Here is a 60948-nt window from a genome sequence, read left to right as displayed (position 1 = left end):
AAAATACTATGTAAATAATCCATTACCTTTGATTCTCTTCATCAGATGTCACTTCCAGGTATCACAGGTCCATAACGAATGTAGTTTTGTTCAAAAAAGCTCATCATTTATGTCCAAAAATCTCCGTCTTGTTAGCACATGATCTAAGCCAGCCGGACTTCTCGTCATGAACGAGGGGAAAAAATATATTTACGTTCGTTCAAACATGTCAAACGTTGTATAGCATAAATCATTAGGGCCTTTTTAACCAGAACATGAATAATATTCAAGGTGGACGAATGCATACTCTTTTATAACGTATTGGAACGAGGGTACCCAACATGAACTCGCGCGCCAGGTGTCTAATGGGCCATCATCGTTCCATGGCTCTTGTTCGGTCAGATCTCCCTCCAGAAGACTCAAAACACTTTGTAAAGGCTGGTGACATCTAGTGGAAGCAATAGGAAGTGCCAAAATATTCCTCAGCCCCTGTGTTTTTCAATGGGATAGGTTTAAAGGTAATACAACACATCAGGTATCCACTTCCTGTCAGAAAATGTCTCAGGGTTTTGCCTGCCAAATGAGTTCTGTTATACTCACAGACACCATTCAAACAGTTTTAGAAAATTTAGGATGTTTTCTATCCATATGTAATAAGTATATGCATATTCTAGTTACTGGGTAGGAGTGGTAACCAGATTAAATCAGGTATGTTTTTTTATCCAGCCGTGTCAATACTGCCCCCTAGCCCTAACAGGTTAACTAAATCAGAGGCACACCCCCAGGGACACAGACAGGACCTGGCGTCATGAGACAGCCTTTTTCTATGTCCCGAATAAAACCCCCACCTTGGTTTTCTATCACCAGACCGAGCTTACCTCAATTACGAGATGGCTAAAGGTTGGAGATCAGCTTACCTCGATAACAAGAGGGCCAAGGATTGACCATGCATTCCTCTTTCTGAACTTTAACCATACCACGTGGTTAAACTCTTAGACTATCGATACCGACAGAATAAGAACAGTCTTTGATATGAATTACTAGTCTGCGGCTAGGAATTCGGTATCATTGAACGCAAAGACCGACAACCGCCGAAAACATCCATCCTATAACGACATGAATGAATGTTACTCTGAACTATCCATTTTAACCACGACAGAGAGAGAGAGAGAGAGCGAGAGAGAGAGAGAGAGAGAGAGGGCGGACTCTCCAACAGAAACAAACTTTTCAACAGAGATCCCGACGACACACTGAGCGTAAATATATATATTGATTGCAATTGTTCCCGAATGACTGAGCGTTCATGTGCAAAGGTTTAGTATTTCAATTGTTCTAATTATCAACTCTGCAGTGCCTTCTCAGTTGACCCCCCCCCACTCCCCTTTTTGTCTAACAAGCCGCCATGCCGGCACATTCTCCTATCATTTCTTTGTAACGATATCTACTGTTTGTTATGCATTTCTGTGAATTACTTAGTTAGTAAATAAATGATTTTAAGACAATTGATGTATGGATGACTCATAGTGAAGACTGGGTTCGTGCAGATAACCAACAATTTACGACGTTTGGAATGAGACTGGCATGAGGTAAATAATAATTCATTAATTCGAAGACTAATTGATCAGATATTAAAATATCTGAAAGTTATATTAGGAAAATTATAACTTTGTAATTTGAATATTTTCCTTGGTGCCCCGACTTCCTAGTTAATTACAGTTACATGATTAATCAGGTTAATCGCGTAATAATAATTACAGAGAGTTATTTGATAAATATGTCTTCAGTTTTAATGATGCCAAGGACACGACAATTCCATAGAATAAAATATATGGACTTGTTACTTTTGAGTTTCATCCTCTAAAGATAAAAGCCTCTAAAAATAACTGCAGCTGTATAAAATGGCCATGGTTGGATTGGAACTACTTTCATGCCCATTTTAAGGGGAGCTTGTATATCAGTGCCTGCCTCTTCCTCAGTCTCTGCACGCCTGCCAGCCCAGCAGGGCCAAATAATATAATCAAGGACATCGTAAATAAAGCCCTGGTATTCGTCATAGGGGGAAATTCACATCAACAGACCAAATATGGAGCCATAAACTGTTCCACTCTCCATCATAAACAATGTGGGGTGTAATGAAATAGGGGAACCTTTATAATCGAAACTAACGACTTCCATGCGGGGTGAATCATTTAAATTCAAATAATCAGTGGTTAATAAAATAAACTGCTAAAAGACCACTTAGTTCTAACTTCTAATTTAAAACAGAGCGTTTTTGCAACCAATTACTCAACCTTGTCGGTTATGTTGAACGGTGTGGAACGTTTTTAAAACGCCTACAAGACTTTAATGATCCTGAACGAACCCTGGGGTGGCAGGATCTCTGCTGTACTAGAGCACAATGATCTATGATGATTAATATACATCCCTCCTACACCAAGCAGAGAGAGGGCCACAAACAAATAGATTGGAAACGGGAACAAAATCCTCCCAGCAGGCTCATTAACTGCGAAATAAGTTCAAGCTTCGCTTTTACCTTTACACACACACACACACACACACACACACACACACACACACACACACACACACACACACACACACACACACACACACACACACACACACACACACACACACACACACACACACACACACACACGCACGTACACACAGCCGTCAGCCAACACTCTCCATTCCCTTATGAGCGTAGTTGGCTAAGGCCGGTTGCCTCTACCTGCTCGGCACTTCAGTATCCTTCCCTAATGCACGATTAGCCTGGCCATTCCCCCCTACTCTCTCTTGCTGCCTATATGCATTTCCGTCATGCACACTTGGGCAGAGCTGCAGGCGCTGAAGGTCGGGCAGCAGTTAGGGGAAGGAGCCGTTTCCCTTTGAAATAATCCCATCCCCCTGGATGAGAGCAGTGTCTCTAGCCGTTCACCCCGGGATAGATTGGCTCTGCTTGCGGAATTCAGATGAGGAGCTGAAGATTGGAAGCCTTGGAAGTGTCAGAACCCTTAGTGGAACAATGAGGCTGGGTGAGATTCCATTCTAGTACCTCCATGTTCTCATCTCAAGCCCTTCCAAGGAATTCTGTAATGTATCGCCACGGCAACAAGACGTGGGCCCCGGGTGCAACGAATGAGGTGTATGGACCAGAGGAGGATGGTGGGATGAGCTATAGGACGACGGGCTCATTGTAATGGTTGGAATGGAATAAATTGAACATTATCAAACATATGGAAACCAAGTTTGACTCCGTTCCATATACCATTTCAGTTGTTACAATGAGCCCGTCCTTCTACAGCTCCTCCCACCAGCCTCCTCTGGCATGGACATCACATATAAACTACCAACTGCGAGAATAAACAGCTTTAGGGAGTGTATATATAATATATCATTAAAACTAATGGTTTTTGTGGTTTCTCCCTCTACTAGTCTCTAGAAGCAACAGAGTGTACTCCATCCAGCACGCTGACCTTTCCAACAGCCAAGCCTTCATGAAATATTCATAGATGCTGTCGATGTATTAGGATATGCAAAGTACGGCCTATTTTCACTGGCACTCAGCACAAGGCAAAACAATCCTTGAGGAATCACGGTAAATGCTGCATGAGCCCCGTTTGAGAGTTATGTTTGCTTTGATCAAATTCTGAACCTTTATATACAAAATGAAATAGAACAAAGAAAAGAATTGAATGTCTCACATGGACGGCCTCCAGATTAGAATGAACAATTTAAAAACTAAGCAGGACAAATTGATTTTTTGATGAGGTTTTCTTTAGGTTTTCTTCTTGTAATACCTGACTATTGGTTAGGAGATGTCACGCCCTGACCTTAGAGAGTCTGTTTTATTCTCTATTTGGTTAGGTCAGGGTGTGACTTGGGTGGGCAAATCTATGTTTATATATCTTTGTTGGCCTAGTGTGGTTCCCAATCAGAGGCAGCTGTTTATCATTGTCTCTGATTGGGGATCATACTTAGGCAGCCCTTTTTCCCACATGAGATTGTGGGATCTTGTTTTTGCATTGTGCTGTCTAGCCCTGCAGAACATTTCACATTTACATTTTAGTCATTTAGCAGACGCTCTTATCCAGAGCGACTTACAGTAGTGAATACATATATTTCATGCATTTTTATTTTTTTGTACTGGCCCCCCGTGGGAATCAAACCCACAACCCTGGCGTTGCACACACCATGCTGGCGTTGCAAACACCATGCTCTACCAACTGAGCCACAGGGAAGACGTTACTTTTGGTTTTGTATTTTGTTGTTTTGTTGGTGTTCATCTCATAAAGTAAGACGTAAGCTTACCACGCTGCACCTTGGTCTAATTCTTCAATCGACAAGCGTAACAGGAGAGGAGAGACAGGAGACTGCCGAGCACTATTACAGAATCGCTATTCATACAATTAGCAAAAAACAGCATGTAGAAATATGATACATTTATTTTCCCCTGTTTGAGGTAGGAACATAAATTTTACTTACTGTAAATCCTGTTTGAGCAGACAAGAATGGCCGCCACACAATTTTGGCAAAGAATAGAAATGGTAAGAAGCAGGTTTTATGAGTTAAGACACTTTTGAAACAGAACTAAATTGTCAATTTTGGTGAGTGCCAAACTTGGTGGGTGTCAAAATAGCTAGCCATGATGGCCAGGCTATCTACTCAGAATATTGCAAAATGTGCTTTCACCGAAAAGCTATTTTACCCATCCTGGTCAGTCCTGTGCCTCCTCCTAGGACCAGGCCACCAGTGGGTCTCCCCATCCTGGTCAGTCCTGTGCCTCCTCCTAGGACCAGGCCTCCAGTGGGTCTCCCCATCCTGGTCAGTCCTGTGCCTGCTCAACGGACCAGGCCTCCAGTGGGTCTCGCCAGTCCGGATCCGCCAGAGCTGCCCGCCAGTCCAGAGCCGCCCGCCAGTCCGGAGCCGCCAGAGCCGCCCGCCAGTCCGGAGCCGCCAGAGCCGCCCGCCTGTCCGGGCGGCTTTGGTTTTTCGACCTTCCTTTGGGTGCCAACTGAACATGCCTCTGGTTTACTGGGTGGCATAGTTGTCCCCTCCAGCAACACCCACCAGCATGTTCTTCTTGGGGGAGCAGCTGTCTGGCTCCATGGTCATCACCCTGACAGAGTACACATGAGTCTCTGCTGCCCAGGAGCGGTCCAGGTCCACCAGGCCCATGCACTGTTTACCTGGAGGAGAGGGGTAAAAGAGCTCAGTGATGATGTCACTGATTGAACATTAACCTCTATGGGCTATGGGACACCCTATCAACAACAGGTGAAATATCAAGAGCGCCAAATTTGAAAACAATTAAATGTCATAATTCAAATTTCTCAAACATACAACTATCTTACACCCTTTGAAAGATAAACATCTCCTTAATCTAACCACGTTGCAGTTAAAAATGGGCACATATTTTTTTCAAAATTCTCAATACTGCCCCCTAGCCCCAACAGGTTAATGGAATTCCTTTATATTCCACACACTGGCAACTAAGAGGTGAATTGCAGTGCACAGATACAGTACATAACTAAAACAACTGATAGAATATTCCCGTCTCACGGTAGAATTGCCTTTGTTCTAATCATTCTAAGAATTTGCTTTCATATTACTATGGATAAACAAAGTGAGTCCTTTGTGGATACACCCTTAGGCCTCTTCTGAACTGTAGCAGCCTTTAAATCAGTTTATTGAGGCGAAATAAGAGATGAAGACATTCCACCAGGATCTGTTCATCTTTCCTTATATGACCCTCATTCTCAACATTCTACTGCAGACGCTTCCTTGACCGGCCTCTTCAGTACCAACAACTCTCTTCTTGTCTATTAAGACTTTGGGATCAGTTCCACAGGCACTCTCCTATCAAAGGTTGCTTTAAAGGCAAAAGCCCACTAACCGCATTACGCTGCTCAGTGGCTCTGAAGCAGACCCAGACAGGCAACAAACGCATCTACAGCACTCAAGTCTCAGACGGACCGACGCTCAGATCTGACAGGCTCGGGGAATAAGGAATAAGATCAAAGACGGTAAGTGTGAGTTGAGGAGAGGTTGAGGAAGGGGTGTCATGGCGGCGGCAGCACCCCGTCAGCGGAATCTTCTACGACAGGAAGTGTCAGGTAGGGAACGTACGAGGGCGGTTCAAAGTGAAAACACAACGGGGTGTACCTTCACTAATTGAATGAGCTGGTATAGGATTTGTTTTGCCTTTAAAATCACAATGAATAAGATTCCATGGACAGGGGGCCCTGATCCTAGATCAGCAAGCCTTCCCAGAGGCACTTTTTAAATATGAACCCAGGTACTGAAGGGAGTATCAGTTTGATGGAGATATACAATAATTTCCCCTTTGACTTTGCGGTCAACATGAATCGGCGCCATTATGGAAAAAATTACATTAGTGGCCTGTTTGTGTTAAAAGGTGATCATTTATTTGGGGGTCAATCACAATGTATGTTTGAGTGACAGTGTGTCACCTATTAAGCGTCGTTCTGAAGGCAGCTGGACAGCCGTCTGGTCTGCGAAACGGCAGAGGATCGTGTGCTCCTAAATGGAGAGAGAACAGAGAGAGAGATGAAGGGAGAGCAGAGAGAGAGAGATGGAGGGAGAACAGAGAGAGAGAGAGGGATGGAGGGAGAAGAGAAAGGTGGAGGGAGAAGAGAGAGATGGAGGGAGCACAGAGATAGAGATGGAGGGAGAGCAGAGAGAGAGAGAGATGGAGGGAGAGCACAGAGAGATGGAGGGAGAACAGAGAGATGGAGGGAGAACAGAGAGAGAGAGAGGGATGGAGGGAGAAGAGAGAGATGGAGGGAGGGCACAGAGAGAGAGATGGAGGGAGAGCACAGAGAGATGGAGGGAGAACACAGAGAGAGAGATGGAGGGAGGGAGAGCACAGAGAGAGATGGAGGGAGAACAGAGAGAGAGAGAGATGGAGGGAGAACAGAGAGAGAGATGGAGGGAGATCAGAGAGAGAGAGAGATGGAGGGAGATCAGAGAGAGAGAGAGATGGAGGGAGAACAGAGAGAGAGATGGAGGGAGATCAGAGAGAGAGAGAGAGATGGAGGGAGATCAGAGAGAGAGAGAGATGGAGATCACAGAGAGAGAGATGGAGGAAGAGCACAGAGAGAGAGATGGAGGGAGAACAGAGAGAGAGATGGAGGGAGAACAGAGAGAGAAAGAGAGAGAGATGGAGGGAGATCACAGAGAGAGAGATGGAAGGAGAGCACAGAGAGAGAGATGGAAATACAGCACAGAGAGAGAGATGGAGGGAGAACACAGAGCGAGAGATGGAGGGAGAACAGAGCGAGAGATGGAGGGAGAACAGAAAGAGAGATGGAGGGAGAACAGAAAGAGAGATGGAGGGAGAACACAGAGCGAGAGAGAAGGAGAACAGATCGAGAGATGGAGGGAGAACAGAGCGAGAGATGGAGGGAGAACAGAGCGAGAGATGGAGGGAGAACAGAAAGAGAGATGGAGGGAGAACACAGAGCGAGAGAGAAGGAGAACAGATCGAGAGATGGAGGGAGAACAGAGCGAGAGATGGAGGGAGAACAGAGCGAGAGATGGAGGGAGAACAGAGCGAGAGATGGAGGGAGAACAGAGCGAGAGATGGAGGGAGAACAGAGAGAGAGATGGAGGGAGAACACAGAGCGAGAGAGAAGGAGAACAGATCGAGAGATGGAGGGAGAACAGAGCGAGAGATGGAGGGAGAACAGAGCGAGAGATGGAGGGAGAACAGAAAGAGAGATGGAGGGAGAACAGAGCGAGAGATGGAGGGAGAACACAGAGCGAGAGAGAAGGAGAACAGAGAGAGAGATGGAGGGAGAACAGAGCGAGAGATGGAGGGAGAACAGAGCGAGAGATGGAGGGAGAACAGAAAGAGAGATGGAGGGAGAACACATAGAGAGAGATGGAGGGAGAACAGAGCGAGAGATGGAGGGAGAACAGAGCGAGAGATGGAGGGAGAACAGAGCGAGAGATGGAGGGAGAACAGAAAGAGAGATGGAGGGAGAACACATAGAGAGAGATGGAGGGAGAACACAGAGCGAGAGAATGTTAACTCAAACTCACCCCACACACAGCTACAGCTAAAACTCATCAGCTGATACACCAATATATGCACACATGAATAAGTTGCTTTGGATAAAAGCATCTGCTAAATGGCATATTTATTAAATGTTTTATTTACACAGACTTCAACCAACCCCAGCAGCAGAATGTTCGTTCCTGGCTTTCCTGAAAGTCTCTGTATAAAGCCATACTGTACATCATTAGAGCCACATCTCTGACCTCTGGGAGGATCAGTCTCCTTCCTGCTCTTACCACTTCCTCATTTTTCTTCCCCAGAAGATAAAAACACCAAAATCCAGGGAACAGTAGGCATCTTCTCATGTCTTTCTTTATCCACTATCTTGTCATCTTCCACACCCCTTTTTCTACAACCCTATGGTAAAAACCCCAACCCCAGGAGGACACTAGTTATCATCTAGCTCTAAGTGATTCCATTCTTCACTGTGGAAGGATCAGGACAGTACCGTCCTAGCCAAGGTTCAAACACTATGACTCAGCGCCAAGCGCCAATACCTCACATCATTAGCGTTGTATTACAGCCGCGGAGTGCTATCTGTCATGGCGCTCCTCTGTCAGTCTGTTCAACTAGCTCAGGGGGGAAAGAGTGCACACCCGAGACTGTGATTGGTTGGTTCACTGTGCTACAGTAGCAGTGAAATGCCATATTGGTTTCTGTTAGCCACCACCACAGCCACTGGCCTAAGGTTTTAGAGGGAGGTGAAGAGGAAATTCAGCAACTCTGAGGACAACTGAAGTTGCTAAAAAAATGTTCTTCATTTTGGCCTTTAGCCTTCATCAGGGTTTTAGAGTGGAAATAACGTAGTCGCAGTAAAACAGTCTCTCCTCGCTAAGACGAGGAGCAAAACACTAAAGGAAGCACCAGTGACTAGATCAATAAAAAAGTGGTCAGAGTAAGCAGATGCTAAGCTACAGGACTGTTTTGCTAGCACAGACTGGAACATGTTCCGGGATTCCTCCGATGGCATTGAGGAGTTCACCACATCAGTTGTTGGCTTCATCAATAAGTGCATCGATGACGTCGTCCCCACAGTGACCGTACGTACATACCCCAACCAGAAGCCATGGATTACAGGCAACATCTGCACTGAGCTAAAGGCTAGAGCTGACGCTTTCAAGGAGCGGGACTCTAACCCGGAAGCTTATAAGAAATCCTGCTATGCCCTACGACGAACCATCAAACAGGCAAAGCATCAATACAGGACTAAGATCGAATCATACAACACCGGCTCTGACGCTCGTCGGATGTGGCAAGCCTTGCAAACCATTACAGACTACAAAGGGAAGCACAGCCAAGTGCTGCCCAGTGACACGAGCCTACCAGAGGAGCTAAACTACTTCTATGCTCGCTTCGAGGCAAATAACACTGAAACTTGCATGAGAGCACCAGCTGTTCTGGAAGACTGTGTGATCACGCTCTCCACAGCCGATGTGAGTAAGACCTATAAACTGGTCAACATTCACAAGGCCAGACGGGTTACCAGGACGTGTACTGTGATCATGCGCTGACCAACTGGCAAGTGTCTTCACTGACATTTTCAACCTCTCCCTGTCCGAGCCTGTAATACCAACATGTTTTAAGAAGACCACCATAGTGCCTGTGCTCAAGAACACTATGGTAATCTGCCTAAATGACTACCGACCCGTAGCACTCACGTCTGTAGCCATGAAGTGCTTTGAAAGGCTGGTCATGGCTCACATCAACACCATTATCGCAGAAACCCTAGACCCACTACAATTTGCATACCGCCCCAACAGATCAACAGATGATGCAATCTCTATTGCACTCCACACTGCCCTTTCCCACCTGGACAAAAGGAACACCTACAGTGAGGGAAAAAAGTATTTGATCCCCTGCTGATTTTGTACGTTTGCCCACTGACAAAGAAATGATCAGTCTATAATTTTAATGGTAGGTTTATTTGAACAGTGAGAGACAGAATAACAACAACAAAAAATCCAGAAAACTCTCGTACAACGCTGTGTACTACTCCCTTCACAGAACAGCGCAAGCTGGCTCGAACCAGAATAGAAAGAGGAGTGGGAGGCCCCGGTGCACAACTGAGCAAGAGGACAAGTACATTAGAACGTCTAGTTTGACAAACAGATGCCTCACAAGTCCTCAACTGGCAGCTTCATTAAATAGTACCCGACAAAACACCAGTCTCAACGTCCACAGTGAAGAGGCAACTCCGGGATGCTGGCCTTCTAGGCAGAGTTCCTCTGTCCAGTGTCTGTGTTCTTTTGCCCATCTTAATATTTTATTTTTATTGGGCAGTCTGAGATATGGCTTTTTCTTTGCAACTCTGCCTAGAAGGCCAGCATCCCAGAGTCACCTCTTCACTGATGATGTTGAGACTGGTGTTTTGCGGGAACTATTTAATGAAGCTGCCAGTTGAGGACTTGTGAGGCGTCAATTTGATGTTAATTTGAATGGACAAAAAATTTGCTTTTCTTTCAAAAACTAGGACATTTCTAAGTGACCCTAAACTTTTGAATGGTAGTGTATATTTGACTAAAACAATAATTTCAAACCTTGCTTACATTTGTTTATTATCACATACAGCACATGGCCTAAAGTATCTGGACACATGCTGGTCCAACATCTCAATCCAAAATCATTCCAAAAGCATTCATTTGGAGTTGGTCCCCCCTTTGCTGCAATAACTAATAGTTGTACTAGTTCCCATCCTGACAGACACCTCGTTAAGTTCGCTGATGACACTGCCTTGATCAGCCTGTTGCATGATGACTAGGAACACCATGACCCGGTCCTAAATGACTTTGTAGAGTGGTGTGAGGAATCACACTTGGTCCTCAATACCAACAAGACCAAAGAGATGTGCATAGACTTCAGGAGGTGTACAACACCTACCTCTGCAACATCTATCAGAGGTCAGAATATAGAGATTGTAAAGGTATACAAAACCCTGGGTGTCCTCTTGGACAATAAGCTTCAGTGGAGTAAATGTACAGACCTGATCTACAAAAAGAGCCAAAAAAGCTGGGATCTTATAATGTAGACTGTACTATACCGTACTATATCTGTTTTACAAATCTTCCATTGAGAGTATTTTAACTTTTTGTATTGTTTGTTGGTTTGGCAATGCCACTGTCAGCCAGAGCAATATGCTGAGAAGGATTATCACGACATTCAAACAGACAGGCCTGGATGAGATCGTTAAGGTCAGGGCCCTCCGCAAGGCTCATAAAATCATTTTAGACCCAAGCCACCCCCTGTACCCCTGTTTTTTTATGTTTTGGTATGTAACTGTTATGAAAGTTGTATTGGCAATTTTGTTTTGTATTTAAACAACACTTTAAATGTGTACATGACACTGCAACAACATTTCCCCATGGGGACAATAAAGTCAGTAAGTAAGTAATAACAGCCTCAGCTCTGGGGCGGCAGGTAGCCTAGTGGTTAGAGCGTTGGGAATCCCCGAGCTGACAAGGTAAAAATCTGTCGTTCTGCCCCTGAACAAGGCAGTTAACCCACTGTACTCAGGAGGCTGTCATTGTAAATAAGAATTTGTTCTTAACTGACTTGCCTAGTTAAATAAAGGTTACATTTAAAACATAAAAAAATCTAAACTATTCTGGGAAGGCTTTCCACTAGATGTTGGAACATTGCTGCGGGACTTGCTTCCATTTAGCCACAAGAGCATTAGTGAGGTTGGGCACTGATGTTGGGCGATTAGGCCTGGCTCGCAGTCGGAACTCTAATTCATCTCAAAGGTGTTCGATGGGGCTTTGTGTGGGCCAGTCAAGTTCTTCCACACCTATCTCGACAAACTATTTCTGTATGGACCTCGCTTTGTGCAAGGGGGCATTGTCATGCTGAAACAGGAAAGGGCCTTCCCCAAACTGTTGCCACAAAGTTGGAAGCACAGAATCATCTAGAATGTCATTGTATGCTGTAGGGTTAAGATTTCCCTTCACTGGAACTAAGGGGCCTAGCCCAAACCATGAAAAACAGCCCCAGACCATTATTCCTCCCCCACCAAAATGTACAGTTGGCACTATGCATTGAGGCAGGTAGCGTTCTTCTGGCACCTGACAAACCCAGATTAGTCCGTTGGACTGCCAGACGGTGAAGTGTGATTCATCAGTCCAGAAAACGTGTTTCCACTTCTTCAGAGTCCAATGGCGGCGAGCATTACACCACTCCAGCCAACGCTTGGCATTGCGCATGGTGATCTTAGGCTTGTGCTCGGCTGCTTGGCCGTGGAAAACCATTTCATGAAGCTCCCGACAAACCGTTATTGTGCTGATGTTGCTTCCAGAGGCAGTTTGGAACTCGGTAGTGAGTGTTGCAACTGAGGACACTTGGTTATACGCACTTCAGCACTTGGCGGTCCCGTTCTGTGAGCTTGTGTGGCCTACCACATCACGTCTGAGCCGCTGTTGCTCCTAAAGGTTTCCACTTCATAATAACAGCACTTACAGTTGACCAGGGCAACTCTAGCAGGGCAGAAATTTGACAACCTGACTTGTTGAAAAGGTGGCATCCTATAACGGTGAGCTCCTCAGTAAGGCCATTCTACTGCCAATGTTTGTGTGGCTGAAATAGCCAAATCTCCTAATTTGAAGGGGTGTCCTAATACTTTTGAATATATAGTGAATGTCTCTCTATTATGCGTGGGAATAATTTGGAACAGATTTCCAAAAATAAAATCACGTGGAGCTGATTTGGTGTTGTTTTTACAGTCTTAAGTCCAACAAAAATTATTATAAATTTTTTTTTTCAGAAAACTTGGGGGGCCAAATAAAGTCAAATGCGGGCCAAATTCGGCATGCGGGCCGCCAGTGGGGGAACCCTGCCATACATCATTAAGATGATTAAGATGATAATGATGTCATTATCTCCTACCAGTTCAGTACACTGTCAGTGTCAAGCAATAAGACAAAGATACTCTGAAAAGGCATCCTGCCTTCCTTGAAGTAATCACTGATCTGACATAGAGCCTTGCTTTTACCTACCAAATATTGATGACTCCAAGGAAGGGAGTGAAGTAAGGATGCATTTGTCCTCCTGTGTGGCTCAGTTGGTAGAGCATTGCGCTTGCAACAACAGGGTTATGGGTTCGATTCCCACAGAGGACAAGTACATCTGCTAAATTACTAAAATGTAGATTTGGTATAGTATTTGAACCTCCGCTGACCTCAATCAAGACATGAACTTCCTCAACATTCAGTCTCTTGACCGTCGATCTACTCATGATGATTAATGATGTTGTTGTTTTGAAATTGCTTGTTTTTTGTTGCTGTTGCTTTACAGCGCCTTGACATTTCTTTATGTAATGAATAGCGCTATAAAAGTTTTATAAATTATTATTATTATTAGTGGTATCGTAACGATGTACTTCCTGTAAAAGCTGGCTTTAGTTCCCAGGATACATTCAGGATAAATCAAGTAGGAGAGCTATTTCTGAGGTCAGATAGTTTATTCTCTCTCTCTCCCCTCCTCTCTCTCTGCAGAGAGTCAGCAAAAGGAAAAGAACGTGACTAGGACTCCACTTGAAATTAAACCATGCATGTGTTTTGCATCTGAAACAGGGCTCTTCAGAGTCTATTAGGTTTTAGTAATGCTATATATATATAAATAAATAACCTCTTGTAATTCCCGGCAAGGGAGCAACAGGTTTCAGCATGAGTGTAAATTATTATGCTTTATAACTGAGGGGTCAAAACTGTTGTAGCCTGTGTAGGAGAACACTGTTCGCAATTATCATAAATAAAAAAAAAAAATTAAATCTGACTTAGTTCAATCTTCGCTGCTGATATGATATGCATCCAAACAAATAATACATTGCGTGGGAAATCTAACCCTCATTTGAAATGAATTGAACCTACCTTGTAACTCAGTGTCTCCAGAAACCTTTTGCTGCAAAAAAGAGAGAATTTGAAAGAAGTGAGTGATTTTGGGAATAATGCTCAGAGAAAAGACGATTAAAGTGTAAAAACTTTTCAGTAAATCTCCACGTTGTGCTTTTCTGTGGGAAAACTATTTGTACTGCATTGTACTAGTGTTTATTGTTTACACTGCCATTCACATACTAAGTCCATCTTGTTTTGTCTTGATAAGTCATGATATAACAAACTATCTTCTGATGATAAACTTCTGATGATATGTGACAAAAACAATGCTCATTTTGAGCAAGTTCTTTATCCGATGTCCTGGGAAACAGGCAGTTTGTTTGTGATGTTAAAGAGTAGCGAGAAAGAGCTTAAAGCTAGCTAATAGTGGACATGGCACCGAAGACATCAAAGGTCATGTCACATCACGGGCAGTCAGACCGCTCAGTTGAGGACTCCAATGTTTCACTTGGCCGGCTATAGCCTCTCGGTCACAAACTCCATACCTACGGACTGTAAAAATGATGTACACACATCCAAAGCTCCTGAGCAGGTGCTGAATATAGAAAACTCAGGTATTCTGCAGGTTGCACTTCAACACCTGGGAATTTGAACTTGGTATGTTGACTCTTGGTGAAAGTTTGTCTTCAGGACCATAACCTGAGGACGAACTAGTTAAGGCTGTGGTGTACTGCAGAGTAGCATGAATACTGACACTGCTACAGGGCCCACCTCATATCCAGTAACAGCCTTTAGCTATGCCAGTAGCAATGATATACCACAACCTTCAGTGCATTCTCTCTTTAGAATACCATGTTTTGTGGTCATTGAGGCCTTTGTGTTGTCAACATGTCATGTATCTTTCCTCCTAGTTCTCATACCAGCCACTTCACACACCAGCCAGTCAGAGTGCTGTCATGACAACAGGAACAACAGCATAAAAAAATAGCTCCTACATTTTTCTCCCTCTCCCTCGTGTTCATGCCCTCAAGCACAATTCACACTCTTCGGATCATACCTCAGCCTAGGAAAATATCAAGGCATCAAACGCATAAGTTGTTTCGGTTCGGCCCCAGAATGAAATGAGCAGAAGACATTTTCGGAGTGATCAGTGATTCGTGTTCGCCAACTTATTTGGTTATGCAGTAGTTTTTTTACTCTGTCATTTTGTGACAGCAGCCCTGTAGTGAAAGATCATTCTCCTAATGCTGATTGAATTGACTGAATGAGAGAGCAGGGTGACACAGAAGTCGTAGATGCTGTGAAAGAAAACATAAGCCAGAGACCAACGCAGATAGAGAAGGAGGCAGAGAGGTACAAATGAAGATGGAGAGACCGGTGGAGTGAGAGAGAGGGAGAGAGAGAGGCAGAAATGGTGGGAGATACAGTCGATAAAGATAACAGAAGAAGATGGGTAAGGAGGCACAAGATAAAGACAACGTAGACAGACTGACAGACAGTGACAGACAGATAGGCAGAAATACATACATTGAGACAGAGAGACAGGCAGAAAGACATACATTGAGACAGACAGGGAGACAGACCTCCTGGGGAAGGTGAACCTCAGTGTGTTCTGGACGAAGCCGTAGCAGCAGGGGCTGACCACGAAGGTCGCTCCCGCCTGGATACACTGCTCTACCACCATGTCTGTCACAACGCCACACGCATGGAGGGCCACCTGGAGACACACACACGTTAAAACGTTAAAACACATTCACACACGTTAAACACAGGCACACACGCACACAAATTTGTTAAAAATTACCCAATCAGAACACCCTCTTTCTCTGCATCCATCACATCATCACGATACGTTACGCCTCATTGGAAAACATCTCGGATAGCAAACCTAACCCTGAGTCAATAGGGAAAACAAACCGAACCGTTTGGAGAAGAAAATAAAAAATCACTGATTAACTAGTTAAAGAAGCCATTTGATGCTGAACGTGTGGAGTAAACAAACTTTTGAGTTGTTTAGCAGTGGAGGCACGGTGGGACCGGGTTTCCCATTGAGCAGGTAAACTGAGCCTGATGCTCTGCATCTCAATAGACATTACCAGAGGAGTGGTTAGAGGATGCTGGGTGGAGAGAGAGAGAGAGCAAGAGAGAGAGATGGAGAGAGAGAGATGGAGAGAATGAGATGGAGAGAAAGAGATGGAGAGAAAGAGAGAACCTCTAGGACTCTACTGTAGCAGACTGTTTTCCTAATATCCTTGTCCTGGGGGCCCACTTCAAGTCGATATCCATTAGTACAGTGATAGTTGATCAGTTGACAAATTGATTCCGGAGTGTTAGTACTGTCTGAAATACATCAGATAAGCGGCATGGTTGGGGTACTCGAGGAGAGGTTTGGTAAACACTGGATTAGTAGATGTTGATAATTCTGAGGAGAGCCTCTTCGACTGAAGAGACCATCAAAATCCCATAACATCTATGGAAGGTGGACTTGAGCACCTGGAACCACTTTTAGTTGGGAGTAGGTTGGACCAGGGCCAGGCAGCCATGTTAGCTCCCCATTAACATTACAAGGGGAATATTTAAACAATGCTATGTAACTATCTGAATGTCGAGAACTAGAACAAAATATATAGCATTGTAAAAGTTGTCCTAGCTCTCTAAAGATTATGGCTCTGGGTAGTACTTATCAGCCTACTGTTACTACTGGTAATTTTCAATCAGCACCCTGGCATTGGAGCCCAGTCAGAAACACTAGCTAGCTAACGCCTAAGTATTTCTCCAACGTCATCAGCTCTGAATGGAGGATCCAAAATGAGGTGTTGGGAGAACTTCAAAAAGAACCCCAGAGACAATTTTCGAGATAATACATGTTGATTCGGCCACGTCCACGTACAACAGATTCTGTTCAATGTGCGAGACAACCTCTTCCAAGACTTGAGACTCTAATTATAGCAAATCCCCCGCTAAAGAGCAATTAACGACCATTCTTTCTGGATGAACGTCCCCTAACGTTACTTTAAGTCCACATCAAATGTATCGTGGCAGGCTGACTGCTGTAATCCATCACAGCTGTAATATATACCACCTGCTCCTTCACATCCACGTCACAGCTTGGCTTTTCTCTGTGGATTCTGACATTTCCGTAACTATAAAACCGCAGCCAAGTTTTTGTATACGCTCCTCTCTCATTCTGTGGTGGCGGCAGAAGGCTTCAGAACACCTCAGCCAGGCATTTCCAGGGAGAGTTGGACGGGCTCCTGAGAAATACACTGCAGCCTAGAGATTTAAGGGACCTTAATCCTCCTGTTGTTTGGCTGCCAATGCCGGAGCGCCTCTCCCCCGACCACACCGGGGCCCTGCAGTACCGTGGCCTGGGTTGGCCCGTCTTTGGCATGACTATCTGGAGGCATCGTTCCAGTCACGTAGGGGAACTAGAAGACAGGTACTTATAGGAGGACCAGAGTGCTGGAACGTTAGATGCAACTCTTTAAGCCAGGGTTCCTTAGTCTTTTGTCCTGGAGGCATACTGTAGATTCAGGTTTTCATTCCAACAACATGGCAGCATCTCGTTAAACCTATTATACCAGTGAAGGGAAATCCCTGTGAAATGGTGCATTGAGGTCAGTATAGGCAAAGTGTCAGAAGTAGAATGGCCGACAACAGCAATACCACAAAGACCACCGGCGACTTTAGCACGAGCAGCGGAAAAGAAAAGATTAAGAGTAGAAGCTACTAGCCACATATTGGGAACACATTCCGAGGCATCCTTCTGCCTTTTTTATCGTCGGCCATCTTGGAAGCTAGCCCTCCTCCTTGTAGTAATGTGATAAAGATGGAAGTCCTTCCTGCCAACCAGACCAGAGGAATGTTGTTGTTGGCTGTTTTGCATTTCTGAGGAGGAAGCACTGCATATAAATTCCAAATGTATTCTTTGTTCTTGAAACACTTGGAGGGTACTACTCTGTGTGCTTGTATTGGTTACTTACTCAAGAGGGAGCGTTGCAAAGGAAAACACAGACACACCATGTGATAAAACAAGACTAAAGAAACAATTGGAAAACTAGACTAAAGAAAGGAACTGTCCACGTAGGGGAGAGCCTGTTTCCATTAAGCCAGAGGCTTCTGTGGAGGCCGGTATCAATTATGGATTAATGCGAGCCGATAAAGGTTTGAGGATTGTTTGGAAAAAAGCACTCTTTATTAGTCTCACCCGTCTTTTGGGGGGTGGGTGGGTGGGAGGATCTTATAGAAGATTCTGGTCCACAATATTCTTTTCCCCCTCTCATTTTTGCATGAGTACAACTTCTCTTCATAATGAATAACAACAGGCAGTGGGCTGAAATATGAGCTCTGAAACTCATTATTCACAGCTAATACACCCTGGTCCACACACACACACACACACACACACACACACACACACACACACACACACACACACACACACACACACACACACACACACACACACACACACACACACACACACACACACACACACACACACACACACAGTCTCAGTGTGAAAAACACTTCACGGTTAACCACGGCAATATATCACACCCCGTGTGCATCGGTGCTTATTACCTCTGGTATTGAATTAACATTTTTCCCCGGTATTACTTTCTACACATCGTGGTTGATTTGCACTCTTATCAAATACTGTATCATAAATGATGTACTTGTCAGGGCTATAGGGGGCTGTCAGTGATGAGCAGAGATAACCTAACTACAGTAACTACCACACAGAGCAGCTTTGCTTTGACTCCCACTGTTCTAGTCTACTCAGAGCCTAAAACTCCTCTACCCCTGCTGGGTGGAGGGGGCTAGGGAGGGAGAGAGAGGGGGAAGAGAGAGTGGTGGGGAGACAGAGAGAGGGGGAGAAAGCAGAGAGTGAAAGAGGAGAGAGAATGAAGGGAGAAAGATAGATCGATACTGCGATAGAGAGAGGAAGAGGGAGCGAAAGAGAAAAGAGAGAGCGCGAGAAAGAGAGAGAAGATAAAGGGACAGCACTGAAGACTGACGCAGCTCCAGATCAGATCTTCTCAGCAGTATCCAGACGTTACGCTCCACTACTCTCTCTTCCTCTGAGGACCTGGCTCAATGTTTCTCCCCAAGGAGAGGAGTGGTGGTGAGGTGTAGGCCTCAGCCATCACTCGAGTACAAGGAGAGGAGGGATACACTGGTGGATATTCTATGAGATGAGATCTATGGAGGACAAACCCTCGTCTCCAATAGAGCAGCTCTGATGCCAAACTGATTACACACCTGGCTCGGCACACGCCTTGCTCTTCCAAAATGAGAGAGCAAGCCTCCATGGCTAAGAATAGGGAACAAGCTAATTAGCCTGAGTAAATGACTATCTAGGGCTATAAATGGAGTCATGTATAATACATACTGGGATTATTCAGCATGATGGGCTGCACCTGGGGGTGAGGGAGTGGGCACTAACTGACAGCACTAAATAATATGCCGTGCATTCACACCACGGACAGGTGCACACGCACTAACACACACTACATGGCTGAGTCCACACAGATAATGTGTTAGAAACTCTGGGCTATTAAAAAGTTAAAACTCCTCTGCGCAAAACCAAGGGAATTGTTTCTCAATAAATCTTTCTCCTTAACGCATAAACACTTGCTAAAGGTCTCTCCACATGTGTGTGTGTGTGTGAGTGTGTAGAAAAACATACCCTGACTACAGTAGATACCAAACACACTCCCCAACCCACACAGTACTGTGGAGAGTACATTGCTGTGGAGCAGGTCTCCATGAAGTGGCTGGTCTGGACCTGTAGTTAGGCACTAGATCTAATAACAGCAGGTATAAATATGCCTTCTATTGGTGCCACAGACAGAGAGATGGGAGGAAGCTTTCAGCACAATATACACTATGTATACAAAAGTATGTGGACACCCCTTCAAATGAGTGGATTCAGCTATTTCAGCCACACCTGTTGCTGACAGGTGTAAAATCGAGCACACCGCCATGCAATCTCCATAGACAAACATTGGTAGTAGAATGGCCTTACTGAAGAGCTCAGTGACTTTCATCGTTTGCACCGTCATAGGATGTCACCTTTCCAACAAGTCAGTCCGTCACATTTCTGCCCTGCTAGAGCTGCCCCGGTCAACTGAAAGTGCTGTTATTGTGAAGTGTAAATGTCTAGGAGCAACAACGGCTCAGCCGCAAAGTGGTAGGCCACACAAGCTCACAGAACGGGACCGCTGAGTGCTGAAGCGCGTAGAAATCGTCTGTCATCGGTTGCAACACTCACTACCGAGTTCCAAACTGTCTCCGGAAGCAACGTCAGCACAATAACTGTTTGTTGGGAGCTTCATGAAATGGCTTTCCATGTCCGAGCAGCCGCACACAAGCCTAAGATCCCCATGCGCAATGCTAAGCGCTGGCTGGAGTGGTGTAAAGCTCACTGTCATTGGACTCTGGAGCAGTGGAAACGCATTCTCTGGAGTGATTAATCACGCTTCACCATCTGGTAGTCCACGGACTAATCTGTATTTGGCGGATGCCAGGAGAACGCTATCTGCCACAATGCATAATGCCAACTGTAAAGTTTGGTGGAGGAGGAATAATTGTCTGGGGCTGGTTTGGGCAAGGCCCCTTAGTTCCAGTGAAGGGAAATCTTAACGCTACAGCATACAATGACATTCTAGACGATTCTGTGCTTGCAACTTTGTGGCAACAGTTTGAAGAAGGCCCTTTCTTGTTTCAGCATGACAATGCCACTGTGCATAAAGCGATGTCCATACAGAAATGGTTTGTCGAGATAGGTGTGGAAGAACTTCACTGGCCTGCACAGAGCCCTGACCTCAACCCCATCAAACACCTTTGGGATGAATTGGAACACCGACTGTGATCCAGGCCTTTTCGCCCAACATCAATGCCCGACCTCACTAATGTTCTTGTGGCTGAATGGAAGCAAGTCCTCGCAGCAATGTTCCAACATCTGGTGGAAAGCCTTCCCAGAAGAGTGGAGGCTGTTATAGCAGCAAAGGGGGGACCAACTCCATATTAATGCCCATAATTTTGGAATGAGATGTTCGACAAGGAGGTGTCCATATACTTTTGGTCATATAGTGTACCTTCTATTGGTGTCACAGACAGAGAGATTGGAGGGAGGAGGAAGCCTTCAGCACAATGTCTCGTCTGAAACTCACTACGATGACTCACTGTCTGAACACCTCGTAACATAATGTACCTGGGAGAATAAATGGGCATAGAATACATTTTACATTTTGTTTTTTAAAAGGTATCACCGCAGATACTGAGATGAGCGAGATGCAAGACTTTTCCTCACACAGTATCTGCGCACGTGCACGCGTTCGCTTCACACTTTCACAATGGAGAGGTCGAGCCTCGAGCAACGCTCTTAAGTTGTGGAAATTGACCCACTACGCTGTTTCTTTCTGCATCTACGTCATATCACAGAGTCTACATCATGACCTCTTTTAGGGAGGGACTGATAGACAAACCTCCTGGACCTCAGCCAGGGGGTACAGTACAGATTCTAGTCTGAATCTCAGCTATGACGACTCACTCTGTCTGAACACCTAGTAACATAACGTACTGGAAGGAGAGACGGCCATAACATGTTTAACATTTAGATTTAAACATTATGTTTCGCATATTTTAGAGACATGATATACTGTAATATAACACAATAGACATGTCCAATCAATTATTATGAACGATGATCTGACACTTGATAGTTGAAGGTGAATGTTTTCATTGTATCTGTCCCTATCAAATAAATACATGATTAACACCAACACTTAGCATCTAGGTTTAATACACACTAAGGCCTTACAGTTCATTTGGGGCGAGGGAGATTACTTCCTACCCTGGTTAACCCTGACTGAACTCTGACCTCACCGTGATGAGTGAAGTGACACAACGGGGAAGTTAGCATCCAAGCTGGTTGAACCAAGCTAATGAATTCCTAAATCAAACAAGCACCTGTTCTGTGGCCAACAACCAACACAAGCAGAATCAAAATAGACCTGATAATAGCGTAATTAACGACAACTCGTTTAATTTGGGACTAATTAGGCAGTTCAGATCGTTAGAGTGCCGCTGATGAACGTGGGCTTTTATTCGATTCTGGCAGGAGAGGAGAGGAATTGAAATACACTGCGGGAGACCCACACACACACACACACACACACACACACACACACACACACACACACACACACACACACACACACACACACACACACACACACACACACACACACACACACACACACAGTAAATTGTAGGCTCTAATCTCATCTGGCCCAGACTCTGTGTGGAGGAGAGAGAGGAGAGAACAAGTGAAGTAACTTAGAACTGTGGTAGCAGCGGCTCGCTGAGTGAAATAAACCACAATTACAATTATCTAGCACAGCAAGGGAGACTTGTGTGTGAACGAGCGACAACACACACATACACACACACACACCCACACACACCCGCTGGTTGATACAGATGCAAACGAGTCAACTAGCGGAGTCAAGATGAATCATGTGGTCAAAATGAGAGGTCAACGTCATAAACGGTGCAAATAGCTGGGGAGTTGAAACATTTTGCCTTTATGATAAACATTTAGTCTTCCAAACGGTTATTCCTTCTAACCTCTGCCTGAATAGCACATATTGCTCCTACATCTTTTGGCAGGGTGTTTGTTTACGCTCCACTTCAACGCTCTGCAAAATAAGCAATTAAGAGGGAAATGTGTTTTCTTTTCAAAGTATTGGAGGAGGAGGAGGAGGCGGCGGGGGAGAAAAAGGTACTGCTAATGAAAACGAAGCACTGAAAAGCTTGGCCGTAATGTTCTTCTGACAGAATCCTCAGAGAAGGGAAGGACAAGGTCCCCATTATAATCAACTGGAGAGCAGAAGTTACCAAAATGAGCAGTAAAACGTTTTTCTAAGGAAATGCCATCTTTGTTTCCTCTCAAACATTCAAACATACGGAAGTGGGCTAAACTTATCGCAAAATAAGTTCCAGGAGATGATTCTAAATCCATAACTGAACAAAAAAGGAATCCTGCTGCTCTACTCTGTGACAATGTAGATAAGACACTTTGAAAGCAGCAAGACTGTGGAGGATTCCTTTCGTGTGCAAACTGAGTCTTCTCTCAAGTGTCACATTGACAACTTGAGAAGATGAGCCATCTAGAAGTACTGGTGAAATCAAACCGTTTGTTAAGCTGTCTTTGACAGTAGTAAGTCTCATGGTGTACAGTAAGTACGTCAAGTAAAAGAGATGGAATGAGCTTCTGTATTAATGTCTGTGTAGTGAATATGAATGTCTCAGTGGGTTAGACTAGCATAGTTCTGGCAACACCTTGTTGTGGGTTTGATTTCCTTATGGGACACACAAACTGCATGCACGTGCCACTGTCAACGTCGACAGTCCTGTAAGTCCCTTCAGACAAAAGCATCTGTTAAATGACCATATTACATTATATCAAAAATAAGTTGTAATATAATATTCATCTGTACTCACCCCTATGTGGAAGGGTCCAGTGAAGTAGTCCAGGTTGGCCTGGATGAAGCCTATGTTGGTCAGGCCCAGTTCAGCACTCCTCACCTTCCCCCTAACCAGAGACTCCTCCTTGTTCTCTATCAGGATTACCTACAGTTAACCATACAAGATTACCGCTTACTTTTAGCTAATCAACTCTGGTCCTCTGTTGCTCAGTTGGTAGAGCATTGCTCTTGTTACGGCAAAACAAATGGATTCCCGGGACCAACCGTATGTAAAAAATGTATGCGCGCATGACTAATTCCCTTTGGATAAAAGTGTCTGCTAAATGGCATATTATTTATTTATATATTATTACCACTTACACTTTGCTAATCTAACGTTACTCTTAGTTGACTCTTACCTCCAAGGTTATGAATAGCTTACTGGACAGCTATAGGCTAAAAGTCTAAGATTTATTTGGGGGAAAAATACAATTCTACAGTGTAAAATACTTAAATTGTCCTACTAAGATTGTTATTTGCAAAGAAATTAATGAGATACAACATGCTCGAAAATCAAAAATTCTCTGGAAAAACACAACACGAATGTGTAACTCTGTATCAATTATGTCAAGCCACCCCAATGCGAGCAAATGGCGAGCTAGTTTCAACTTGGTAGACAAGACAGTTTCAACTTTCAACCTACCTGGCAGTCGGGCAGCGTGTGAGCCAGAATGATCCCGACGTGGCCCTGGAAAAACACAACACGGAAAAAGACAAGACAAATACATACGGAGGAAAAACAAGGCTCAAAGAAAAGCCGAGCACATCAAAGGGGTTGGGTGATCAGTAGTGGCCTACCGCTCTGTCCATTCCAATATTGACCCATTATCCACCCAGTCAGCGCTACTGCTGTGAAGTGTACTGTACACTCCCTTCATCACTCCACTCCCTCTCCATCTCTCTCCTGTCTGTCTGGCTGTGCATGGAATAACAAGGGTTTTCAAAAACAGAGAGGGGAAAGAAGATAAGAGGAGAAATGCACACTTTCATCCTGATTTCTGACAGACAGACTAATGAGGACAGACCGACGGAGAGGGATGGAAGGATAGAGAGAGGGACGGAAGGACTGACGGACGCACCCCTCCGCTGCAGAAATCCTCCACTGTGTCCCCCGGCCCGGCCAGCTCCGTCACCATGGCGACCAGGTTGTTCAGCTGCTGCCGTTTCCTCGCGGCGCGGACGTCAGACACCTTCCCTGCAGACAGAGCTGAAGATTCAGTAAAAAGGAATGTTGTGCTTATGCAATAGAATTATAATATATGCCATTCATCAGATGCTTTAATATTGGTGTCCCCAGCGGGAATCGAACCCACGAGCCTCCACTAACTTATGTAAGTCTCATATAAGTGAAATAAGAAGGTATTGGATGGAATGGTAATATCAACATCTTCATATCTGTACAATACCAGAAACTTTTTGCTTAGTTTCAATGTTTGACTGGAAGATGAATCAACAGTATCCAGTCGCAGTACAGTCAATTCAGGTGTGACATATTTCCTGTTCTCCTTCAAACATGTTTTGAATTGCTTTATTTCTTCTACCCTTTCATTCTGTCTTTCCGTTTCAGGAAGGAACCTTCATAAAAAAACTTTTATTACCCAGGAAGATGCTCTCTTTTCTTCATATGAATGCAGAAGTGCCAGGCAGCGTTCCTACTTCATGTGTCCCTGCTTTGAAGTGCACAACATTCTGTCACACTGTGTTTTACAGGCACAGAGCTATGATGATACAGCACATGCTGTAATCCAGCTACAAGGGCCACTCATCATCATCCCTCATCAACAACAGTTTCTACCGACCGAGTGCAAAACACCATTCAACAGGGTGAAACAAAACAAGCGACAGAGCCAAAATGGAGTGGAAACTTTTCTGCTAGTGCAAAGAAACAGAGCCACTTTAGTGGTATGCAGCCTCACAGGATGTACGTGATTAACGCAATGCACATTTGTATCCCCGTGTTCCTCCTCATCCAACTCCTGTCTCTCGTTGGCGGCGGTGAGCCAAGCGTGGCGTGCGTCTGCGGTACCGTTTCTGGCCCATAAATCTTGAGTGATGATTGCTTCGTTTACCCCGGTGCCATGCTATGATACCCGCTGGAATATCAGAAACACATTAATGGTGGCCTTCCCTTCTCTCCCCAGATCACTGCCGCCTCCGCAAATTGATATACGGGCGACGCACACTCACACACACACACACAGGCCGGGTGGGGGGCTGAGAGAGAAGCGACGACAGTAGCGGCGGGGTACGCCTATATTCTCGTCACGCTAATACAAATAAGGAATTTCACAGCCCTTGCCCTCGCCATCGTTATTTACCTCGCACCGCTTCATATTAAACCGACTCCCAAGAGTACAAGAGAATGGAAAAAGCAAAGAGAGGAGCACGTCAAAAACCGTGGGGTGGTATTGACCAGGTAGCAGCAGCAACTTTTCATTTAGATGAGTTATTCAGATCCACGTCTGTTCTCCAATAAACATCCCGGCCTCCTGTGAGGCCTACTATTGAGCGCTTTTATGCCGTCGGATTGGAGGAGCGCTTCGGGGTCTTAATTGACAATTGCCTTGCGCGGTGGGATGACAGCTGAAACAAAACGCCGAATGGTAAACCTGGGACGTGACGAGTGGTACAATGCAGAGAGATGAGATGAAGGCAGGGTGAGTGTGAGAGACACGCGAGGGGCCAAAGCCCAACAATAAGGCTGACATGAATGATACAGTGTTTTATGAGAGGCCGAGTACAGGCAACAGAGACATGGCTCTGGGGCCAGTTCATTTACATTTTACATTTACGTCATTTAGCAGACGCTCTTATCCAGAGCGACTTACAAATTGGTGCATTCACCTTATGATATCCAGTGGATCAACCACTTTACAATAGTACATCTATATCTTTTTTTTGGGGGGGGGGTAGAAGGATTACTTTATCCTATCCCAGGTATAGGATAAGTTCAGGAGGATTCAACACTGTAGAGTATTCAGATAAAAATGCATTGGGTAGAAGAGAAATGCCTCTCTGTCATGTAGAATGGGGAATCATGTGGGGAATCAACTCTACACAAGACATTTCAATCACCACTATTCGGGTATGGGCCTGTGGGATGGATGAGTGGGATGGTAGGAGAGGTCATTTCGTGGCTCACCAACAACCACTCCACTGTAAGCATGAAAGTTTTGATGAAGAGGGGGCAGCACTAGACGGAAGTAGAGAGGCTATTGTCTAGTACAGACTGAGAGAGCTGGACCTGGGTCTTTCATCCTTCTTTATCCTTCTCTCATCTGCAGCAGAGAGGAGTGACAGTGACCCACATGGCCCTGGCTGAATAGCCGTAATTGTGCAACCGGCAATTTCCATTCTGCAACACCCAGCAATTTCCACACAGCGAACCGTTCTCACATGAATAGAATGAGAATAGAAACCGCAAAAACTTTACAAGTAGGACAAATATAGTATGAAATAGCCGTGAGTGTATAACAACGTAGTTATTACACTATAGTTTGGCTGATGAGGTTGTGACTGTGTTTTTGCCTTATACAGTAGTTATTATACACTGTAGTTTGGCTGATGAAGTTGGGACTGTGTTTTTGCCTTATACAGTAGTTATTATACACTGTAGTTTGGCTGATGAAGTTGTGACTCTGTTTTTGCCTTATACAGTAGTTATTATACACTGTAGTTTGGCTGATGAAGTTGTGACTGTGTTTTTGCCTTACACAGTAGTTATTATACACTGTAGTTTGGCTGATGAAGTTGTGACTGTGTTTTTGCCTTATACAGTAGTTATTATACACTGTAGTTTGGCTGATGAAGTTGTGATTGTGTTTTTGCCTTATACAGTAGTTATTACACTGTAGTTTGGCTGATGAAGTTGTGACTGTGTTTTTGCCTTACACCGTAGTTATTATACACTGTAGTTTGGCTGATGAAGTTGTGACTGTGTTTTTGCCTTATACAGTAGTTATTATACACTGTAGTTTGGCTGATGAAGTTGTGACTGTGTTTTTGCCTTATACAGTAGTTATTATACACTGTAGTTTGGCTGACGAAGTTGTGACTGTGTTTTCGCCTTATACAGTAGTTATTATACACTGTAGTTTGGCTGACGAAGTTGTGACTGTGTTTTCGCCTTATACAGTAGTTATTACACTGTAGTTTGGCTGATGAAGTTGTGATTGTGGTTTTGCCTTATACAGTAGTTATTATACACTGTAGTTTGGCTGATGAAGTTGTGACTGTGTTTTTGCCTTATACAGTAGTTATTATACACTGTAGTTTGGCTGATGAAGTTGTGACTGTGATTTTGCCTTATACAGTAGTTATTATACACTGTAGTTTGGCTGATGAAGTTGTGACTGTGTTTTTGCCTTATACAGTAGTTATTATACACTGTAGTTTGGCTGATGAAGTTGTGATTGTGTTTTTGCCTTATACAGTAGTTATTATACACTGTAGTTTGGCTGATGAAGTTGTGACTGTGTTTTTGCCTTATACAGTAGTTATTATACACTGTAGTTTGGCTGATGAAGTTGTGACTGTGTTTTTGCCTTATACAGTAGTTATTACACTGTAGTTTGGCTGATGAAGTTGTGATTGTGGTTTTGCCTTATACAGTAGTTATTATACACTGTAGTTTGGCTGATGAAGTTGTGACTGTGTTTTTGCCTTATACAGTAGTTATTATACACTGTAGTTTGGCTGATGAAGTTGTGACTGTGATTTTGCCTTATACAGTAGTTATTATACACTGTAGTTTGGCTGATGAAGTTGTGACTGTGTTTTTGCCTTATACAGTAGTTATTATACACTGTAGTTTGGCTGATGAAGTTGTGACTGTGTTTTTGCCTTATACAGTAGTTATTATACACTGTAGTTTGGCTGATGAAGTTGTGATTGTGTTTTTGCCTTATACAGTAGTTATTACACTGTAGTTTGGCTGATGAAGTTGTGACTGTGTTTTTGCCTTATACAGTAGTTATTATACACTGTAGTTTGGCTGATGAAGTTGTGACTGTGTTTTTGCCTTACACAGTAGTTATTATACACTGTAGTTTGGCTGATGAAGTTGTGACTGTGTTTTTGCCTTATACAGTAGTTATTATACACTGTAGTTTGGCTGATGAAGTTGTGACTGTGTTTTTGCCTTATACAGTAGTTATTATACACTGTAGTTTGGCTGATGAAGTTGTGACTGTGTTTTTGCCTTATACAGTAGTTATTATACACTGTAGTTTGGCTGATGAAGTTGTGATTGTGTTTTTGCGTTATTTACAGCTGAATTAGCTAAGGGTCTTGAGGAACCACAGCAAAGTCCAACTCCTAATTTAGAGAGATAAACACATGCTGATCTATTAGACTGGTCTGTGGCTGGTTTCCTACACTGTCAGCACGTATCACCGAGATCATTCACACACATACAGACAGACACACTTTATGCAGCCGGAGGAAATTACCTAACAACTCCTATAGGTTTACCCATTAATCTCCCCCAATCAAGTGTTAATTAAAAACCTTAAAGGACATATCCATTTCAAATCCTCAGCTTGTAAGGAAGCACTAATCCTATCATGTATTTATTTAACTATGAACTACTGGTACGCCAGTTAGGTTGCATGGTGCACCTGGTAGCCTGAAGTGATTGGCTAAGGACAGAGTGTCTGTCAATCTGCACTACTATGTCTGTCACTGCTGGAAAGATGTAATATCATATCAGCATGATGTCAAGTGCTATCACTCTGCAGCATGTACTCGGTGTTATACCAATGGCATGTCTCCCAGGAACTGTGTGTGTGTGTGTGTGTGTGTGTGTGTGTGTGTGTGTGTGTGTGTGTGTGTGTGTGTGTGTGTGTGTGTGTGTGTGTGTGTGTGTGTGTGTGTGTGTGTGTGTGTGTGTGTGTGTGTGTGTGTAAACTCTCTGTCATCATCAGCTCCAGTTCAAACCCCACAGGGGATTATGCTACTCTGTTACAGGGAGGAGAGACTTCCGATATGGAACACGGAACACCACAAAGATTCCCAGTGCTCCGGATGGAGATTACGACAACAGGGCAGGGTATGGTAAGGCAGGGTATGAAAAGGCAGGGTATGGTAGGGCAGGGTATGGTAAGGGTATGGTATGGCAGGGTATGAAAAGGCAGGGTATGGTAGGGCAGGGTATGGTAAGGGTATGGTATGGCAGGGTATGAAAAGGCAGGGTATGGTAGGGCAGGGTATGGTAAGGCAGGGTATGGTAGGCAGGGTAAGGTAAGGCAGGGTAAGGTAAGGCAGGGTATGGTAAGGCAGGGATGGTATGAAAAGGCAGGGTATGGTAGGGCAGGGTATGGTAAGGGTATGGTATGGCAGGGTATGAAAAGGCAGGGTATGGTAAGGCAGGGTATGGTAAGGGTATGGTATGGCAGGGTATGAAAAGGCAGGGTATGGTAAGGCAGGGTATGGTAAGGCAGGGTATGGTAGGGCAGGGTATGGTGAGGCAGGGTATGGTAAGGCAGGGATGGTATGGCAAGGCAGGGTATGGCAAGGCAGGGTATGGTAGGGCAGGGTATGGTAAGGCAGGGTATGGTAGGGCAGGGTATGGTAGAGCAGGGTATGGTAGGGAAGGGTATGGTGAGGCAGGGTATGGTAGGGCAGGGTATGGTAGGGCAGGGTATGGTAGGGCAGGGAGGGTATGGTAAGGCAGGGTATGGTAAGGCAGGGAGGGTATGGTAGGGCAGGGTATGGTAAGGCAGGGATGGTATGGTAAGGCAGGGTATGGTAAGGGTATGGTAAAGCAGGGTATGGTAGGGCAGGGTATGGTAAGGCAGGGATGGTATGGTAAGGCAGGGTATGGTAAGGGTATGGTAAAGCAGGGTATGGTAGGGCAGGGTATGGTAAGGCATGGTAAGGTAAGGCAGGGAGGGTATGGTTAGGGCAGGGTATGGTAGGGCAGGGAGGGTATTGTAAGGCAGGGTAAGGTAAGGCAGGGAGGGTATGGTAAGGCAGGGTATGGTAAGGCAGGGAGGGTATGGTGGGGCATGGTATGGTAAGGCAGGGAGGGTATGGTAAGGCAGGGTATGGTAAGGCAGGGAGGGTATGGTAGGGCAGGGTATGCTATGGTAAGGCAGGGAGGGTATGGTAGAGGCAGGGTATGGTATGGCAGGGTATGGTAAGCAGGGTATGGTAGGGCAGGGTATGGATGGGCATGGTAAGGTAAGGCAGGGAGGGTATGGTAAGGCAGGGTATGTAAGGCAGGGAGGGTATGGTAGGGCAGGGTAAGGTAAGGCAGGGTACGGTAAGGCAGGGTACGGTAAGGCAGGGTATGGTGGGGCAGGGTATGGCCGGGAAGACCTCCTTAGTTTGTTTTAGGAAGAGGACCGTTGGGAAGGTGTGAAGAGGGTCGTTTCATTTCAGCAAGCCATGACACCCACCATCTGAGACTGCACTGAAATGGTTTCTGTAGTTAGAAACAGAAAAGATGATTTGATTTATCTTTCAACAAAATAATGTTTCACGAATGCTAACATATTAGTTTCTAACTACAGAAATGATTTCAGAACAATCTGAGATGGTGGTGTTGAAATCGTCTTTCTAGTGCTTTTTGAGGTGGAACGACTCAAGGGCAAAGCACACACACCCTGGGAAGGGCGAAGCGCCAGACCTATTTATAACTATCCAGGACCTCAGGCGGTTTCCTGGTTTCCTTCGTCCCTTTGTTGACAGAGGCTTTTCGGGTATGCGTGAGCACACCTGAAACATTCTGGCTGGAGTTGGAGACTGCAGAGAGAGGGTGTATAATTAATTTTATAATGACGGTTGTAACAACATGGCTGCATCCCATTCCCATTCACGCCCTGAGAATTTTAAATGGGAGTTTTTATTTAAGGTTTCCGGATCTAATAACCACTAAACAACGTCTGCTCGCACTAATTGCGGTTGCCTGGCTGCCTACTTAAGACTAACAAGTGCTAAAATAGCCTTATACACCTGTAGTTACAATGCTCTCTCCCTTGTAGTTGTGCACCCAAAAAAAAACAAGCAATTCCTTATTAGTTCATTCATTCACTCAGTCTGATGTAGCCTACAGTCTTCAGCCATTAATCCAATCAAGTACTGCTTCTAATAAAATAGAATACAATATTCCTGGTTTTCTGGTTTAGTGTGATAACGCGTTGTTGTTTTTCTGTCGTTTTCCCAGCAGGCACCAGGTCATGATTAGTGCACATGCTGGACTGGACTGTAGTCCACCCAGCCAAGACGTCTCCTTTCCCATGAAATGAGCCAAACCCCATCCCATACTCTCCTCCAACTCCCCCCCCTCATCTCTGAAATTAAAGCTAGACATTTCACTCTTCTCTTGTTTTGGCACACACTCAGGGTCAGGCTGGGCCTCTTACGTCTGCTCTGAAAAATGGGGCAGGACTTGGACACCCAGCTTGACTAAATGCCTCACAAACTCACTTTCAAAGTCCGGAAAGCTCATGAATAGGATTGTCTGTTTTAAAGGGTGGCCCCGGCACCGCATCTCATTAAACCCATGGATTGAGATGATAAATAATACTGGTATAAATCAGCTGTAATAGTAGGTCTCTCTGTGATCTGAGCTACCTGTTTTGTTGCAAAGGATTTACTCATAGCCTAGTCAGAGAAAAACATCACATTGACACAAAATATGACACAATACGGATTACTGCTACTGCCTTGCAAGGAGAGCTATGCTAATACTGTGGAAGTATAGGTTTGGTCAGCCAGTACATGTTATATCCATTTCCCACGTACAAACCCCCCTAGCAGACAATAGGAATGTATGCAGGCTTGATGTTGACTAGAGATCCAAGCATGCTGCATAACTATGATGATTCATGCTGCTTAATCTGAATGAGGGCAACCAAAGGTAACGAATACCTGAGGGCTGCATCACGTCAGACTATGTTGCCAAATAAGATTGGGTGTCGGTTGCCAGGTTGGGTTGGCGTTGTCAGATTGGGTTGGGGTTGCCAGGTTGGGTACAGGTTATTAGGTTGAGGGCAACCTCCAAAGTGAAAACATGTCTGGACTGTAAAATACTGTAGTTCTGGATTCTCTGTCTATGCACGGTGGTTTAGTAGAAGCCCTAATAATATGGTGGATCTTGAAAACAACGGTAGGTTACTCAACCATCTTCCTTGTAATTCAGGAGGGATTGTGGAGTGAAAGGAGGACAATCTACATATTGATTTATGCACTCCCCCCACAGCTACATTCCTATTTGGTTTAAAATTCAAAGCCAATTTATAAATCAGTCACAGCGACAACAGTGAAGTATATCATCAACAGCCTGCGACTGTCATCAGGCGAGGGCTCAAAACAAGCCAAAGCCGACACCTGTGTGACAGGTGGACCACATCCCACATTCTACCACCGACTTCATCTCTATCAATATCATCCATTTTATGGACACAAGGACAGAAGAAAAGACATCGAAAGAAAAACAGACACTGCAGTGACTGCGAAACACAATCTTACGGTCTGAACAGACGTTCTCATTTAGACTCACCGAAGAGGCATTTATGGTAGGTATGTGCTTTGGGGAAAGAAACAATTGCCACCATTGTAAACAGAGTGACAGACAGGAGACAGATTATTAAACTAGCGTAAGTCAGTCGTAGTACAGGAGCTAGCCTATAGCATAGAGCCACTAGCATAAGTCAAAGTCATAGCACAGGAGCTAGCCTATAGCATAGAGCCACTAGCATAAGTCAAAGGCGTAGTACAGGAGCTAGCCTATAGCATAGAGCCACTAGCATAAGTCAAAGGTGTAGTACAGGAGCTAGCGTATAGCATAGAGCCACTAGCATAAGTCAAAGGCGAGGTACAGGAGCTAGCCTATAGCATAGAGCCACTAGCATAAGTCAAAGGCGAGGTACAGGAGCTAGCCTATAGCATAGAACAATCTGTTGAGCAGAGTGTGTTGTGCAGCCAAAACAACAGTGGAGGAGATAAGGAGGACAAGGGCAGCCAACCAGAAGCCACCGTCGCCGCAACATACTACCCATAAACCCTTTCTCCTCTAGTGGAGCAAGATGGAGGTCATCCAACGGAGAGGAGCGCGGTCACAGTCAGTCACATACGCTCGGAGGCAGTGGAGACGGATGTGTGTGTATGTGTGTGTGTGGCCACCCACAGAGACAGTGGCCACCCACAGAGATCCACCACTTTGTTTATTGTTGCTGCTGTATGAAATGCAAAGTCATTCCTTTGTCTTCCTCCCCCTTGACTTGACTTGACTTGACCCCCTAGACGTCATTCTGCTCACATAGTGGGTTAGCTAGTTCACCTGTTTGGTAAGTCTGATGGGATCTGATTGCGGGTTTCTTTCTGAAAGACGACCCCTGTTGTTTAACCTTACACTGAGTTCTGCTATGTGAGCGGACTAGCTGAGAAGTAACAGAGTTGCTGGTGGTGTTTGTGTTGTGTGTGTTTGAGGAAAAGAACTTTGCCACATATCTGTTCTTGGTGGTGATAATGACAACTGGGCAGGCAGCCAGAGACGACAGCCAGGGTGAGGCCTAGGGGATCCTTAGCCTTGGATGGATGCCAGGGAGGTCACCTTTCCCAGTCGGGTCCAGCGTAGGACCACCCTGCTGGGATTAGCTAATCAGGCGAGCCTGAGGATCCACGGAGCCGGCCTCTGGGCTGACACACTGACAGGAGAGCAGGATCCCTGCTGGCTTTTTTTCCTGGCACAGAGCCTTTATTTCTTCCTTTTCTGATGCCGCAGGGCTGCAACGGGCCTATGAGATGCAGCGGAACTCTGACGGTGCCCTATCAGATTGATCAGAACATAAACAGTGGGTAGCCTCGCTAGGGGGCCCCGTGTTTAGATCACAGGGATCTGGATGAGTGCTCCCACCACTAACGTCAGAGAGAGGAAGATGCTGGTTCAAAGACAAAACAGACTGGGCTGACATAAGTATGCATACATAAATAATCTAAGTAGGCTAACAATGCATATAGGCTATATTATTCCTTCTACGTAGCCTATTCATATTCATCAGCACTGATCACGTCAATGTAAAAACAGGAAGCATGTAGCACAACCATATATAATCACATAAAAGCAGCATATATCCAAGTAAGCTTTAAATAAACTGAGCATGGGCTATATTCCTTTAATACATTATTTGCAAGCACTGGGCCTAATGATCAAGTCAGTGTTCGACAGGAAGCACACATTATATCCATGAGTAAAATTACACTTTAAAGTGTAAAGTTGTCCTATCAACTTGGCTAAGTGATATTTCAGGCTTTAGAGAGAGGCCTTTAAAACATGTTCACGCTCAATGCCCTAGAACAGATTTTTCACACCACACAAACACTTAAGTCAAGGCTAACAAGCAGAAGAGAGTACTACGCCGACATTAACAGAGGCAGAAAAACTGAAAAGCTCACAGGGGTAGGCTTGGGCGGTATGCCGTATATACCGGGGTATTTGGAAAAAAACATTGGATGGTTTTTCAATACCGTCAAAACCCTTTGAAGTTTTTCAATACATGTGAATATTTGTAGCTACTTTTCAAGTTATTACCTGCAGTCAACTTGTGCAATACATTAGGAGATAAAGCAGATTGTGTTCTTCAATTCATCCGTCACATTATTTTACATTACGAAGCTTCCCGTAGTTCCCCAGAGCAGTTGAGCCAGTCATGTGTTTGTTTGTAAATAGCACAACGGGAGAAAGCAGGAGCCAGTGAGTCCATAGCGTTCTATATCTATCGGCGAGTCTGTTGTGCGTCGCACATGAGGTGATGAAGTTACACTTGTATACAATTCACTACTAAATTCTATCTTATAATGGCTTTCTGCCAGAAGTCAAAGTGAGCTCTGGATGAGTTCTGTACAGCTGCCATTTTTTCTCCTCCATTCTTCTCCTATCTGCTCCATGTACACATGCTGCTCTTCCTTCAGAAAAGCATGCATCACAACTTTGTTCATTTGCACAATTTATCTTGTTCACTTTCACTTGTAATTGTCCACACTCACCGAAAACGACATTTGGTAGTTACTAGCTATGCTTGTATAACTTTATGAGCTGGATTTGCCTGTCTTTGCAATTCGTTTATGTTCATTTTCACTTTTTTTCGCTCGTTAGCATTTAGCTAACAGCGTCTACGTGATTTCGCAATTAGTTTGTGACAATTTTGTTAGCATTCTGGTAAAAGAGGCCTAATGGGCTTTCTTGCGTTTTTAGCGCCCCCTTGTGTGCTATGCCGATAATACAGTAAATCCCAGGATGAAAGAAAGATGGTAATATGATATGAAAATCTGGATTCTGCCCAAGCCTTCACAGGGGTCAAGTGAGGACTGCTTCATCCAAAATCAAGGATGAAGAATTCAACTAGCCGGGGTGAGGCCTTGCATTGATTTCCTGCCTGTTAGCAACACATGTGCGTAGCCATTAAGATGGAGTTTCGATCGCCTTGTAAAAATGCCACATTCGCAAACACAGTGATGGAAATAACAGACTGCTCATAAAAGATGTACAGGAACAGCATGCATGTAATCCAGCAGTTAAAACGCACCTCAGACTTGCTCCTAAAAGGCATTGGCCAATTTGGCAGTCCAGGAGAAATATCAGGGTGGATATTCAGAGTGTTTGTGAGAGACCGTTGAGAATTTGTCATGCTAATTGCTGAGCGAAAACCCTGAGAAGGGTGGAGATAATCCATTTAAGAACGGCTGAGTCAAAAACAGAAATAGCCAAGCCAAGGTTTGTTTCGTTGTATATTCACAACTAGTAGCTCGACCAATGTCTTTGTGCAACAGGTGTGCTTGTCTTCCAAACACCGTGTTGCAGGCCCATGGTCAAATCTTCAAGGTTACAAAATAAATGACTTTACATCTATTAACATGCCAAAGCTGAAGCAAGCAAGAGCCTCCTTGAAAGATGCCGAGGGAAAAAAAATCGGACAATACAAAGCCTGCTGGAGGAAGTTTGTGAATGACCTATGCTATCCAAGGAGCAGAAGCTTTTACGTAACAGTCACAATGATTCGGTGAATTGTGTGGAAAACAAGCTTGAGCACAACTACCGCTGACAGAATAGTCACTGCCTGCTAGATTTCTTTAGCCCACACGCTATGACAAAACATTTCCCATAAAACCCTGTTCCCACACCAGTATAAAGTCAACCAAGTTTAGGTCTAATTACGTAATACAAACTTAATATTACACCCAAATTATCTCCATTCATTGTAATTCAAGATTCCTCCCCCGCCCCTTACATTTCGAAGCAGCCAGCCAGGCATATTTTCCTTGTTTGTTTAGCTTGGGGTGGTGATGGCAGCAGGAGCCGCTTAGGCTTGCTGCCTCTAGAAATAATAACCGTCGCTGAGCAGAGACAGATAAAGACTTGTTAAAGAGAGTTGCACTGTTTTTAAAAGATACCTTCAACATCCCTGTTATATGACAAGTCCCTGACAGACGCCCAATGTTTCCTTTAATGGACGCCACAATATCTAGTTGGCAGCTACTGATTATTACCTTGGCATTCCCACAAAACTCTTCCCTCTCTCTACTCCTCAGCCATTTGAGATTTGAAATGGCTTGCTTAGTGAATATTGATGTGTATTATTGATGTGTATATTGATGTGTATGCAGGACTCACCTGAGAAAGAGGCCTTGGTCTCAGCATGACTGCACGTCGAAATAAAGGTTAAATAAATTGCGTTGGCATGGTAAAAACGCTACCCACGGGAGCGAAGATTCTCACTTACTTATAACCATATGGTCGTCATTAGGAGAATCTATGAACCAAGAAGACAAAAAGAAAAACTAACTTGGTCAATCTCGAGGGTGTGTTGACGGCAATCTACGGCGGGCGAGGAAGTACGTTTTCACAGCACTCCTCTGGGAAAGTGTGATGTTTTAACCAGAATCACAGACATTCTAAAAGCACTACACTACGAGGGACACCATCATGGGTAGTGGTGATACAGTCCAGTAGATATTGTAGATGTGGAAATCTGACTATGGACAGTCACAAACCCACTGATCTTAGCACAGCAATCAATAGTCGTGCAGAACTACGTTTTCACAGCATTCCTCTGGGAAAGTGAGATGTTTTAACAAGAATCACAGACATAAATTCCCAGAAACCCCTAGTCTGAGGGACACCATAATGGGTGTTGTGGTGATTCAGTGCATACTGTAGATACATGCGGTAGATAGATACTGTAGCAATGGGAAGTCCACTATGGGAAGCCACAAACCCACAGACCTTAACTGCACTTGAGCTTCTGAGGCATGTGAAACAGCTTAACACCAACCAATATATAACAATGTAAGTATTAGCTATGACTTAGCTACTGGGTAAAGACCCTGTTAACTGTTGTACTGGTTTCGAGAACCACACATTTACAATCTTAAACATGGATGTGCACAATCAGAGAAAATACCATTATTCCTGCTCGGAAAAGCTAAAACTGTTGACAAGTTGTCATCGGAAAATGTTTGCTTTTGCACATATGCTTTAGTCAGTGAAACCTTTCAGTGTAGTAGGATGAGAAAGTGGTGACAAGAAAACAAAAGGTAAATGAAGTAAAAGACCAGGAGAAATAACTTCTCACCACGGATCTCTCAACAGCTTTGGAATATCTGTCAAAACATACACGGTTAAGTATGGGGGGCCAGCACAGAAAAAAAAAAAATGTATGAAATGTATGCATTCACTACTGTAAGTCGCTCTGGATAAGAGCGTCGGCTAAATGACTAAAATGTAAATGTAAATGTAAATGTTAAGTTCGCTTTAGCCAATGGCACCGTTAAAAAGAAACATTTTACAATCTACACTTGACGCAAGTGTAGGAAAACAAATCCTCTGTGTCCCAGACTTTGTATGTGGCAAAACAATATTTTGGGTATCACAAATGTCTTGTTAAAACACAAGAAAATGTCAAATCTGTGACATACAATTAAAATGTGGAAAAAGTGATTGCACTTAAAACATTTATTGATATTGCTTCTTCATGAGCAAGATTACAAAAGACTAAAGGATAACAAGACTGAACTGAAGTGCGAGTTGAGAAATCGAAGATATGCTCTTGAGATGAGACGTCAAAATAATAAAATAAAACAATTATTTACACCATCCCATCTGTTCCAAACAACACTCTAATAGCTAATGATCCAAAACTGAAATGAGCTGCTAGCTAAATCTGGAACAATATATATTTTCTCAAGTTTACTGAGGCTGTTTTTGTTGTACATTGTCCCTGCTCAAATAAACTCTAGAAATAAACTCAATAGATAAAACTCAATAAATAAATAAAACCCTTCATCCCATCAATGCCCGCCCAAACCTGGGAAAAACGTCGTCATTACCCACAGATCCTGTCAGCTTTACTACAGTAACCCCCTGTGTGTTTTGTTTGGGGTACATTCATCCTTTAGCCAGCTTTGGCTCTGTTCTTCAATCGCCCTAGATGTCAGTTAATGAGTAAGTGGCACGATGCTGCAGTCTTCATAGAGACCATGTCATTGTCTTTCGGCCAGTAACCTTTGGGAAATTCCCGAAAACCCCAGGCAGCCGGTGGAGGCTGTGCTAAGCTAAGCTCTAACCCCAGGATCAGAGAAGGCTGGCTGGGCTCCAGACCCTGTCCTCCTCCCCTCCCTCCGCTGGCTGGTTCTCAGACGGGAAAGGCCATGGCAGGGCTGCTAGATCCAGAGCCCCTCTGCTGGGAGAGATAAAGGGATTCTGCCACCGCCTCCGTGGCCATTAAACCACCCATCAGGAAGAGACATGGTTGCCCAAAGTCAAAGACAGACAAAGACGGAGTGAGCTTTAGGAAGAAAAAGTTGCTCAGGCCTGGCTCTCTCCATCTCTCCCCTCTGTCCCTGAAATCTTGGGGGGGGGGGGGGTCACTCTGGCAGGCCTCTTCTATTCTACCTCCCGTCAGGCTCTCTCCCTCGCTCCCTCTCTTTGCTCTCCCTCTCTTTGCCTGAATTCATTAGTACTTTAGCACCCACATTTGATACCAGGGAATGAGCCACTTTGTCTGGATATCGACCGATTTCCTTATTAGGAACCTACATTTCCAAATGTCTCGGCGACGTCTGAATATAATTTGTTTTTAAGGCAAGCCAGCCGGGGATAATGGCCGATTGGTCACAAATGCTACATGGTGCCCTTTCAATAATTATAGAAGGGGATTTGGATGAATCAGTATTCCATTACAATGTGTCGCCAGCATACAAAAGAGGAGAACTTTAAAAGGAGACGTCATTACTCAGTTTTCTTCTTGCACCTCCTCCATCCATAAATGAGTTGCCATCTTTCTCAACTGGTTTCTGTTGGAAACAAAATGGCCGCCAACATTAATTCTCAGTGCAACAGAAGGAAACCAGCCAACTTCCTGAAAAGGAAGTTCATTAGTTAGAGAATGTTCTATCCAAATTGAAGCTGTGTAGCCAATCACCTTTCACGGCTGTTGCTGTTATGGAGACAAAGGCTCTAGCAGCTCCATGGAGAAGTGACATCTGTTTGTTTTCAGATCCACTGAGCCACATGCAGATGTACTGTGAGGGAAAAAAGTATTTGATCCCCTACTGATTTTGTACGTTTGCCCACTGACAAAGAAATAATCAGTCTATAATTTTAATGGTAGGTTTATTTGAACAGTGAGAGACAGAATAACAACAAAACAATCCAGAAAAAACGCACGTCAAAAATGTTATAAATTGATTTGCATTTTAATGAGGGAAAAAAGTATTTGATCCCCTCTCAATCAGAAAGATTTCTGGCTCCCAGGTGTCTTTTATACAGGTAACGAGCTGAGATTAGGAGCACACTCTTAACCTGTTTAGGATAGGGGGCAGTATTTTCACGGCCGGATAAAAAACATACCCGATTTAATCTGGTTATTACTCCTGCCCAGAAACTAGAATATTCATATAATTGTTTGATTTGGATAGAAAACACCCTAAAATTTCTCAAACAGTTTGAATGGTGTCTGTGAGTATAACAGAACTCATATGGCAGGCCAAAACCTGAGAAGATTCTATACAGGAAGTGCCCTCTCTGACCATTTCTTGGCCTTCTATAGACTCTTTATCGAAAACAGAGGATCTCTGCTGTAACGTGACATTTTCTAAGGCTCCCATAGGCTCTCAGAAGGCGCCAGAACGGGGAATGATGACTCTGCAGTCCCTGGGCGAAAAACAGTAGCGCATTTGGATAGTGGTCGATCTCAGAACAATGACACGGGCGCGCGCGTGTACGTGAAGAGTCCATTTCACATTTTCAGTCTTTGAACGATAATATTCCCGGTCGGAATATTATCTCTATTTTACAAGAAAAATCGCATAAAAATTGATTTTAAACAGCGTTTGACATGCTTCGAAGTACGGTAATGGAATATTTTGAAATTTTTTGTCACGATATGCACCGGCGCGTCACCCTTCGGATAGTGTCTTGAACACAAGAACAAAACGCCGCTATTTGGATATAACTATGGATTATTTGGAACCAAAACAACATTGGGTGTAAAGTAGAAGTCCTGGGAGTGCATTCTGACGAAGAACAGCAAAGGTAATCAAATTTTTCTTATAGTAAATCTGATTTTGGTGAGTGCCAAACTTGGTGGGTGTCAAAATAGCTAGCCATGATGGCCGGGCTATCTACTCAGAATATTGCAAAATGTGCTTTCACCGAAAAGCTATTTTAAAATCTGACATAGCGGTTGCATAAAGGAGGTCTGTATCTATAATTCTTAAAATAATTGTTATGTTTTTTGTGAACGTTTATCGTGAGTAATTTAGTAAATTCACCGGAAGTTTCGGTGGGTATGCTAGTTCTGAACGTCACATGCTAATGTAAAAAGCTGGTTTTTGATATAAATATGAACTTGATGTATTGTATAACATAATGTCCTAGGTGTGTCATCTGATGAAGATCATCAAAGGTTAGTGCTGCATTTAGCTGTGGTTTTGGTTTTTGTGACATTATATGCTAGCTTGAAAAATGGGTGTGTTATTATTTCTGGCTGGGTACTCTCCTGACATAATCTAATGTTTTGCTTTCGTTGTAAAGCCTTTTTGAAATCGGACAATGTGGTTAGATAAAGGAGAGTCTTGTCTTTAAAATGGTGTAAAATAGTAATATGTTTGAAAAATGGAAGTTTTTGGATTTTTGAGGAGTTTGTAATTCGCGCCACGCCCTATCATTGGATATTGGAGCGGTGTTCCGCTAGCGGAACATCTAGATGTAAGAGGTTAAAGGGAGTGCTCCTAATCTCAGTTTGTTACCTGTATAAAAGACACCAGTCCACAGAAGCAATCAATCAATCAGATTCCAAACTCTCCACCATGGCCAAGACCAAAGAGCTCTCCAAGGATGTCAGGGACAAGACTGTAGACCTACACAAGGCTGGAATGGGCTACAAGACCATCGCCAAGCAGCTTGATGAGAAGGTGACAACAGTTGGTGCGATTATTCGCAAATGGAAGAAACAAAAGAACTGTCAATCTCCCTCAGCCTGGGGCTCCATGCAAGATCTCACCTCGTGGAGTTGCAATGATCATGAGAACGGTGAGGAATCAGCCCAGAACTACATGGGAGGATCTTGTCAATGATCTCAAGGCAGCTGGGACCACAGTCACCAAGAAAACAATTGGTAACACACTACGCCGTGAAGGACTGAAATCTCACAGTGCCCGCAAGGTCCCCCTGCTCAAGAAAGCACATATACATGCCTGTCTGAAGTTTGCCAATGAACATCTGAATGATTCAGAGGACATCAACTCAACTAGCCGTGTTTGGAAGAGGAGGAATGCTGCCTATGACCCCAAGAACACCATCCCCACCGTCAAACATGGAGTTGGAAACATTATGCTTTGGGGGTGTTTTTCTGCTAAGGGGACAGGACAACTTCACCGCATCAAAGGGACGATGGACGGGGCCATGTACCGTCAAATCTTGGGTGAGAACCTCCTTCCCTCAGCCAGTGAATTGAAAATGGGTCGTGGATGGGTATTCCAGCATGACAATGACCCAAAACACATGGCCAAGGCAACAAAGGAGTGGCTCAAGAGGAAGCACATTAAGGTCCTGGAGTGGCCTAGCCAGTCTCCAGACCTTAATCCCATAGAAAATCTGTGGAGGGAGCTGAAGGTTCGAGTTGCCAAATGTCAGCCTCGAAATCTTAATGACGTAATGAAGATCTGCAAAAAGGAGTGGGACAAAATCCCTCCTGAGATGTGTGCAAACCTGGTGGCCAACTACAAGAAACGTCTGACCTCTGTGATTGCCAACAAGGGTTTTGCCACCAAGTACTAAGTCATGTTTTGCAGAGGGGTCAAATACTCATTTCCCTCATTAAAATGGAAATCAATTTATAACATTTTTGACATGCATTTTTCTGGATTTATTTGTTGTTATTCTGTCTCTCACTGTTCAAATAAACCTACCATTAAAATTATAGACTGATCATTTCTTTGTCAGTGGGCAAACGTACAAAATCAGCAGGAGATCAAATACTTTTTCCCCCCACTGTAGACCCGTTTCACACTCCTAGACCAAACAACAGGTATCCATTTACACACACACACACACACACACACACACACACACACACACACACACACACACACCTTGTGACAACACACCCCTATCGGTGCATCGTCGGGACAGCAGTGTGGAGGCGTGAAGGAAGTCCAAACTCATCAAGGGGAAGTGAAGGTGTGGATATAACACACACACACACACACACACACACCTCAGACATGAATGAGAGAACATCCACACACAGCCCATTGTTCTAACCTCTTTACTGTGCCGAGTATGGGGGCGCCAGCAACCCCTCAACCGCAAAAACCCACCTAACCACGTTTTTGAAACCGTAAAACACTGTCATAGAGCCTTTGCAATTTAGTACCACTGAAGTTCGAACCCAAGACATTCAACACACATCACCTGTTGCATTGTTCTTCTTGCCCATCTGTTTGAACCCAAGACATTTTTTTAATTTAACCTTTATTTGTAAATAGGAACAAATACTTATTTACAATGACGGCCTACCCCGGCAAAACCCGGATTGTGCGCCGCCCTATGGGACTCCCAATCACGGCCGGATGTAATGCACCCTGGATTCGAACCAGGGACTGCAGTGACGCCTCTAGCACTGAGATACAGTGCCTTAGACCGCTGCGCCACTCGGGAGCCCACACATCACCTGTTGCATTGTACTTCTTGCCCGTCTATGCGATTCACAAAAACAACATTGTTAGTTTAACCCTGTTAAATAATGTGAGGAATGCTAGAGACGACACCAGTTTGTGGAGGGGTGAGAGATGAAGGGAGGAAGGGAGTGAGAGAACTCGCTCCGACACTGCTGACGCCAGTTAGAAGGGGAGAGCAAGCACAGCATCGAGACAAGGAGTAATAATACATAGTGTGGTTGGTGCAGTGTGTCAGAGCGACGTATGTGGGCTGCTAGAGAGGAGGGAAGGAGAGAGAGAGAGTAAGAGAGAGGGGTAGAGAGAGAGTAGAGAGAGAGGTAGAGAGAGAGAAAGGGGTAGAGAGAGAGAGAAGGGTAGAGAGAGGAGAGAGAGAGGGATAGGGAGAGAGGGGTGGGTAGAGAGCGAGATTGACAAGAGGAGACAGAAAACATGCTCCCCTCGCTCTTTTTCACTCTCTCGCTTTCACACACACACACCTTCTTGCTGCAGTGTGCCATAGTGTGAACCTGCTGAACTCACACATACCCCTCCTGCTGGTCTGTGACATAAATACTGTAAGTAACATAAATAAGGTAAACTGTTGCTACAGTTACCAAGGGATAAGAGCATTTATTTGGGCTGCAATCTGAGGTGCAGTTAACTCTAATGAACTTATCCTCTGCAGCAGAGGTAACTCTGGGTCTTCCTTTCCTGTGGCGGTTTTAAATGAGAGCCAGTTTCATCATAGCGCTTGATGGCTTTTGCGACTGCACTTGAAGAAACTTTGACATTTTTCATATTGACTGACCTTCATGTCTTAAAGTAATGATGGACAGTCATTTACCTTTGCTTATTTTAGCGGTTCTTGCCATAATAGGGACTTGGTATTTTACCAAATAGGGCTATCTTCTGTATACCATCCCCACCTTGTCACAACACAACTGATTGGCTCAAATAAGAAGGAAAGAAATTCCACAAATTAACTTTTAACAAGGCACAACTGTTAATTGAAATGCATTCCAGGTGACTACCTCATGAAGCTGGTTGAGAGAATGCCAAGAGTGTGCAAAGCTATCATCAAGGCAAAGGGTGGCTACTTTGAAGAATCTCAAATATGCCTTATATTTTGACACTTTTTTGGTTACTACATGATTCCATATGTGTTATTTCATAGTTTTGATGTCGTCACTATTATTCTACAATGTAGAAAATAGTCATAATAAAGAAAAACCCTTGAATAAGTAGGTGTGTCCAGACTTTTGACTGGTACTGTGTGTGCTGGACCACAGCTTGATGCTTTTATTGTCTGGTGGCTGTAAGATACAGAATGAGTTCAGACAGTGTCAATGATATTCATGACATATAATCAAGGAAGTAGAGAGAGCAGGAAAAAGTACTTTTGTAAAGTCTAAATAAATGCAGATTATCGGAATGCGACACTTTGGTTGGTATGTGTTTTTCAAGACGACACTGCTTTGCAAATAGGTTCGCAGGGAACTCGACAGTTTCGCACAAATAGTTTATTTTGATCGTAGTCTAGAGGATAATCAGGAGCTCATCATCTCACTTCTCCAGACACAGTGGGCCTCGATTGGCGCGACACGTAGGCAGACTGAAATTGGATCCTTGAAAGTGTGAATGTGAGCAATGAAATGATTTACTTTTCACTCAAAACATATAATGTTGTCACAGACCGGCACAATCTCAAAGTATTTTTTCATTAGTCCACTGTTGATACAGTCCCAAAATGTTTTACATGTTAGCAGTCAAGTTTTCAAGATTTTGGAGTTTCAAGAAGCAAAGTGTCACCGGCCACATCCTCATGATGATGCAAAATGCATGATTCATTTGAAATAAATACCAAAAGATAGTGTATTTCCCCTTTAAATAAGAGAACTTTATCAATTGTCTGTTTCACGTACCACTAATGTACAATGCTATTGATGTTATCATGGAAATTTGTACAATGAACACAAATTATACAAAAAGACTGAAAGCCTCTCTTATATTCATTAGAATCCTCTGTTGGGTGAAGAATCGTCTGCTTTGAAACCACAACAGACAGACGGAACGAAAGAAAGAGATAAGGAAGCAGTCTCTTTTGGGTTAATGCCTCTGAGTCACTCACTCAGAGTCGCAGCGGGTGTCCAGACAACCTTGGAGAATTCTTAATCAAGCAAATAAATGGTTATGTGAGCTAGGAATTATGGGTAGAGAGAGCCGGAGTGTGACCACAACAGAGAAGACCTATAGTTATGGAGCTGAGCCACAATGGTCCACCTCTGCATTATAAAAGGAAGTTGAGTCACTGTGGTGGCACCACTGGTACCCCCATTAAAATAGGAGGTTGATTGTCATGATGAGAACAAGTGACAGGTCTTAAAAAAGGGGGAGAAAGAGGTCTTGGCATGAGGAAAGGGCAGCACCCTTCTGTGTGACCTTCTGTAATGAGCAGAATGACAGCATTTATTCACACATTCTGACACACAATTATAATTATCCCTTTAGAATCTGTGAGGGACATCGTTTTCTTTTAAAATGAAGTGATCTGCATTGCATTGCTTATAGGCTCTGCATTAAAAAAGAGAGTTGAGTCACTGTGTTTGTCCACCATTAACAGAGGGGCTTGATTGTCATGGTCAGAACAAGTGACAGGTCTGAAGAGAGGAGAGAGGGGTCTTGGCATAAGAAGAGAGAGGTCTTGGCATAAGAAGAGAGAGGTCTTGGCATAAGAAGAGAGGGGAGAGAAAGGTCTTAGCATAAGGGAGAGAGAGGTCTTGGCATAAGGAGAGAGAGAGGTCTTGGCATAAGGGGAGAGAGGAGAGAAAGGTCTTGGCATAAGGAGAGAGAGAGGTCTTGGCATAAGGGGAGAGAGGAGAGAGAGGTCTTGGCATAAGGAGAGAGAGAGGTCTTGGCATAAGGGGAGAGAGGAGAGAGAGGTCTTGGCATAAGGAGAGAGAGAGGTCTTGGCATAAGAAGAGAGGGGAGAGAAAGGTCTTGGCATAAGGGAGAGAGAGGTCTTGGCATAAGGAGAGAGAGAGGTCTTGGCATAAGGGGAGAGAGGAGAGAGAGGGCTTGGCATAAAGGGAGAGAGAAATCTTGGCATAAGGAGAGAGAGAGGTCTTGGCATAAGGGGAGAGAGGAGAGAGAGGTATTGGCATAAGGAGAGAGAGAGGTCTTGGCATAAGGGGAGAGAGGAGAGAGAGGTCTTGGCATAAGGGGAGAGAGGTCTTGGCATAAGGGGAGAGAGATATTGGCATAAGGGGAGAGAGGAGAGAGAGGTCTTGGCATAAGGGGAGAGGAGAGAGAGGTCTTGGCATAAGGGGAGAGGAGAGAGAGGTCTTGGCATAAGGGGAGAGAGGAGAGAGAGGTCTTGGCATAAGGGGAGAGGAGAGAGAGGTCTTGGCATGAGGTGAGAGAGGAGAGAGAGGACTTGGCATAAGAGGAGAGGAGAGAGAGGTCTTGGCATAAGGGAAGAGGAGAGAGTGGTCTTGGCATAAGGGAAGAGGAGAGAGAGGTCTTGGCATAAGGGGAGAGGAGAGAGATGTCTTGGCATGAGGTGAGAGAGGAGAGAGAGGACTTGGTATGAGGAGAGAGGAGAGAGTGGTCTTGCCATAAGGGGAGAGGAGAGAGTGGTCGTGGCATAAGGGGAGAGGAGAGAGAGGTCTTGGCATAAGGGAAGAGGAGAGAGGTCTTGGCATAAAGGGAGAGGAGAGAGATGTCTTGGCATGAGGTGAGAGAGGAGAGAGAGGACTTGGCATGAGGGAAGAGGAGAGAGAGGTCTTGGCATAAGGGGAGAGGAGAGAGAGGACTTGGCATAAGGGGAGAGGAGAGAGATGTCTTGGCATGAGGTGAGAGGAGAGAGAGGTCTTGGCATAAGGGGAGAGGAGAGAGAGGTCTTGGCATGAGGTGAGAGAGGAGAGAGAGGTCTTGGCATGAGGGAAGAGGAGAGAGAGGTCTTGGCATAAGGGGAGAGGAGAGAGAGGACTTGGCATAAGGGGAGAGGAGAGAGATGTCTTGGCATGAGGTGAGAGGAGAGAGAGGTCTTGGCATAAGGGGAGAGGAGAGAGAGGTCTTGGCATGAGGTGAGAGAGGAGAGAGAGGTCTTGGCATGAGGGAAGAGGAGAGAGAGGTCTTGGCATAAAGGGAGAGGAGAGAGAGGACTTGGCATAAGGGGAGAGGCGAGAGATGTCTTGGCATAAGGGGAGAGGAGAGAGATGTCTTGGCATGAGGTGAGAGAGGAGAGAGAGGTCTTGGCATAAAGTGAGAGAGGAGAGAGAGGACTTGGTATGAGGAGAGAGGAGAGAGAGGTCTTGGCATAAGGGGAGAGGAGAGAGAGGTCTTGGCATGAGGTGAGAGAGGAGAGAGAGGTCTTGGCATGAGGGAAGAGGAGAGAGAGGTCTTGGCATAAGGGAAGAGGAGAGAGAGGTCTTGGCATGAGGGGAGAGGAGAGAGAGGTCTTGGCATAAGGGGAGAGGAGAGAGAGGTCTTGGCATGAGGGGAGAGGAGAGAGAGGTCTTGGCATAAGGTGAGAGAGGAGAGAGAGGTCTTGGCATAAGGGGAGAGGAGAGAGAGGTCTTGGCATAAAGTGAGAGAGGAGAGAGAGGACTTGGTATGAGGAGAGAGGAGAGAGAGGTCTTGGCATAAGGGGAGAGGGGAGATAGGTCTTGGCATAAGGGAAGAGGAGAGAGAGGTCTTGGCATGAGGGGAGAGGAGAGAGAGGTCTTGGCATAAGGGGAGAGGAGAGAGAGGTCTTGGCATGAGGGGAGCGGAGAGAGAGGTCTTGGCATGAGGTGAGAGAGGAGAGAGAGGACTTGGCATAAGGGGAGAGGAGAGAGAGGTCTTGGCATAAGGGAAGAGGAGAGAGAGGTCTTGGCATGAGGGGAGAGGAGAGAGATGTCTTGGCATAAGGGGAGAGGAGAGAGAGGTCTTGCCATAAGGGAAGAGGAGAGAGAGGTCTTGGCATGAGGGGAGAGGAGAGAGAGGTCTTGGCATAAGGGGAGAGGAGAGAGAGGTCTTGGCATAAGGGGAGAGGAGAGAGAGGTCTTGGCAAAAGGGGAGAGGAGAGAGAGGTCTTGGCATAAGGGGAGAGGAGAGAGAGGTCTTGGCATGAGGTGAGAGAGGAGAGAGAGGACTTGGTATGAGGAGAGAGGACTTGGTATGAGGAGAGGGCAGCACCCTTCTGTGTGACCTAATGAGCAGAATAACAGCATTTATTCACACATTCTGACACACAATTATAATTATCTTCATGGAGTCTATGAGAGACATTCTGTAGTTTTCTTTCAAATGAAAGTGATCTACAATTCCATTGCTTCTGGCATAAGGCTTATGATGCTTCAGATTACAGATGCCACTTCTAAATCACAACAAAAAGGACTGAGGCATGACCTGTAACCACTTTAGGGTGCTGACTCTTTAGTGAAATAGTTTTCTTTCAACATTTCTCTCTCTTACAAATGCCATTTCTATGATCACTTTAAAGACATTAGGCAAAACCACTCTAATTGCTTATTTCAGCTGGCTTACTTTCTAGGGGAGAGTGTCTTCGTATACCCCAAAGCTCACATTCTCAACACGCGACAATTGGAAGTAATTAATTAAACTCTGAGTCTAGACTAGTGAGAACAGAGTAACCTAAACCCTCTGAAAGCGTAGGGGAGCTCCAGGCAGTTTTCCCCTCCATCACTGCGAAGAACAAGTGCTTATTGAGCAAAACAAAATTGGGAATCGGAAAGAGGATGAATATTTATGATCTGACATTCGCGGGGAGCAGACGATGATTCCAAACGGACACAACCCGTGGCGCTGCATTCAAATGTAGCCGTCGACTCAAACCTCAAACAGTTTCAACAAACACTGAAATTCGGTTGAAATAGCCCTGAAATCCTCAAGAGAACCGGTTGTGTTTGAACTGCAATCACAGAAATAAAATGCCAATTATCGGCCTAATTGTGCGTAACAACCCTTGAAGCCTCTTGTTGCTAGGTCCTAGTTGTATTGGGATCTTTAAATATGGGTAAGAAAATTGACCTTTTCTTGTTTACCCCCGAGCCTGGTTTGGCAGGAGACGCCTGGGGAAGAGCACCTTTCGACAAGTATCTGCCACGTAGGCAGACAGTTCCTCCTCTACCTCCCTCTCTCCCTGTTCCCTTGTCACTCACATCCAGAAAGAACCCCCACATCCCATCCACCGCACACCCAAAGACAGACAGAAATATAAATGAGTGCACACCACACACACACACACTGATGCACACACACAAACTCAACACACTCACACACGGGTAGATAGAGTAATACACACACACGGACATGCGTGCAGGCCCACACACCTTCTGACAGGGGAGTCATTCCACGTTCCCAACAACCCGTCTCCCAGTGAGACAGACTTCACCCCAGGGCCCTGAGACGGACAGCTCTCTGACAAGTGATGATCAGACAGACTCCTCTACTCTCAGGCTGGCTGAGCCTTAGACCAACTGCATAACAGCATAACATACAGAAGAGAGTGTGTGTGTGTGTGTGTGTGTGTGTGTGTGTGTGTGTGTGTGTGTGTGTGTGTGTGTGTGTGTGTGTGTGTGTGTCTACCCATTGCAAAGATTGGCTGAGAATTGTACATTTCTATCTTAATGTGCATTGGGCAAGTTTTAATGGTGGTGGAAAATGTCTGTGAAAACAAGCGATAATACAGTATATCCAGAAGGGGTATAATCTACACATACAGTCTGTTGGTGGTTGCTGCTAACATCTCCGTCAAACTGACAGCATCTCAGCCCATTCTAAATATGGACTTTTCAAAGAAACGTATTCATTCTATATCAACTGTCAGACAGTCTTCCTTCAGAGAATTCCCATATGTGACTACCTAGACAGCACTAACTCCTACCTGTTTATGCTGTATGGGTGTTATGATCAAAACAGAGATGAATATGATATTGCCTTGGAATATCCATAACAAGCATCCAAACGCAGCAGCAATCAAGAGTTCATTTCTGGACGGTCTATACCAATACACTGCCTTTGATGTGTCTTCCTGCAACACACATAACAGGAGGTCCTAATAGCCATACCGTATGACTAGCTTGGTAGCTCATATCACAAGTGTATCAGGTGTGCATCCCAGATGTGAAAACACTCATCTGGTCCTTCACATATTCTCTCAGCATGTATTGGACTAGATGTGAAAGCGTGGGCTAAGACAAGTCTACTGTTCTGGAGCTCAAATGACAAAACAGAGGATATTTTTCTTTGCGTGGGTGGAAGACAATTTTGCTGAGATTAAACATTTTGGTGGAAAATTGAGTCAAATACGGTCCCATCTCAGGTCCAGCTGTTAGAGACTTGGGACTGTTTATATATAACCTATGGGCTAAAAACTGTAGCGATCAGCTCAAGAGTGGTACTGTTAGGGTCGTTCCACATTGGAGTCCATTTTGGGTAGTGTGTAGAGGTCGGCCGATTATGATTTCTTTTTTTTCACCGCCGATACCGATTATTGGATGACCAAAAACCACCGATACCGATTAAAATCGGACGATTGTTATGTATATAAACTTAGCAAAAAAAGAAACGTCCCTTTTTCAGGACCCGGTCTTTCAAAGAAATTTGTAAAAATCAAAATAACTTAAAAGATCTTCAATGTAAAGAGTTTAAACATTGTTTATGGTTGGATTTGCGTTTATCGTCGAAGGAATGACCATTACTCCGAGGCCTGTACTCTGGAGCGGGATCGATTTGGAGATGGAGGGCCCGTCATGGTCTGGGGCGGTGTGTCACAGACTGAGCTTGTTGTCATTGCAGGCAATCTCAACACTGTGCGTTACAGGGAAGACATCCCCCTCCCTCATGTGGTACCCTTCCTGCAGGCTCATCCTGACATGACCCTCCAGCATGACAATGCCACCAGTCATACTGCTCATTCTGTGCGTGATTTCCTGCAAGACATGAACGTCAGTGCTCTGTCATGGCCAGCGAAGAGCCCGGATCTCAATCCCATTGAGCACGTCTGAGACCTAACGGATCGGAGGGTGAGGGCTAAGGCCATTCCCCCCAGAAAGGTCCGGAAACTTGCAGGTGCCTTGGTGGAAGAGTGCGGTAACATCTCACAGCAAGAAATGGCAAATCTGGTGCAGTCCATGAGGAGGAGCTGCACTGCAGTACTTAATGCAGCTGGTGGCCACACCAGATACTGACTGTTACTTTGTTCAGGGACACATTATTCCATTTATGTTAGTCACATGTCTGTGGAACTTGTTCAGTTTATGTCTCAGTTGTTGAATCTTGTTATGTTTATAGAAATATTTACACGTGAAGTTTGCTGAAAATAAATGCAGTTGACAGTGAGAGGACATTTCTTTTTTTGCTGAGTTTATTTGTAATAATGCCAATTACAACAATACTTAATAAACAATGAACACTTATTTTAACTTAATATAATACATAAATAAAATCAATTTAGTCCCAAATAAATAATGAAACATGTTCAATTTGGTTTAAATAATGCAAAAACACAGTGTTGGAGAAGAAAGTAAAAGTGCAATATGTGCCATGTAAAAAAGCTAACGTTTAAGTTCCTTGCTCAGAACATGAGAACATATGAAAGCTGGTGGTTCCTTTTAACATGTCTTCAATATTCCCAGTTCCGAAGTTTTAGGTTGTAGTTATTATAGGAATTATGACACGTCAACTATTTCTCTCTATACCATTTGTATTTCATATTGCTTTGACTATTGGATGTTCTTATAGGCACTTTAGCATTGCCAGCCTAATCTCGGGAGTTGATATGCTTGAAGTCATAAACAGCGCTGTGCCTCAAGCATTGCTAAGAGCTGCTCGCAAACGCAGTAAAGCGCTGTTTGAATGAATGCTTACGAGCCTGCTGCTGCCTACCACCGCTCAGTCAGACTGCTCTATCAAATATCAAATCATTGACTTAATTATAATAAACACACAGAAATACGAGCCTAGACGTTCCGCTAGCGGAACACCTGCTCCAATATCCAATGATAGGCGTGGCGCGAATGACAAATTCCTCAAAAAACCCAAAACTTCCATTTTTCAAACATATGACTATTTTACACCATTTTAAAGACAAGACTCTCCTTAATCTAACCACACTGTCCGATTTCAAAAAGGCTTTACAGCGAAAGCAAAACATTAGATTATGTCAGCAGAGTACACAGCCAGAAATAATCAGACACCCATTTTTCAAGCTAGCATATAATGTCACATAAATCAAAACCACAGCTAAATGCAGCACTAACCTTTGATGATCTTCATCAGATGACAACCCTAGGACATTATGTTATACAATACATGCATGTTTTGTTCAATCAAGTTCATATTTATATCCAAAAAACAGCTTTTTACATTAGCATGTGACGTTCAGAATTAGCATACCCCCCGCAAACTTCCGGTGAATTTAGTAAATTACTCATGATAAACGTTGACAAAATACATAATTATTTTAAGAATTATAGATACAGAACTCCTTTGTGCAATCGAGGTGTCCGATTTTAAAATAGCTTTTCGGTGAAAGCACATTTTGCAATATTCTGAGTAGATAGCCCAGCCATCACGGCTAGCTATTTTGACACCCACCAAGTTTAGCCCTGACCAAACTCCGATTTACTATTAGAAAAGTTTGATTACCTTTGGTGTTCTTCGTCAGAATGCACTCCCAGGACTGCTACTTCAATAACAAATGTTGGTTTGGTTCAAAATAATCCATAGTTATATCCAAATAGCGGCGTTTTGTTCGTGCGTTCAAGACACTATCCAAGGGTGACGAAGGGTTACGCGCCCGACGCGTTTCGTGACAAAAAAATTCTAAATATTCCATTACCGTACTTCGAAGCATGTCAACCGCTGTTTAAAATCAATTTTTATGCCATTTTTCTCGTAAAAAAAGCGATAATATTCAGACTGGGAAAACGTGTTTACGTACAAAGAGAGAGAAAATAAAAACATGGGATCCCCTCGTGCACGAGCCTGAGTCTCATAGTACTCTGACCGGCCACTATCCAAACGCACTAATGTTTTTCAGCCAGGGCCTGCAAAGCCACGATTCAGCTTTTTGCCACCTTCTGAGAGCCCATGGGAGCCGTAGGAAGTGTCACGTAACAGCAGAGATCCCCTGTATTGGATAGAGATAATCAAGAAGGCCAAGAAATGGTCAGACAGGGTACTTCCTGTACAGAATCTTCTCAGGTTTTGGCCTGCCAAATGAGTTCTGTTATACTCACAGACACCATTCAAACAGTTTTAGAAACTTTGGAGTGTTTTCTATCCAAAGCTAATAATTATATGCATATTCTAGTTTCTGGGCAGGAGTAATAATCAGATTAAATCGGGTACGTTTTTTATCCGGCCGTGAAAATACTGCCCCCTAGTCATAACAGGTTAATATGGTCAAATCCAGAAACTATCATTTTGAAAACAAAACGTTTATTCTTTCAGTGAGATATGGAACCGTTCCGTATTTTATCGAACGGGTGGCAACCCTAAGTCTAAATATTCCTGTTACATTGCACAACCTTCAATGTTATGTGATAATTATGTACAATTCTGGCAAATGAATTACGGTCTTGGTTAGGAAGAAATGGTCTTCACACAGTTCGCAACGAGACAGCCGGCCCAAACTGTTGCATATACCGATTCTGCTTGCACTGAACGCAAGAGAAGTGACACAATTTCCCTAGTTAATATTGCCTGCTAATATGCAGGTTTAAAAAAATATACTTCTGTGTATTGATTCGAAGGAATTGATGTTCATGGTTAGGTACATTTGTGCAACGAATGTGCTTTTGTTAAATCATCACCCGTTTGGCAAAGTTGAAGTGGGCTGTGATTCGATGGTAAATTAACAGGCACCGCTTTGATTATATGCAACGCAGGACACGCCTAGTAATATCATCAACCATGTGTAGTTAACTAGTGATTGTGAAGATTGTTTTTTATGAGATAAGTTTAATGCTAGCTAGTAACTTACCTTGGCTCCTTGCAACCACAGGTCCTTTTGATGCTGCACTCCCGTAACATGTGGTCAGCCTGCCACGCAGTCTCCTCGTGGATTGCAATGTAATCGGACAATTACCGATTGTTATGAAAACTTGAAATCGGTCACCTCTAGTAGTGTGTCATCTCATTTTAACATTCTGTCATAAAGAGCACATTTTAAACTTATAAAAAAAAACATGTTTTCCCATTTCAAGAGGTTAAATTAAATAAAGTGGTTATATTAGGTGCTTATTAGGTGTCAAATAAAGTAACAAGGAATAGTTTTAATGAAAAAGGAATAGTTTCACCATATTAAAATAAAGAAACAGGGAATAGTTTTAATGAAAAAGGAATAGTTTCACCATATTAAAATAAAGAAACAGGGAATAGTTTTAATGAAAAAGGAATAGTTTCACCATATTAAAATAAAGAAACAGGGAATAGTTTTAATTAAAAAGGAATAGTTTCACCATATTAAAATTAGTTCAGTTCACGTAACAGAATTTACCTTTTACAGTTTTTATTTGTATTCTTTATGAATCACATGAACCAAACAATGTAACAGTAAACATGTTGTCCCCAACGAATGATGCAGCGGTGTGGGACAATAATAATCTTCAGAAATGACTGTCAAAGCAACACAATAACTAGGGCTTTACAATGATGATGAAAACTTGGGAGACTTTTTGTGGTTAAGTGGGTTCAAACCTTCCTTCAAGACACAGTGTGCGCACAGAGGGACGTTTGTGCGGTTGTTAAAGCAACCGCACCACACTTAACATCTGTACTTACACCTTCACTAAGCCAACACCCCCGCCCTGACAACACTGTGGCCTCCACTTACACCTTCACTAAGCCTACACCCCCACAAGACTCCAGCAACAATGATCCTAACATTAACTCTGTTCATTAATCTCCTTGTACCAAAACAAGAGCTCGTAATGAGAATGTTATAGGCATGACAGCTATGTGCCTCCCTCCATCTCTCTCCCTCCCTCCTCCTCCTCCATTCCTCCATGCGTGGCTGCAGGGACGGCACCTCCTCCGTTCCTCCATGCGTGGCTGCAGGGACGGCACCTCCTCCGTTCCTCCATGCGTGGCTGCAGGGACGGCACCTCCTCCGTTCCTCCATGCGTGGCACCTCCTCCGTTCCTCCATGCGTAGCTGCAGGGACGGCACCTCCTCTGTTCCTCCGGCCCAGACGGCATCCCTAGCCGCGTTCTCGGAGCTTGCACAAACCAGCTGGCTGGAATGTTTACGGACATATTCAATCTCTCCCTATCCCAGTCGGTTGTTCCCACTTGCTTCAAGATGTCCACCATTGTTCCTGTACCCAGGAAAGCAAAGGTAACTGAACTAAATGACTAGTACCCCGTGGCACTCACTTCTATCATCATGAAGTGCTTTGGGAGGCTAGTTAAGGATCATATCACCTCTACCTTACCTGACACCCTAGACCCACTTCAACTTGCTTAACGCCCCAACAGATCCACATCTGGACACGAGGAATAGCCATGTAAAAATGCTGTTCATTGAGTATAGCTCAGCCTTCAACACCCTCATCATTAACTTCTTTGAGATCTGGGGACAGTATTGAGTAGCTTGGATGAATAAGGTGCCCCGAGTAAACTGCCTGCTACTCAGACCCAAAAGCTAGAATATGCATATAATTAGTAGATTTGGATAGAAAACACTGAAGTTTCTAAAACTGTTTGAATGATGTCTGTGAGTATAACAGAACTCATATGGCAGGCAAAAATCTGAGAAAAAAATCCAACCAGGAAGTGGGAAATCTGAGGTTGTAGTTTTTTCAAGTGATCCAATATACAGTGTCTGTGGGGTCATATTTCAACAGTCTTTAGGACGTTGTTTCATGCTTCTACTGTGAATGGGGAGAGAATAAGAGCTGTTTGAACCAGGTGTCTGGCAGAATGCAATGAGCTAAGTTACGTGCGCGGCCGTGTGTACGAGCTGCGTTCCTTTTCATTTCTAAAGACAAAGGAATTGTCCGGTTGGAATATTATTGAAGATTTATGATAAAAAACATCCTAAAGATTGATTCTATACATCGTTTGACATGTTTCTACAAACTGTAATGCAACTTTTTGGACTTTTCGTCTGGACTTAGTGCATGCGCCTTGTGCATTTGGAATAGTGAACTGAAAGGCGGTATAAGGACTTTATCGAAAGAAAACAAACATTTATTGTGGAACTGGGATTCCTGGGAGTGCAATCTGATGAAGATCATCAAAGGTAAGTGAATATTTATAATGCTATTTCTGACTTTTGTTGACTCCACAACATGGCGGGTTTTGGCTTGTTTTGGTGGCTGAGCGCTGTACTCAGATTATCGCATGGTGTGCTTTTGCCGTAAAGCTTTTTTGAAATCTGACACAGCGGTTGCATTAAGGAGAGGTGTATCTTTAATTCTATGTAAAACACTTGTATCTTATATCAATGTTTATGATGAGTATTTCTGTAAATTGATGTGGCTCCCTGCAAAATCACTGGATGTTTTGGAGGCAAAACATTACTGAGCATAACGCGCCAATGTAAACTGAGATTTTTGGATATAAATATGAACTTTATCGAACAAAACATACATGTATTGTGTAACATGAAGTCCTATGAGTGCCATCTGATGAAGATCATGAAAAGTTAGTGATTCATTTTATCTCCATTTCTGCTTTTTGTGACTCCTCTCTTTGGCTGGAAAATGGCTGTATGTTTTTTTGTGACTAGGCGCTGACCTAACATAATCATATGGTATGCTTTCGCCGTAAAGCCTTTTTGAAATCAGACACTGTGGCTGGATTAGCAAGAAGTTTATCTTTAAAATGGTGTATAATATTTGTATGTTTGAGGAATTTTAATTATGAGATTTCTGTTGTTTTGAATTTGGCGCCCTGCAATTTCACTGGCTGTTGTCGAGGTGGGACGCTAGCGTCCCACATATCCCAGAGAGGTTTAAGCTCGGGGCCCTGGGGTCTGAACCCCACTCTGTGCAACTGGGTCCTGGACTTCCTGACGGGCCGCCCCCAGGTAATGAAGGTAGGAAACATCTCCACTTCGCCGATCCTCAGCACAGGGGCCCCACAAGGGTGCGTACTCAGCCCCATCCTGTTCTCCCTGTTCACTCACGACTGTGTGGCAACACATGCCTTCAACTCAATCATCAAGTTTGCAGACGACACAACAGTAGTAGGCCTGATTACCAACATTGACGAGACAGTCTACAGGAAGGACGTGAAGGCAGAGTGGTGCCAGGAAAAAAACCTCTCCCTCAACAAAACAAAGGAGCTGATCGTTGACTTCAGGAAACAGCAGAGGGAGCACACCCCTATCTACATCGACGGGACCGCAGTGGAGAAGGTGAAAAGCTTCAAGTTCCTCGTCGTACACATCACTGAAAATCTGAAATGGTCCACAACAGCGCCTCTACAACCTCAGAAGGCTGAAGAAATTTGGCTTGACCCCTAAGGCCCTCACAAACTGTTACAGATGCACAATTGAGAGCATCCTGTCGCGCATAACACCGCCTGGTACGGCAACTGCACCGCCCACAACCGCAGGGCTCTCCAGAGGGTGGTGCGGTCTGCCTAATACATCACCGGGGGCACACTGCCTGCCCTACAGGACACCTACAGCACCCATTGTCACAGGAAAGCCAAAAAGATCATCAAGGACATCAACCACCCGAGCCACATCCTGTTCAACCCTCTATCATCCAGAAGGTGAGGTCAGTGCAGGTGCATCAAAGCTGGGACCGAGAGACTGAAAAACAGCTTCTATCTCAAGGCCATCAGACTGTTAAATAGCCATCACTAGCCGGCTACCACCCAGTTACTCACCTTGCATCTTAGGGGAAGCATGCCCTATAGACATGGAATCACTGGCCACTTTAATAATGTTTATATAGTGTTTTACTCATTTCATATGTATATACTGTATTAGAAAATGGGTGGTTCGAGCCCTGAATGCTGATTGGCTGATAGACATGGTATATCAGACAGTATACCACAGGTACAACAAAACATTTGGTAACCAGTTTATAATAGCAATAAGGCACCTCGGGGGCTTGAGGTAAATGGCCAATATACCACAACTAAGGGCTGTGTCCAGGCACTCCGCGTTGCGCCGTGCATAAGAACAGCCCTTATCTGTAGTATATTGATCATATACCACACCCCCTCGGGCCTTATTGCTTAGTTCTAGTCTATGCCACTCCGACATTGCTCGTCCTAATATTTATATATTTCTTAATTCCATTATTTTACTTTTAGTTGTGTGTGAATTGTTAGATACTAATGCACTGTTGGAGCTAGGAACACAAGCATTTCACTACACCTGACATCTGCTACATATGCTTATGTGATCAATAACATTTGATTTGATGCATGGCTGCAGTGACGGCACCTCCCTGCTCATTTGTCTGCTGTGTCCTTGTGAGGTGGTGGTAGAAGGATGGGTGTGTTTGGCGAGGCGCTGACAGACGTTGAAGGCTCGGTCACTACCGGGCCATGACAAATTGTCTGTCTGTCTCATCTCCACTCTGACTAATTACCCTGACTCAGGAACACAGAGAGAACCTACCTACCTACACTACAGCCAGCAGCAGCAGTCACACGGATCCCTTTAGAGCCTCTGTTCATCTACCAGAGTACCCAACAACATCAAGTTTCTCTATGACTCACCCACTCAGAACAGTCACACTGCCCACACTACTTAGCTCTGTTTAGCAGTGTATAGGAGCAGAGAGAGAGAGCAAGACACAGAGAGAGAGAGAGAGAGAGAGAGAGAGACACACCGAGAGACAGAGAGAGACACACACCGAGAGAGGGAGAGAGACGCACCGAGAGAGAGAGACGCACCAAGAGAGAGAGAGAGACGCACCAAGAGAGAGAGAGAGACGCACCGAGAGAGAGAGAGAGACGCACACACACACACACTGAGGTAGAGAGAGACACACACACACACACACCGAGAGAGGGAGAGACACACACACACACACACACCGAGAGAGGGAGAGAGAGACAGGTATGTGGGTATGCTTGAGAATGTGGGTATGCTTGAGTGTCAATTTAGCAAATGTCTGGACTGGAGTGTATATAAAGAGATAGCATGTCAGGGGGATAAGGAATGCATGACTGGAAAGGGAAGTACAAGTGGAATATTGCCAATGTCTGGACAGTTATGTGAGAGGTTGGAGGTAACTTAAATAGCTAAATCTTCCAGAGCCGGTTGATTCCAAGTTCAAGTTTGTGTTAAACATGAGAACATGTTTTGTTCTCGATACTCTCTGCTGAATTCATTGGAAAGAAACCGGAGGACTGTTGTCTGAATACCTCCCGTATCCGCCCACTGGCCGGAACCACACACAGACAACGAAAAAGGAAGGAAAATTCTTATAACAGACAACACTGACCAAATCAACATGTACTTTCACACAACATCCTTGTTTGAAATCCAAGATTCAGTTAGACAGAAAGCACAGGAACAACCTGAGAGAACAATCCTGCCATTTTATCACAGACAACAGTTTGGGGCATCTCAATAGTTTGAAGTTGCTCCTTTGTCTTCTCTCCTTCACACAAGTAAAGGACATGATGCCACTGTAGTGTATTGAAATGAGTTCAGTGTAAGGTGGGATGCATTTCCTCACTTTATTACCCACTGAACCCGCTGTGTGTGTGTGTGTTCTTGCTATCTGTACACACACACACATTCCTCTATAATGACCTTGATGTACTCCAGCTGCTTTAATAGACGTTAAGATGAGCCGTAAGCATGACACACATGTGAATGTACACACACACACACACACGCGCACGCGCGCAATGGAACCCCTTCACGCGGCTCCAGAATAACACTAGCATCTATCATCCTCATTAAGGCACACACACACCTCATTTATTAGCCTTCTCAGGGTATAATAAACACATTAATAAGGAAAGTGCTCGCTCGCCCCCTCCAAGGAGAGACTCATTTCTCCGCTTGACTCGCAACACCTGGGACTGCAATCAACCCTGCTTCCACCGCCCGTCCGTCAGACACGGCTGCCACGGCAACAGTGCCGCCACTGTGTTCCCGACGACGGCTCTACGGGCCGAGGAGTGTGTCCCTGTCCCGGTGACAGGCCTGTTTCTCACTTAGCCCCAACCACACAGAGAATACATCACAGCAAGACACCGCTTCAGAACTCATTAGGCTGGGCTCCTTGGAGAACGCATTACGTCTCCAAAGGCTCGGCCGGTCACAGGCACTTCCACTGATTGTGTGTGTTGTTGTTTGAGAGGGGGCGACTCGTCGATGGAACTCACCAAGCCAAAGTAGTAGTGATGTTTTAGGCAAACATTTATGC

General features: G+C 44.3%; 1 protein-coding gene across 1 annotated transcript; it reads right to left on the bottom strand.

Moving 5' to 3' along the window:
* Positions 1–13885: 13885 nt before the first annotated feature.
* Positions 13886–55795, bottom strand: LOC106602266 (glutathione S-transferase C-terminal domain-containing protein-like). The gene is made up of 6 exons (XM_045717616.1): positions 55627–55795; positions 24503–24630; positions 24067–24111; positions 23401–23529; positions 15471–15604; positions 13886–13954 (listed from the first exon to the last, which is right to left on the bottom strand). Exons 1-6 carry the CDS (start codon positions 55793–55795, stop codon positions 13900–13902), a joined length of 660 nt encoding a protein of 219 aa, XP_045573572.1. The 3' UTR covers positions 13886–13899.
* Between the last annotated feature and the right edge of the window lie 5153 nt (positions 55796–60948).

The sequence above is a fragment of the Salmo salar genome, chromosome ssa04 (assembly GCF_905237065.1).
Source record: "Salmo salar chromosome ssa04, Ssal_v3.1, whole genome shotgun sequence".
Taxonomy (NCBI): domain Eukaryota; kingdom Metazoa; phylum Chordata; class Actinopteri; order Salmoniformes; family Salmonidae; genus Salmo; species Salmo salar.
Note: the sequence above shows the minus strand (reverse complement) of the source record. Positions and strands in the feature narration are given on the sequence as shown.

Excerpts from the sequence above, each read along its gene's own strand:
- LOC106602266 (XM_045717616.1), bottom strand. The coding sequence starts at position 55,795 with ATGCCGTCTGGGCCGGAGGAACAGAGGAGGTGCCGTCCCTGCAGCTAC. Across the intron at positions 24,631-55,626 it reads CGCATGGAGGAACGGAGGAG|CTCTGTCTGCAGGGAAGGTG; the intron begins GTGCCGTCCCTG and ends CTGAATCTTCAG. Across the intron at positions 15,605-23,400 it reads CTGGACCCTTCCACATAGGG|GTGGCCCTCCATGCGTGTGG; the intron begins GTGAGTACAGAT and ends GTGTGTCTCCAG.